The 72,089-nt window shown below is 35.9% G+C and overlaps 4 protein-coding genes, 2 long non-coding RNA genes and 2 pseudogenes across 7 annotated transcripts; 3 read left to right on the top strand and 5 right to left on the bottom strand.

Annotated features, from left to right (window-relative positions):
• The first annotated feature begins 2,259 nt into the window (after positions 1 to 2,259).
• On the top strand, positions 2,260 to 5,518 carry LOC137735320 (probable serine/threonine-protein kinase PBL19). 2 transcript variants are annotated; one of them, XM_068474737.1, is made up of 4 exons: positions 2,260 to 3,017; positions 3,256 to 3,516; positions 4,501 to 4,623; positions 4,731 to 5,518. In XM_068474737.1, the coding sequence occupies exons 1-4, from the start codon at positions 2,661 to 2,663 to the stop codon at positions 5,277 to 5,279; spliced, it is 1,290 nt and encodes a 429-aa protein (XP_068330838.1). In that variant the 5' UTR covers positions 2,260 to 2,660; the 3' UTR covers positions 5,280 to 5,518. The 2 variants fall into 2 exon arrangements, with proteins under 2 accessions (XP_068330838.1, XP_068330836.1); XM_068474735.1 differs by having other exon boundaries at positions 4,501 to 4,627; positions 4,735 to 5,518.
• Positions 5,519 to 6,428: 910 nt separating this feature from the next.
• Positions 6,429 to 9,645, bottom strand: LOC137734199 (pentatricopeptide repeat-containing protein At1g09900-like; annotated as a pseudogene).
• Positions 9,646 to 15,727: 6,082 nt separating this feature from the next.
• Positions 15,728 to 16,697, bottom strand: LOC137735594 (FCS-Like Zinc finger 3-like). The gene is made up of 2 exons (XM_068475023.1): positions 16,451 to 16,697; positions 15,728 to 16,292 (listed from the first exon to the last, which is right to left on the bottom strand). Exons 1-2 carry the CDS (start codon positions 16,570 to 16,572, stop codon positions 16,127 to 16,129), a joined length of 288 nt encoding a protein of 95 aa, XP_068331124.1. The 5' UTR covers positions 16,573 to 16,697; the 3' UTR covers positions 15,728 to 16,126.
• Positions 16,698 to 21,216: 4,519 nt separating this feature from the next.
• Positions 21,217 to 24,445, bottom strand: LOC137735593 (ATP synthase subunit delta', mitochondrial-like). The gene is made up of 2 exons (XM_068475022.1): positions 24,072 to 24,445; positions 21,217 to 21,795 (listed from the first exon to the last, which is right to left on the bottom strand). Exons 1-2 carry the CDS (start codon positions 24,327 to 24,329, stop codon positions 21,451 to 21,453), a joined length of 603 nt encoding a protein of 200 aa, XP_068331123.1. The 5' UTR covers positions 24,330 to 24,445; the 3' UTR covers positions 21,217 to 21,450.
• A 7,545-nt stretch (positions 24,446 to 31,990) lies between these two features.
• LOC137735587 (putative disease resistance protein At1g50180) lies at positions 31,991 to 38,697 on the top strand. The gene is made up of 2 exons (XM_068475019.1): positions 31,991 to 33,349; positions 36,938 to 38,697. Exons 1-2 carry the CDS (start codon positions 32,308 to 32,310, stop codon positions 38,695 to 38,697), a joined length of 2,802 nt encoding a protein of 933 aa, XP_068331120.1. The 5' UTR covers positions 31,991 to 32,307.
• Positions 38,698 to 39,415: 718 nt separating this feature from the next.
• Positions 39,416 to 43,803, bottom strand: LOC137735592 (uncharacterized). The gene is made up of 2 exons (XR_011068667.1): positions 43,608 to 43,803; positions 39,416 to 39,964 (listed from the first exon to the last, which is right to left on the bottom strand). It is a non-coding gene; the product is annotated as an uncharacterized lncRNA (long non-coding RNA).
• A 7,473-nt stretch (positions 43,804 to 51,276) lies between these two features.
• Positions 51,277 to 59,815, top strand: LOC137734198 (putative disease resistance protein At1g50180; annotated as a pseudogene).
• A 1,911-nt stretch (positions 59,816 to 61,726) lies between these two features.
• Positions 61,727 to 64,057, bottom strand: LOC137735591 (uncharacterized). Its single transcript, XR_011068666.1, has 2 exons — positions 63,735 to 64,057; positions 61,727 to 62,029 (listed from the first exon to the last, which is right to left on the bottom strand). It is a non-coding gene; the product is annotated as an uncharacterized lncRNA (long non-coding RNA).
• Positions 64,058 to 72,089: the final 8,032 nt, after the last annotated feature.

The raw sequence follows: 72,089 nt of genomic DNA, 5'->3' as shown, positions 1-72,089 counted from the left end.
ATTATTGCTCACTACTATAAATTTTAGTGTATGCTCAGTACATTTAATCATCTGTGACAAGTTCTTGCACTTAACATTGGTTAGTTTTTTTTTTTTTTTTAAATTGAAAAAGTAACATTTAGTATGAAAGTTAACAAAAATTAAGTGATATAACACATAACAAATAATTAGGTGTGTAAAGAGCATGCATAATAGTTATGGTTGTTAGCAAAAATGCTCCTAGGTTCAATTTCATGTCAACCCGTCTGAGAGATATGTGAGTTTCAGGAACTACATATATATATATATATATATATATATATATGTGTGTGTGTGTGTGTGTGTGTAGACATATACACATACCCTTTATGCAAAGACATTCCCATTTTTTACACATACACATACCCTTTATGCAAAGACATTCCCATTTTTTTCAAAAAAATGGGGATTAGGTGTGAGGCCCACTCCACATCAAACTTCAACAATCCGAACTATGTATTTTTTGAGTCTTGATTCATAGATCATCTTTGCAAAAATTTAATTCAATCCAAAACTATTTACCTATTTAATGATCAAGATAAAATTTCATTGTTTTTTATATAACAAAGTATTCGTTAATTTCTTTGAACTTACTTAGATGTCATATGTTTCCAATTTGGCTAATATTCTACAAGAATGGTCTATGAGGTGCAACTTGAAAAATAAACTATTCAGATCGTTAAAATTTAATGTGGTATGGACCCCACTACTAATTCCCACTTTTATAAAAGAGGTATTCTTCAATTTCCCCCTGAACTTGTGAGCATTGGCCAATTTCCTCTCTCAACTTTAATTTTGGCCAATTTCCCTCCTCAACTCTCATAATTAGTCAATTTCCCCCCTCAACTTTAATTTGGACAATTTCCCCCCTCAACTCTCATAATTAGTCAATTTGCACCCTACTGTTATTATTATTTTTTTTTTAATTTTCCATATATTCTTTTTTTTTTAATTTTCAATCTTTCTAATAACTTCCAACAAAGTACTAAAATTAATATAAACTCACCTGCATAATATAGGGTAAAATGTACAAAAACATAATACAATTAGTATGTGATAAGGGTTGATTATAAGAAAAAGTTATGAATCGGGTTTAAAGCATGTAGAAGAAGAAATAATAACAAAAAGAAATAATAATCCTAAACTCATGGATCAAACCTATTTCAATAAAATGGGTTATTCTTAATAAGGAGTCAAAAATTATAAATAGACTAGCCATTTTTTCACTAAAGCTCGATTCTCCGCAATTTACTTGAACTTAGCTTTCACTTTTATAAAGAAAATTGTATTCACATACAAAAATTTACACATCAATCCTTTTCGTTATCAATTTTGTATAGTCAAAAATCAAATAAAATTACTCCATACTGATTTATTATGACTAATAATACTATTTATGATAAATTGTAATTCTAAATTTTAATCTATTTGTAATAGGATAAAGATATAGGAACATGATTAACATACATCTTATTTAGTTTCTTACACACACTTGTTTAATTATGATCAAATTAAAAAATTCACAGTAGGGTGTAAATTAACTAATTATGAGAGTTGAGGGGAAAAATTGGCTAAATTAAAGTTGAGGAGGGAAATTGACTAATTATGAGAGTTGAGGGGACAAATTGGCCAAAATCAAAGTTGATGAGAGAAATTGGCTAATGGTCACAAGTTTAGGAGGGAAATTGATGAATACCTCTTTATAAAAATATAAGGACCCTTTCTCTTGTTTCATATGGAACCAGATCTCCTCCGGACCCAAATGAACTGAACATAATGATCAAAAGATCCTGACCATTGAAATTTAATCCAACGGTTACAATTATTATAACTTTTAGAGGGTCCCTGTTTGTAGTCGTTTGATTAAATTTCAATGGCCCGGATCATTTGATGAGTGGGTTCAGTTCATTTGGATCTAGAGGGGATCCGATTCCGTTTCATATATTATATTATATTATGATTACCAAAAAAAAAAAATTTATATTATATTATATTATATTACTATTAGTGTCAACTTGAATGGTTGATGAATTCTCCTTTTTTTTAATCCAACCTTTGAACTCTCTTCTCCTTATATTGTCTAACCATTACGGCTAAAGCTAACCACCTACTTTATTATTCACATAGAAAAAGAAAAAAAAAGCCAAGCAGGGAAAGAAATCCGTGCAGGTCTCTCCAACCTGAACCTCCCAACCCTGTTCAAATTATATGCAGAAATAATTGATAGAGGTATCTATTTTTTTTAAGATTTAGGGTTTAATATCTGGTTCGTTCATTCATTCGTGGTTCTTTCTTTTGTTTTTGCTCATCTGAGTTAGGATTTCTGATACAATTTTTGTCAGTTGCCTTCTCTCCAAGTTAATTTGTACTTCCGCTCTGATTTCCCATCTGGGTTTTCACTCTTTTGATCTTCTCTTTAATCTTTCAACCATTTGTGATTTCATCTCTTTTTTCCTTGGGGTTTTTCTTATCTTGCATATTACTCTGTTTTCATTGAATTACTGCTTTCGTTTCTCTAGTATGTTTCTTGTTAAATTTTTTTTTTAAGTAAACATTTTTCTCCATGATTTTCTTGGTTTTGTGTTCTACTGTTTTAGCATTTCCATGAAAAATCGTTGTATTCAGGTGTAGGATTCTATACAATGAAGTGCTTCTACTACTTCAAGGACAAAGCTAGGAGCAGGGAACAACGATCAGCACCAGAACTGAAAGAACAGAGAAACTCGGAGTACTCAGGTCCCGGCGATAGGGTCATTAAGTCTTCCTGCTCCGCGAATTCACCCCGCGGTATACCAGAAATGTTTGAAGAGAAGGCTCATAACTTGCGGGTGTTCACTTTCGTGGAGCTCAGGCGGGCAACAAATGACTTCAGTAGGCTGCTTAAGATCGGAGAAGGCGGATTTGGGAATGTATACAAAGGTTCAATTAAGCCTGCTGATGCCAAGGACCACGATCCAATCTTTGTCGCCATTAAAAAGCTTAACAACGATGGCTTACAGGTATGGGAGTTTAAGCATCTTACTATTACTTAATGCGCTATTGTGATTAAGATACTTTTGGTAGACTGATTTTCCTTAATATTTAATCAAAAATTATTTAAACCGCTGTCGCGATTATTGTTAATCGAGTTCTGAGTCTTCTGGCATCCTCTCATTACATTTCTGTTCAGTCTCGCTCTTTACATTCTTTTTCTAGTTACGAATACCATTTCTTATAATTCTCTGTTCTTTCGTACAGGGTCACAAGCAATGGGTGGCAGAAGTTCAATTTCTGAGTGTTGTGGAGCACCCGAATCTTGTCAAACTAATCGGATACTGTGCTGTTGATGGAGAAAGAGGGATTCAACGACTGCTCGTCTATGAATTCATGGCGAACAGAAGTTTAGATGATCATCTATTCAACAAGGCGTACCCAACTGTACCTTGGGAGACAAGGTTACAGATAATACTTGGAGCTGCTCAAGGATTGGCGTATCTGCACGAAGGATTGGAAGTTCAGGTTAGCTCTAAACTTCGATATTGAAAATCGGTTTCTACATACAAATCAACTTATATACTTGATTCGTAAAGTTGGTTGTTTTAACTCCCTGACCTAGAGCTTGTTGCATCTGGCATATTTCAAATATGTATTTATCTGCTTATTTCATATTACATACTTTATCCTTCATAAGATCTACGTTCGCTTCTGGTTCTGGGGTGGGGCGGTTATCCAAATTTGAGAATGTAGTTTCTTTCTTTGCATAAGGTCAACCCTGAAATTTTACATTCACCAGTCTTCCACATCGTTTCTTCATGCCTTAATCTCCGCCTAGTGGCGGAACCAAAAGTCTGGCTCTAAAATGCTCTTAAGATATAAGAAAAATATGGATCTGACGTACCCTAGCTAACTACAAACCACTATCATTTAAGTTTGGTATGATGTCGGTGTTGTTATCCTCTTCCTCAACTCAACCCCCATGCCTATCATGACTCAGATTCAAAATATATGCCCCTTTATTAGGAAGGAGGGAGGAAGGAAGGAGGAGGGGAATAGAAAAATAAGAAAAAAGATAAAACAAAAGTAATAGTATTAAAAGACTTTAAGAAATACAATAAAAAATGAAGCAAAAATAAAAATAAGATCTCTAGCCTACTTCTTCTCTCTCCCTCAAAACTCACAGTGACGTCCAATAATTGCATAAGAACCGCCAGCCTCAAATTGAACCCAGCGAAGAAAATAAAGAAAAGATTCTGATTAGGGCTCTAATACCGTCAAAAAGATTTGGAAATCAAAAGGATAACTCTAATTTTTTCTATGTGAAAAAAATATCAGGTAGGCCCGGGACCATTATGGTCCCTTCATGGCTCCGCCCGCCCTTCCCTGCGGGAACTGTTCCATTAGTTTTGTTTTCTGCAAGACATGTTCTATTTCATGTTGTTTTCATTATTCAAACTTAGTCTTAATCTTGGTTATTCTGATTTTTTTCTTCTGCTGTTGACGAAGGTAATCTATCGAGATTTCAAATGCGCGAATGTGTTGCTGGATGAGAATTTTAAACCGAAGCTTTCAGACTTCGGGCTTGCTAGGGAGGGGCCAATGGTTGGCCATACTCATGTTTCAACTGCAGTAAGTATTGCATTCACTTATTTCTCACTAGCATTTGTAGCTTGGATAGGAACCTACCTATGCAAACTCTGCTTCGAAAAATGCTGAAGAATTTTTCTCATGATCAGGTAGTGGGGACTAACGGGTACGCTGCTCCAGATTACGTCGAGACAGGCCATCTCACAACTAAAAGCGATGTATGGAGTTTCGGTGTGGTGCTGTACGAGATTCTTACAGGCAGGCGATCATTGGAAAGAAGCCGACCAAGAATAGAACAGAACCTTTTGGAATGGGTGAAACAGTTCCCTCCCGACGGTAAAAAGTTTGGCTTGATAATGGATAGCCGGCTGGAAAACAAGTATTCGATCACTGCAGCAAGAAAGATTGCTAAGTTGGCCGAGAGTTGTCTGTCAAAGAGGGCAAAAGATCGACCAACAATGAGTCAGGTAGTAGACAAATTAAAGGGGATTATTCAAGACTCCGAAGAGGGAATCCCATCGGAGAGAAGTCCTGAATCCGTTGAGAATGACCAAGACGACTCAGTAACAAAGCCGGGAGAATTCGAGGCCTCGGAGTCATGGAAGAGACGAATGGCTCACCTGGCCAAACTAGGCGAGCATGTGGAGAGCGCTAGTAGAAGAAGATTCATGATTATGCAGAGGGCAAAGGTGATTTGATGGATAATTCATCCTGTATAGTTGTAACTTGTTTTCGGGTCGTTTAGGAGATCGAAAGAACTTTTTATCGAGTAGGATTTGGATGGTTATTTTTGTAAAGTTGTTAAAGCCATCAGAGAATTCTAAGATTGGTTATGTGAGAATCAGCCTTTTCCATGTATAGGTGATTTAATGAGAATAAGATGAAGGCTGTTTCTTTTCTTCCTTTTTAGCCCTGTTTCCAGATAAACAAAACTATAACCAAAATTCCCCAAAAGCACTCATTCATGGTAGCATTGTCACCATACAGTCTTGTAAAATCATTCATAACGTCACGGAAGTTAAATCTTTGACAAGAATCGCCCATAACTCATTCCCATAGAGATTACAAGAATTCCGAAAAGGAAGCCCAATGGATCATACGAAAAACTGCAGCGACCAGAACCAAATCCTTCTGATGCTCCATCTCGGCAACACTCACTCAATGATGCAAGCCCTTGACTAAAGAGTGGGCTCATGTACATCATGCGGTGTGCCTTGCATAGTGCCAAGCCAATTCGGAGACTATGCAGCCCTTCAAGCTGCAAATGGAAACCTACTAGACATCGACCTTGTTCTTCAGCGCTTACTCTCGAATCTGCATAGCAAATTCACTTGGAGTGTTGTTCGCTGGGCATCCTACATAGGTCCTAGAGGGTGCACCTGCCCACACAAATAAAATAAGTCATGCAACTAACCTTTATCGGTAGAAACAAATTAACCCTTGAATTGCCTTATTAACATATAAAATGCCCCCACTTCCAAACCTTGCCTTTCACCCTATTAACCCATGTATACTTTGCCTACTAGTCTAAAACCTTGCCCTTCATTATTCAGCATACACATTGATAATTACCCAAATGGCAAACCGTTATAAATTTTCGATTACAATAGGTTACCAATCCAGGTTTATGACCTCGGATTTTAGATTATAATCTGAATATTCGAAGTCAAATTTGAAGAGAATACTTACAAAAAGGGCCCTTGTCAACCAAGAAACCGTGATTTCCCTCAAAATAAAATTTTTTATGCGTCCGTGCATGAATACAATCCTGGGTCCACCGGTTGGAGCTTTCATTTTGTTTTGCCATCTATTTTGGGTTTTCAACCTATACACTTGTTCCGCTGCACCATAAAATTAAAACACAGTTAACATCAGTTGCCATATTATATCTAAAAGTCGGCATTGCTCTTTTATTAACTTCAATACCTCACCTAATGTGCCCAGCACATTATGACCCCTTTTCATAAATTCATGCACGGCATTTATCCAACATTTGCAGTTGACGGCATAACTGGAAGGCATGACTATTTTCTCATAACCTCAGCCCACTTTCCCTTCCATCTCCTTTGTCTTGCCTGTTTTCATTTGCTCGCCTATCTCTTCCCCTTGAGTGATCAGTCTCCCTTGAAACCATCAAGCCAGCAGCTTTTTGCTTCTTTCTGATTGTTGCTACTTCAATCTTGTTGCCACAAGAGGCATCAAACATGAGACCAGAAGGGTATAATCATGATAACATCAGAATGTCATAGATCATAATCATTGTAGTGAAAACTGATGAACTAAATCAACTTGCAGGAGCCTTTAAAATCAATTAACTTAAGAGGATTTTGACTTGCATCTCTGCAAGGTTTATTTGTACATAAATAATCATACGTAATGTACATGACGAAATCCAGGAAGAGGCTGTTTTCAGCTGTTCCACTGGAAATTTCAGAATCTTCTTGCAGATTATGATGAGCTCTGTCCAATAATATATATGTAATTTTGTCAAAGCAAGTGGAAAACTCACTCTCAACTTCTGACCCCACATGAAGGCCTTCTCAGGCATCCCCTGCTTGCAGAACTGGGACAATAACACATTAATTGTAACAGTATTTGGAAGAAAGCCAACTTGAGCAATTTAGCCATTAAAATCATAGCACAATCCAACATGTCAACATAAGCACCATTCATCATCGTGTTGTATGTAACTGAGTCTGGAACAACACCTCTTGAAACAAGCTCATCCAGCATCATCACAGCTCGATTTATTTTTCGACTACTACAAAAACCTTGAACGCAAATATTATAGGTTGTGATATCAGGTTCACATCCACTGGCATACATTTTGTACAAAAACTCATCTGCTCCAACCATGTCAAACGCTTTACAATAACCACCAATTAAGGTATTGTAAGTGACAATATCTGGGGTTAACCCAGTTCTGTACATATCCACAAATGTATCAATTGCAGACTTCATTCTCCCCTGTTTACAGAACCCATTAATGATCATATTGGTGGTAAAGATATCCGGAAGAAGACCCTTTTGCCTCATATCTCTCTCTAACTTCAGTGCATAACTCAACTTCCTACGGTTGCAAAACCCACCAATCAAAGAATTATAGACAAAATTGTTGGGCACAAAACCTCTCCTTGACGTATCCAGAAATATATCATATGCTTCCTCCACTAGACCCGCTTTACATAGTCCACTGATAAATGCTGAGAAGGCAACAACATCAGGACATATCCCTCTTCTTTCCATCGCATTCCATAAATTTTGAGCCCCATTTAAATCGGCAATTCTAAAGTACCCATCCAAAAGCACAGTGAAAGCAGCTTTTTTTATAGGGAACGCCTTCTCTATCACCTTACACAAAAACTCTCTGGCTTCTTGCAGGTTACCCTTCTTGGATAAACCCATAAGCAAAGAACTACATGTAGAAGATAAAGGAGTTACACCAAATGTAATCATAAACTTATAGGCCTTATGGGCCTTTTGTTCTAACCCTACTCTGCTACAAGCTGCAATAACAAGTTGAAAGCAACCACACTCAGGGGTAATCCTTTTCCTAGCGTACCCTCTAAAAATTCAATGGCATTGTCCAACCGACCTGCCCAACATAACCCAGAAACCATGATGTCATACAATGAAGAATCTGGAAGCAACCCTGATACAGATATATCCTTTAACAAATGGTCTCCAACCTCTTCCCTTCCGTACTTGTAATGCCCTGCAATCAAGATATTAAAAGTTATGCCATCAGGAGATACCCTTTGTTTCTCATTTCTTCATAGATCATGCTGGCCTGGCCAATGTCCCTTGCATTAACGTACCCGTCCATCATGGTATTGTATATATAGTAGTACTTGGAGAATTACCCATATCTGGGATCCCATCAAAAAGTTTCCTAGCTTCCACCATATTCCCCTCCTTACACAAGGCATTTATGACGGTACTAAATGTAACGGTGCTTGGCTTACAGGCCCTTGCAATCATCAAATGCACCCAATGAAGTGCATCGTCTGCCTGCCCCCTCTCACAGTTTGCATTGATCAGAATGTTATACGTAACAACATCCGGATCACACTGAAATTTCCACATCACATGCAACAAGCTCTCTCCCACCGTAATCAACCCTTTTCTACAAAACCCAAGAATCATCATATTAAAAGTATAATTACATGGGTGAGGCCCCTTCCAAAGCATATCCCTAAACACCTTCCACAGGCTACCATAATCACCAATTCTAATCAACAACCTCAAAAGAATCGCAATTGCTGACAAGCTCGGCTTCAAACCCACCTCCCTCATCCTACTCACAACCTCCAATGCCTCCGCACCCATTTCGGCATTCAAGAAACCTCTCATAAGAGTATCAAGAAATAAAAAATCTGACTCATATTCACAATGACCTCGCCACATAAATCCCACCAAATCTATACTCCTACTTGGCCCAATTCGCGCAATCACACACGAAACTACATCCTGAGCTAGAAACTGCAGATTATACCCTGCCAAAAAATGTGCAGCACCTCACAATTCCCTCACTAACATCCCTGAAGGCTAATTTGAAAAACCCAAATGCAGTTTCTCTACAACCTAATAGTTTCATAACTTTTACAAGAAATAATCGGCAAAACCGGCTGGAAAAACCCTTCAAAGCGTAACCCTGTTGGTTCTTTATTATCCGTGACAACCCAACGGTGACTTTAGGCCTTTCGTTCGAGTTTACAGAGCACAAGGATTTGGAAGTGGAGTTATTAGCAAATGGCAAAAACTGAGTAAAATAATCGAAGCTTTGAGAACTTGTAATTAAGATTCGGGAGGAGTTGAAAGTGTGATAGTGTACTTGAGAGAAGGGTGCACGTGACGGAGGTCAGCGGACATTGGAGCTCGCCTGAGAGCCGCACTGGTTAAGCTGCGAGACCCGAAATCTGGGTCGGGTGTTTGGTGGGTTTGCAGGGCACGAACATTGTACTGTGTGGAACAAGTAGATACTGTTGGAGGAGAGTGAAAGTTTGAGACTTGGAGTTGGGCAATGAAGAAGAAATGGGCCTCTACCCACAAAATGTTTGGCATCACAAATAATTCCTAAGCCCATTTATTTCTCATCACCAAATTATGAAATTTAATTTTCGAAGTTTTTTGTTTGATTAACTTAAGGTCTCGTTTGACATGCCGTACAAGACCATCGGATAGTATTATAAGACAAAACAGATGTTTGGTATTTTTTATTAAATAAGTATTGGATTATTTAATCTGGCCCCACTTTATTTTATTCTCCTGCCACTCGCCTATTTATCCTTACCAAAACCTCTATATTATTAGTCGAGTAGGATCTCGCTCATTCCATCCCTCTCTCGCAGCACTCTCTGTCCACTCTCTCGCATTGCCTCCTCTCTCTCATCTGGATCCCAAGTCCATCTTCGTCGTCTTCCTCTTTTTTTTTTTTTTTTTTTTTTTTTCTATCTATGTTCCTCCCTGCTCCTCACATGCACACCCCTCCCACCTCTTTTCGCCCGCCGTTCACCTTCGATCTTTGACAAGTGATAACAAAACTTTTCATGGGTTGAAGGAGGAAGACAATGATTCAAATTCTTTCGATCTGGGCTCCAATGAAGAGGAGGACGACGAGAAAGGGGATAGCAATTTGGATTTGGGCTCCGACGAGGTGCTAGGCTCCGATGATAAAATGTTGGTTTATTACCATTGAAAATACGGGGTGTAATCAAATTAGAATTTTATAGGATTTTAATGGACTTTAAAATTCAAGTGGAGTCAATTAAAATTTTAAAATATATTTTAAGGGATTTTGAAATAGAAAATGGCTTGAAGAATCCAACCTTCACCCCTAGGATTTCATTTCAAGGCCAAAAAGTTCTGTCTGCAGCAGTCTTCCTCTATTTTTTGGCCCTGCTTGAGATCCGGTGACTATCTCACCACCTATACATACAAGGTTTCCCAAATCCCCATTTCCCTAACTTCCTTTCGCCGCCCCTCATCCCTCCCGAGACCCACCCACGGTAACCGCAGTTTGCTCATCCATTTTCTAAATTTTTATGGGTTGAGAGGAAGCGGCTGCGTGCCAAGCAAGAACAAGCCACCAACGGCATTTCAGATCATGATCTTCCAAACCCGAAACCAATGGCCCTGTTTTAGACCAGAATTAATTCCAAACCACACCAGAACAAAACCCAATTGATATTGGGCTCCCACAGCAAGAACAACAAGCACAAAGGAAGTTGAGGGTTTTCATAGTGTTTTACTCCATATACACCATTGACCAGAGTGCTTTCTATTATTTATTAGTTTTTCATTGCTATGTGTAAATTGCTAGAACGGAATTGGTATTCATAAGCCTTGTAATATAAATAGTGGTCGGTGGCTTTGAATGTAGTACCAACTCCTTTCAGAAATTCACTTATGTTTGCTAGAGTCTAAATCCTAAGAAATCCACAAGAAGGTCTATAAAAATTCAAAGAAATCTATAATAAAAATCTATATAAATCTGTCAAAATTCATATAGATTTTAAAGTCTCTTAAAATCTTTTGAAATCTATCACTAAAAAAAGTTCATTAAAATTCTCTGAAATCCAAATCAACTACATCCCCAAATTTTTGCGATTTTTTATTTTGGTTGGTGAATCGATGGGTGGGTTCGTATGGAGGTGGGATTTGATATTTGGGGGGGGGGGGGGGTGTTGGTGGTGGAAGACGGTGAAGAGACTTGGGTTTTTAACCTACCTTTTTAATTTTTTAAAAAGTTCAACATATCATTCGATACACAAGTTAATAAAAAACAATACCAAACACCCAACTAATTTACTCAGTACTATTCGACGACTATTTATCCTATCCAACAAAAGTAATAAGTACAGTTCGAGTTACCAAATAAGGCCTAAAAGTATAATTGAATTTAATGTACAAATAAATAAATGAGAGGTGATAATTGACAAGTGATGGTGGTGGCGGCTATGATGATGGTGGATAGTGGAGACGGTGCATATGATGGGTGGTTGCGGCGGTGGTGGTGTTGGTCGTGGTTAAAGTTGTGGTTGTGGGATGGTAACAACAACAATGGTGTTGACAATGGGGGGTGGAGGCAAGATGATGATAGGAGTGGAAGTTGATGGTCATGGAAATGTACACGTGGCGGTGAAGTGCTCGTGGTAGCGGCTAGGTGATGATAAAATGGTACTAAAGGTGGTGGTGGTTACATTTGCTTTTAGTTATAGCCCTTAATTCTCATTTGATTTATTTAATCTAATGCATAAAAAAAAGGGTCGTGTAGTGTTGTGAAACTAGCTCTCAATTTGAAGTGCAGAACACGAATTTGGAAGCGAAGATCAATCGAGCAATCACACGGGAGAGGGAGAAAGAAGTGGCAAAGAAGGCAATTGCATGGCGACCAGTCAATTTGATCACCTGATCAATCGGATCATGCCGACTGGTGGACCCCCATATCGTGTTTTGAACTGAAGTCCCATTTAGGCTACGTTTTGTCTAACTAGACTGGATTTTGGTTTCATATTTGGACTTGTATTGTAACCGGGTTGATTGCCATGTAAATAGGACTTTGGTGAGCGTTTTTGTGTGTTTTCTATTTGCTTGGTGTATCAGGGTTTTTTTGGTTTGGTTATTATGTGTGCCATCATGATAGTACAATGAAAACAAGATTTATAAACCAAAAGCTTACCAACCGGCAAAGCCTGAAATTCTTCAACTCCATACTAACCACTCATTGTTGACGTATAATTTCTCTTCATAAAGAAAAAAAAAGGAAAAGAAACCAACGAACACTTGTGCTAATATTAATTAGAGAAATTGCAAACTTATCTATAGGGTTTTTATTATAAATCGTCTTTGAAATTGACTTAACTAATCACTTTAATTTCTTGATTTGCAAATCAATCAATCTAATTAGACCCTGAATTTTATCATTGCATATCAATATGGTCTTTACCGTCAAAATCCTTTAAATTTTCTGTGAATTTTTTTTTGGTAAATTTTTTTTTTTTCCTGTGAATTTGATGACACGAAACACAGAGCTTATATAACCAATAAGTTAACATAACGTGCACGATACAAGAAAAAGTATTTTTTTTTAATTCCAAAACCAATTAGAAGACAAATAAATAAACAAAGACAATAAAAAAGCCAATCCGCATCTTCCACGCCATATCCACCCAAACCCCAGCTGCATCTCCAAAAAAATTTCGATTCTCTGCAATTCATTTTATCTGCGGTTCACTTTTGGTTCGTACAATGACAGGGAGAAGTGAAGGACCGGCGATCGGGATTGATTCTCTGCAACTAGGTTGCTATGGACCCGGCAATTGAAATCCTTTCTCTTTTTTTTTTTTTTCAAGTTTTTTGATGTTATGATATTGTTTTGGTGGGTGGTTGTGGCAGATGGTGGTCTAGGGGAGAGGGAGAGAGAGACGTGGATGGCGATGGGGGAGGCTGCAATCTGGGCTTTTTTTTTATATAATTTATTTAGTTTTTGAAATATTTCATTTGTTTTTTTTTTCTAAATTTAAAAAAAAAAAGTGATTTTTTTTTTTTTCACTTCACACCAAGTTATTCGCTCTGTAGCTATAGGCTCCATGTGTGCTATGTCATCAAACTAATAGCAAATTTAACGAATTTTGATGGTAAGAATTACATTAACGTGCAGAGATAAAATTCAGAGACGAGATAGATTGATTTGCAAATTAAGATACTAAAATGATGAGTTAGATCAATTTCATATATTACTTGTGATAAAAACCTCTTATCTACAGTGTATAAGAATACCACCCATTTTATTTTATTTTAATTCTACAAATTAAACACTCAAATTCTATTTTTAGTGTGTACCATCTTTATTAATTTTCGTAAGTAATACGATCAATACGCTGCTTTAGCATGAATATACCTCCTCCCTAAAATTCAGAAAGAAATTTTTGTACAAACATCACATACCTCGCAACATAACCTTTTTCAATGACACTTTTCGTCATTTCAAGACCTATTGACACCCTCAGACGTGAAATTTGCATGTCGAAACAACTTCAATGCAAATATGTGTGCCGATGAGAAGTAGCCAATATAATCTTACCCCCTCTGTGTTGTGGCGCTTGCTAGGAGGAAGTTGTGTCTGGGATCTTTGATTCGACGTCCACCAATTTCCCTAAATCTTCATTCTCTCTTGGTAATTTTGGGACTGCTCCTTTTTTGATCAGTCTCCGAGTTTTGTTCATTTTGGTCGACTTTTATGTATGAGTAATGTTAGGTATGCTAAATTTATTGATTAAATTTACAAATTAAATGATGTGTTACCAATAAAAAATAAACATGTTAATCAACATTTAAGTAACAATCCAATCATTAACTTTCATATCACATAATTTATAAAATTTAGTCCTTAGCATTAGTCATTTTGTACTTGTACGGTTAGCCTTTTGGCTGTTTTGAATGGAATTGCTACTTTCCAGTAAAAAGTAAAAATCTTACCCCGAGTCGTGTTAATAAGGGAAAAAAAAATCTCCTATCATGCAACATGCGAGGATTTTTCATTGAATTTCTCATGAAAACAAATAGATTTTTAAATGTGTCAAACACACGGCTAAGAACTTGAAAGTAAATTTTCAACCAATTGTAATATACCACTTTATCCACCGAACCGTGTTTCAGAAACATTTAAAATTTCCTTCATTAAAACTCTAAATTCGCATTAAAAGTAGAATCATGGTTAGTGTCAAAAGAAGATATTTTAGGGGATATTTGCATAAACCCTAAGGGGGCGTTTGTTGCGCCGGATTATCTCGGACTGGATTAGCTTCAAGGATTAATCTGGACTGGCTTAGACTAGACTAAACTGAACTAACTTAGTGAAGCGTTTGGTGCAGTATTGGACTAAGAAGCTGGATAATAACAAATTCTAATATTATATTATTTAATATATAAATTATTAATATTTTATTATGATATTATCTTTTTCTCTATCTTTTCCTACCATTTCCGTCTCACTCTCTTCCTCTTCTCTCAGTTCTTCGTCCCACCCTCTCCCTCTTTTTTTCCTATTAGACCTCTCAATTCATGTCTCTTTCTCATTCCTGGTCAAACTCCTTATCGATTTCAGTCTCTATTTCTCTGTCCTCCCTCCCTCTCTAGCTATGCGTTGTTCGAACGGAACCTCACGGCTCCAATTTTCCCGACAAGTTGCAGGTTTCCCGATGTGTTTTCCGACCAACCCTCGTTAAATTGGATAAAGTTAGCACCGCCAAAAATTTCATCACCATCCTTGGACAGAGATCTTAGCTTTGCATGCTCGAATCTGTCATGGATTTGAAGAAGCCCAAACAGGCCGAGACTTCCAGGCCATTTTCTGGCCACATTCGACCACATTTTGGCCTCGATTCAAGTAGAATCGTAATCTTGTCACTCCTAGCTTCAATTTTGTATATTTTATATGAAAGTTGGTTGTGAAATGGATCTGAAAGAGAGTCGGAAAGTTAATGATTGATCTAGGTGACCGGACATGACAAGGAGTCTGTAGGGAGTGATCGTTGAGCATGACGAGGACGAGAAAGAGAGGATAGTCTTAGCTAGTCCCATGGTTATTGGGGGGTCTCGCTAAGACCTCTTAGTGAAGGGTTTTGTCCATGCTAGTCCCCTTTAGTCTCATTAATGTTAGTCCCAGCATGGAACAAACACGGTATTGGACTAATAGCTAGTCCAGTCCAGTCCAAGGCAAACAAACGCCCCCTAATTGTCCAAGTGGTGTATGTGCAAAATTCCCAATCGATTGTTAATAAAACAAAGAAGAAGAAAAAGTTGAGATATTTTTGTAATGATCGATCATGACATCCATCATGCTTTTGGCAAAGATGAAAGCTGTAAAGGCCTATTCTTTTGTTCTTTCTACATTTCCTTTTCTCTTTTGGCATGGAAAGTCGCATTATTTGAGAAATTTTACATCAAAATTAAAAGACAAAAACAAGAGGTGAACCTGATAGTTAAAAAGAGTTTTTTTTTTTTTTTTTTTTTTTTTTTTTTCTCATTCCGCTGCGTTTTGTGGTTGAACTCTTCTTTTTTCTTTGTTGTTTAAGCTAGCGCAGAATTTCGTTTGTTCAAAAAAAAATTAAAAAAAAACACAAAACAAAATTATACAACAATCTGTTTGAATGGACTTTTCATCAATTTCTCAACCAACATCCTTTGAGAAATAAACAAAGATGATCGATCACTAACAAAATTTTACAAATTAACCATCCCTTACATTTCAAAGGATGCTCTTTGCCTTGTAACATCTCAACCAAAAAAAAAAAAAACAAAAACAAAAACAAAATTCTCTTGGTGGGTTTTTCTTGATTTCTCCTCCATGATTTTATATTTTCCAATTGGCCACAATTTCCTATTTACTTCGTTTTCCTTCAAGCCCCTCTCACCCACAACCTCACCTTTACAAATCACAACACCCAGTCAACCTTGATCACCTCCACCATGATCTTGCCACGTGGAAAGATCTGAAATCTTAAAAACAAACTCCACCAATAATCTCTCGGTCTCAGATCAATCAGGCTACAGTAACAGACCCTGTCCGTACAGTTTTGTTAGGGGTGGAGTTCTTGTTGGGATCTGACTTTCTTCTGCTGGAAGAAAGCTTCCAGCTCTTCTCTTTGTTCTCGTCAAACTTTATCTGTTCTTGCCTACAATCTTTACTGCAAAACGGTGTGTTACCCCTGGAAGAAATAATTCCAAATCCCCATCAGGACATGGAAAACCAAATTTCACATAAACAAAAATCGATAAAAACAATATTCTAAACTACCCTAATCTAATCTAACAAATACCGCAGTGCGGCGGCACGCTGCTCTGATAAACTGGAACATAAAATTACCTGTACATGAAGATGTCCGAGTTGTTTCCGAGTGGTTTTCTACAAAGATGACAAGCATCAAGGAAGTGAGGCTCGTTTGTTTGATCTTCGTAAGTGGTGTAGGAGAACATGCCGGTCCTCATACTTCAAAAAATAAAACAAGAGGAGCCGAAGAGGAAGAAGAAAAGATCGATGGACCGGTTGCTAATTTGCTACAAATTCGGAGGTTGCTGCAAACTTGGTGCCAGGAACAAGTGAGTGAATGAGTGGGGGGAGGAATTAGATGGGAAAGTCCTGCCACATATAAAGACTTGTTCAGTGGACTTGGGGGGATAAGCTGCTTTGCGAGTCTACGTGGAAGAAATGTGGTAAACCAATCAAGTTCTTCGGTTGAGTCAACTTCCAGATTGTTATGCAAAATCAAGGGTTGTGATTATCTGGGAGGATGAGAGTATTGTGACCTCAGAAGCACGGGAATTTTGCTTTCCGCATGAAGCAGGTTATGGAGAAAACAGTGGGTGGTGGTTTTCGAGATTGGACCCATCGAGATTCCATGGTGCTCTCAATCTATTGGCTGCAGTGCTGTGCATGCATCAGCATCTGTTTCTAGAACCACTTCTTCTTTTATTTATTATTTGCTACATTAGTTTTTTCCTTTTTTGCATTTGGTCCCTTTTGTGTTGGGTATTTTTAGTACATCCATACAAAATAGTATTCCTTTTAATTGGAGGTCCTCTTCCCCTAGACCATTGTGACGAGGGAGGTTAATTAGTGTATTAGTACCACTTTCATTTGTGTTTGCTAAGATTAATACCAATTACTATTTTACTAATGGTTATTGTACTTATGTGTTCCTTTTTAGAGTATTAAGGGACACAATTTGGGGAAGTATGTGGGAATCTTTTCTTTCTTTGTTTCTAGGTATCCTTTAGAATTAACTATTAATAGTGCATGTGAGCTTAGAGTATGATATGATATCTAGCTCCCAAGCAAAATCTATTAGTGATACTATTTGGAAGTCTTTTTTTTTTTAATTTTTTTTATAAATGAGTGTTGGTGGTTTAAAATATTAGTTGTTGGAAGAGAGGAGGATCGGTGGACTTTGAACATGTACCAAGATTCATAGTCATTGTTTTCCGCCACTACGATAAAACATCATCTACAAGTTTAATTTAAGGTTCCCTATCTTCATATTCTACATTCGTTGAGTAGCTCAAATAAGAGTTAGAGATAGTGGCTTTAGTTTTGGTGTCAAATTAATGAGTAAACTCTCCGATTCTCATACAAGATAGATGGGTTGTAACCATTCAATTGTCTTAAAAGTTTTTTTTTTTTTTTTTCAAATGTTTTGGTAGTGTTGTTTGGTATATAGTGCTCATAAAGCTTAGTACACACCAACTAATACTACCATTCTATGGTATTCTTTTACTTATATTTGAGACGTATTAAGTTTTATGTTTCAAATTACTGAACATCGATCTAATTCTTTGATCAGGTGTGTAATGTGCAGGTCTAATCAAACATAATTTCATTGCTATAAAGAATGCAAATGCAAACCACGTGATTTATTATTTACGTAGATTTGATGGAATAGTTTAAAAAATAGCATTACACGGGAAATTAACAGTTTTTAAGAGCTTTAAGGACTTATTTTGTCTAAAAAAAAAATTAATGGCATTAATTTTCACTTGATTAATAATTCAAGAAATGAAAGTGGTGGATTGCTCTAGTAGTTAGTCATTTCTTTTTAACCTACTACATCATGAGTTCAAACGCTCTCATCTCTTAGTGTAGTATCCTAATGGACACACTGTTGGGTTTCCACCCAAGCATAGCAGGTTTAAAACTCCTCCCTCCCCTTAATTATTATATTAGTTTCGAACTTTTCCCTTCTCCTTAATAAATTTAACCATCTCTCCATACTTAGTGTAATTTACAATAAGAGTAGGGCTTATATTCAAAAAGTAATAATTCGTCACGTAGTACTACGATTTAGTGATGTTTCTCTTCACTTATAAGTAAGAAATCTTAGGTTCGAATCTCGCTAAAAAATTTTTGAATTACATTATTATTAGTTCATTGTGAAACTAAACCCTACATCTCTACCTAAATGTAAATAATAACGGTTGTTAAAAAAATAACAATTCTTTAGAAAATAATTGGCAAGTTACTTTTTTTTTTATACGTACAACAACCTTATATTATCTTTTGCGTTTCATGAAAATTTTTGGTAACTCATTAGTTATATAACTTCTTAGGTAAGTTCTAATTGCAAGTTACTCCAAGAACAGAAAAATGAAGAGAGATTTGTGGGTTATAGAAGGATTTGCAGAAGCTTTGGGACAATGTCAAAAGAATCCAAAAGTATAACCCTCTTTCCAATTGTCCTAGTTTTCTCTTCTTAATTACAACAGCACCACCGACATAATGCATGCTAGAGAAACGTCTTTCTAGCCTAGAGTGTAACTTCGTAGATCTCATCAACACAGAAGGGCATATAAGTAAACAAACATAAAATCTCTCTAGAATCCGGACTTTGAGCAAACACTGGGCCCCAAAAGCCCATAAGAAAACAATAGCGGAATTAAAGACCCAACCGTGGAGGTGACTCGGAGGGGACCCACACCCACCAAAACCATCTAAGGGGAACCCACCTGACTCAGGACCATGCTGGCTCTACTTCCAAGGTCCTTGTCTCCCCGGGCCCACGACTTCGGGCCGTGCCCCACGGGCAGCTCCTTCCTTTTGCGTCCGTTACACGTGTGCCCTAAAAGAACTACCAGCGCAGCACCATAGATTATCACACTTGCTACGTGGCAAGTGGCTGCGAGAAAAGACATAAAGTTTGCAATGCACTAAGTTCTTGGAACGGCCACGATTTTCGAGGTGGAGAATGGACGGTGAAGAACGTCCCACGCTCGAAGGGGTTCCAATTATTTGGTGGGTCTGTAAATTTCCATTTGGTTTCTCTCCACGTGGACCATACCATGTGGCTTGCTGAATGAGCTGTCGGACTGAATATTGTCATTGGCTGCTAATTTAATCGATGAAAAAATTGCTATTTGCGTCAAGTGATTAAGTAAATGTGAATTGCAAAATGTGCACTCTATGCTGCGTGCAGTGCATGCCTTTACAAAGTGTTCGACATATAAAAAATTCATAAGTGTTACGGAGTATCAAATACTAAAGCACCCAAGAAAGTTCCTTGATGTGTTCAAAAGTTTTGTTGTGTTTCTGCTTTCTTGGGAAGAATCTGTGAGTTATGATTTTAGTGTTAATTTTATTTATTTATTGGTTCAACGTTTGTTAATAATATTAAAACTACACACGTTTCATTGTGAGATTTTAGACAAGGAATAATCAACCATATCGAGGAGCACTGACAACATAATTAGAAAAATAATACGATACAAATAATGCGTTATATAAACTTTTGATTTTTTTAGTCCAATGCTTATGTGTGCATTCAACAATGTGTATTCTCTTCTATTAAATAAATGTGTAACGTGTAGCACTAACACAAAAAAATTATTAAAAATGTAATACAAATAATGCATCGATAGTGACTAACTTTGATGAATCTCTCTTAAATTTGTCTTCACTTGGTTAGAACTAAAAAGATTTTTTTTTCAACAAACGATATTATTTATACTAAGAGGGTAGGGGAATGTGTTAAGCCTCACAATAAACTTGCGATAATGTGGTTTAAATTTATTTTTTGACTGAGAACAAATATAAGGTTTCTCACTTATAAGTAAAGAGGAATACAATTAGACCGTAATACTAAGTGTCAGAACTAAAAACAAAATTTAAAACAAGAGAAATACAATGAACTTGAAACTTGGAGATGTGGTCATAAAATGCAGAAAAATAAAAGCACATAACATAGTTCATCTTTTGGATTTGCAATCGGTAAAAATAAAAGTTTTTCTTAAGTCAAAATAGTAAAGTGCCTTGTGGTGCTCGTTAATGTGTGTGAAGCTCTAAAGCACGAATACGAGAGTGAAGATTGGCGATTCTTAAAATTAAAAATTTTCTGATTCGAGAGAGGCAGGAATTAACAACTAAAAATGTATTAAATATTCCACTTTCATTTTTTCAAAACAAGAAATTATGAGCTCTAAATACCGAAATTGCCCTTGACGGCATGAGTAGCCCCAAGTGTTCCGACGATCAATTCAGGATGTGAGGAAGAGGGCAAAACGAAGTACTCTGAGTGAGGTAAAAAAATGTTGGGGTGTGATATCCACACATCCCTTTTTATTTCTCACACACCCTTTTAATTTTTGGTCATTGGATTGGATGAAGTGAAGAAGATTAATGAATAGAAATTAAAAATATGTGTGAGAAGTAAAAAAGGATGTGTGGATAGCACACCCCAAAATGTTTAACCTTTTGTGAGGAGTCGAAAGACCTATTTATAGGCGTTTAAGGGTTAGTCTTTCAGTTCTTTGCCAATTGTCTGAGTCATCAGAGTAGTTATTCGATCCGACTGTTGAAAATTAAAAATGTGTAAAAAGTAAAAATAAGTATAAAGATGGCACCACCCTTCTGCATAATTCCGACTGCCCTATACAAATTTGTCCATGGCCAGAAAAGTCCTTTCATTTTCTTGCTTTCTTCATTCTTAAAAAACAGAATAAGTAACCCTTTACACGCTACCCATAATTGCTTACAAATCCATTGGAATTATGGGATATTGGGATTGAATGCCACTTTGCAATTGAGTCCAGGAGACTGGAATTATTTCTACAATTACTTGTAGAATTATATAACTACATTCTACATGCTGAACAAAAAATATTAGCTTCCTTTTGTTTTCTTGTATGAAACAAGAATATCAAATTCCAATATTATTTTATCACCAATTCCACATTCAACACAGAACTACAAGAGAAACAAAGACGACAGTTTGGAGAAAATATTGGCTCCAAGAGACCGATCAGTGTCGAATTGCAGCACCTTAAAGATGTGACAGAGGGTACAAACAGACTATATCAACATCACAAAGACTAGTAAAACTAGCCGGTGAGAGCAGAGTTTAGGGCACTATGCACATCAACTCCAATCTGGGCTTCAGCTTTCTCCAAGTCAGTCGATGCTGAGTTGAGCTTCTGGGTGAACTCTGCAAGACCCTTCTGGACAAGACTTGCATCGACACGATCAAGAGGGACAGCCTCTACAGCAATTATGTCTGCAATAGAGTTCGCGTGGATGAATGCAAAACCACTGCTGACGAAATATTTTGTGACATCAGCTCCTTCATGCACTGACATGACCCCGGGTTTCAACTCGGCAATTGTTGCTACATGTCCAGGAAGAACACCCATATGGCCAGTGCTTGCTGGTATTATTACCATGTCCACCTGTTAAGACATGAATCGTAAAAAGTAAAACTTATGGTACAAATATCATCTTCGTATTTCTGTTTCGGAATCTGCAGATATATAATTAAATATAAACACAACTTAAGACCCTTGCAATCACATCTTTGAATTATTGATCACACACTCAACAGATAATGTTAATTCTAAAAAGTTTCAGTCTCAATAGTCATAATGTTTGGCAAATGACATGGTGGGGCTCATCCACTAAAAAAAGTTGCCTGTTACATTATCGAGTTCTGTCATAGCAAGGGCCATCTGTTGCTCATCATTCTTCAACAAACACTAGTTTTTTTGTCTGGTAAATCAGTAGTTTTGGCACTAAAAAAAGGCAACAAGCACATCTTTAAAAATACGGTTTTGAAAAATATCAGAAGATGGACCATGGACGTGAACTTAACCACTCTCTACCACTCGCCAGTTTGGGAAGAGACTTTGGGTCATAACATTGAACGAAGGAAAAAAAAAACTAATTTTGTCTGAGATTAAAATTGGTCAGGCAACTAATCATTTTGTTTAGTTCCATATTCTTTTAATCTGTCAGAAGCAAGTTATGCTAAAAGATTCGGTTCCCTTTATCACTGTCAGAAATGCAGTGAAAAAAGGATACTAAAGAAGGCTTTCAATGATTGTCTGAGGCCAACACTAAATATGCAAGTCTACTATCAAACTGAGGATGACAAAAATATTAAAAAAAGGAAGAGCACGTTGATCTCCAAATGCACCACCAACAACTTTTCTTATTTATGATAAAAAAAGGGTCATTTTGTTCTACCGGGATAAATCCAAAGTTAGCTCCAAATCGGACAAATACAACTAAGACACATAATATTCCATGATATACTTACCTTACTTATGCATATGAGGAATGCAGTACACAAATCACATGGGTTGAAAATGCCAACGGGACAATGTTTTTTATTTTTGGCATGCAACCATGCACCATCTCACCCAGCTATGTTACTCAAGTCTGATTTCCATACCCATTTACCAATCAAAATAACTAAAAGGAATCACAGAGCTTGATGAAGGAGAGGAAATGGAATTTCACACTAGACGTTTTCCATCACTAGATGGAAATTTAGTTTTCAATACAAGGAGTATTGGTTTCTCTTCAGATTGACAACTCCACAAACTTTTTAAAAGAAACTTAGTTTCCACATCTGTTCACATTTGAATTGACTTAAAAACTTTAAACAGTATAGGATATGACTTATAATAGAGAAAAATGTAACACACATAAAGCATCCTTACATACACTAAACTAAGATGAAGTTCAGCCTACAGCAATAACGGATGAAAACTAGGTGTATATTGCACCACCATAATCAGTTGCAAAAGTCAGTGTGAAACACAATTAGGAAGTGGGATATGAGTACTGGAAATGTTTGAAAAATATGAAAAACAAGCACTAAGTGCAGGACTAAATCCTTCATGGGCCAAGCAAATCAAACAATATGGATTCAAAGTTCCATTTTTTTTTTTTCTTCCATCACTTCTAATAGAAAGTAACAAAAAGAGATCAAAGTGAAAACATGGATAATGATGATTGGAAAATGTTATAATGCATCCATTCAAAATTCGAAACAGAGAAATGCTTAAGATCAATCCAGCCAAGGCAATTTGTGTAACAAGAATAATCACCATGATTTAGATGGAAGTTTGCCATCGAAACAAAATACCGAACCAAGAACCAAAAGGTTAACTCTTATTCTGAAAAAAAGGGGCTTCCACAAAGAAACGCAAAACACAGAGTCCCATACAAGAAACGGCAGAAAAATATTAATGCGGCGGCATCTTTTGTAAGTAGCATTGCATCACTGTGAAGTTATGAAGACCTATTAGATGAAATGGTTAAATCCTTCAATACACCTTAGAACTTATATATCATAATCCACCTTCCTACATTGATCAGTCAATCAAAGATGTACAATGACACTGAACTTGCAAGTCGTATAGCGAAAATGCTCGAACCAATCAATAATCCGAAAACAGCTCCAGCCCCAATAAGTTCACAACAAAATCAAAGCGTGAATTGACATAAATATTGGATTAGCTCCAAACCGATTCAAACCTACTAAAAACAACAGAATACCCAATTCAAACTAGAGACAACAAATGCGGCCTGAAAATCACAATTAGCACCAAACCCAGATAAACCCACACTAAATCATACAAAACCCATATCACCTGAATCTCAAATCAAACCTCAGATCAAAAAATTGCAAATGCCGCACAACAAATCTCCGAAAACTGACCTCTTTCGCCGAAAGTTCGGACGCATAAGGGAGCACAAAATTGACAGTCAGCTTAGTGGGGATCGATGACGGGGTTACAGGCCTAGGTTTCATGAAGGTCAATGGGGTCCTTGGGGGATCTATGTGAGGCACCACTTTCTTCCAGGCGTCACTGAAAGTCGAATCGGCTGGGGCAGTCTCAGCGACGTCGGTGGAGAAGGGTCGGGCCCTGAGGGGGATCGTGGATCGGGTCAAGAGGGTGGTGGCTCGGCGCAGCATGGTGGCGGATTGAAGGGTCGCTCGGGTCTCGCAGGGTCGGAGAGAGAGAGAGAGAGAGAGAGAGAGAGAGAGAGGGTGGAGTTCGAGTGGAGGTTTTGGTTTGGGTTTCGGAAATCGCTTCTGCCGTTTCGGCAAGTGGAAATAGAGGAGGAAATGGGTATAGGATTTTTTGAGGCCGTTGTGGGCTTATAGTCAGTTTTGGCCCATTAAACATATTTTGGTAATAACAATGTTTGGCAGTTTGGCTCCTCATTTTTCTTCAATTTACTTAGTGGTTGATTCATATAAGATAAATTTTATTTGAATCCATATAACTTTTTTTTACACCCAATTTAAATTTTAAATGTGAATTGTCTTTTTTACCCTATAACATAATTACCATTAAGTACAAGGTAAAGTTAACAATAAAATTTATTAATAAACCCACACTCAATAATCAAACACTAAATAATGTTTAGAGAAAATTAGAATTAGATGCCTCATTTTAGACTTTTGTAGACTAAAAATTTATGCTTTTTGAGTTTTTGATTAAGCTTTTGAAACATTTAATTAAGATACTCAGACTTGAACTACTTCAGATTAATTGAAATTCATTTACATTTAAATATCTGCTATATATTTTAAATAATTTCAACTATATTTAGATCTAAGAATTTTAACTTTTCAAATCTAAATGTACATCCACACCAAATAGAAACGTACCAACATTAAATGAAAACGTACCAACGTCAAACGAAAATGTATCAACCCCGAATTAAAACGTACCCAATTATAAACTATATTAAAATGAATATTCATCTTTTTGGAATGTTTAAAAATATGTTTGATTCATACACAATGCTCTAGACAGTCTTGTTTTTTGGCAGATAAGTCTCTGAAACAACTTTTAGTTGATCGGAGATAAATCCTTATTATTGTAGATAATGCTAAATAATAATGATAAATCATATAATTTTGAATTAACAAAAAAGCTATTGTCCGTTGATTAATGACTCTTTTTATAAAAAAAATAATTAATTAAAGTAATTTAAACTTTTACATTGTTAACGACTCTTTCTATATATAAAAAATTTAATTAAAGTAATTCCTCATGATTAGGACAAAAAGTAATAAAATTATGTTTTGAAAACAAACGTACCAAAAATTCAAATGTACCAAAAACTAAATGTACCAAAAATTCAAATGTACCAAGAAGTCAAATGGACCAAAAATTCAAATGTACCAAGTAACTAAATGTACCATCACAATCAAATGTACCAATATAACCAAACGTAACTAACAACGAGTTTTGTGCATTCTATTTAATTTACTAAAATAAATATTTTAATAAAAAAATAAAAAAATCTTAAATCATCATAATAAGAGATGCATAAAAATAGGAGAAAAAAGGGAATGCTAACATGAATAGATTTCTAATGAAATAAAATTAAAGTACCAAAATTGTAGGGAAAATGTTTAATCAAATTTGCAAAAGGAATAAATTTAGTCTATGACATTTAAAAACGAGGCGTCTACATCAAAACATCCCTAATTTTTATTCTACATTCACCCTCCATCAAACTGGTTGCGCGGAAAATGCAACCCCTAAATGCTTGGAAGATGTTGGCATATATTGTCTGGTAAACTACCACTTAAGTTGTTTAGGGTTAGAGCCAAAACTATCAAAAGAGGACATGTTGAAGACAGCAGGAAGATGACCTATTAAAAGAGCATTAGCCTGCACAGACAACCACTCCACCTGATCTTTACTGCCAATCAAGTTTTGAATTCCTGATAAATCAACACATATGTGTATGTATTGGAATGGTTCCTTTAAAGATTCAAGTCATTGGACTAAAGCTAATCAACTTCAACCTGTGTAGATGAGACAATTCTAATGGCAAGGTACCAAACTTGTTGTTTTGAATTCCAGCTTAACAAGAAATGACAGGTTGCCTAGGTGGGGATTTGAGAGCAAGAAGATCAGCTTGGTTTGTGCTAAAGTTGGCTTATGCTGTTTCTGAACCTTTTTTTTCTTTTTTTTGTTGAGTGCATCTATATTTTTCACACTAAGGGGAGGGGGAGTTCGACTAAGTCACACAATAGGCAGCTTATTTTGGTATCAAATTCGTCATCCACAAGATTCGAATCCATTTTTAAGATAGTATATATATACAAAAGTATTGGACTAGTAGCAACAAAATTGTCAACGAGGGGAAACGAGTTGTCGCCAATGTTCTGCGCTGTGAACCAAGAAATCAGAAGAAATAGGAATTCAAACGTAGTCTTTTAATCTATTGGGTAAATGAATCTTTGGCTGCAATTACATATTGTGAACCCGGTACGTTTAAAAGTGTATCGAATTTTACGTGGTTTTTAATGTTTTGAACGGGTGTAAAGATAAATTTACATATTGAATTGGGTTGTGAGAGTGATTTAGGTAGTAAATTTGGGTCTAAAGAGATATCAATAATTTAATTAAAAATAATATGGGTGTAGAGACTAACTTGGGTGTAGAAAGAGGTTTATGAGTTCAAATAAAATTTCCTTTTATATAATTTCGTATTTACAATCAAAATTGTTCCCATTATAAATACTCTTTATTGATGTCTCTACAAAAAAAAAATTAAAATTAAAATTAAAATTAAAACTAAAGTTTATTAGCAAATAGATGATTATTAATGCTTTTGATAATTAGTAATATAAGTGAAAGTATGTGAAACTATAATAATTATTTTAATCAGATTGACTGATTTGTTGCCGGACTTTATTGATTATATAATTAAGAGTATGATTTTGTGTCGGAATAAAAAGTTGATCATGTTATATTATGGTTATGCCATAGATAAGAGGTCATAGAATTGTACGAAAACTCTTAATTATAAACAAGATAAAGTCAAAACCTGAACAATCATGAATGAAAGATCCATTTTAATTGGCAAATGAAGGAGTACGTGATCCCTGATCCACAATATGTTGAGATCAGCATGAGGGGTATAAAAAAAAGCTTATCACCAAATATGATGGGATGCAGAAATTAGCAAACAAGGTCGGCCCTGAAGGTAGCCAAAGTAGGCACCCGCTTAGAATTCCACTTCGGAGGGCCCCCAAATTCGGTAAAAAATTCTAAAAATAGAATCATAGGCAATTGAAAAATAATTGATTGAAAATATAGAAACTTAATTAGTACATTTGCATTTAAAATGCGAGAATTGTAATATTTAAATAATGTTTGTATTTCTTTTTTCTTTTGATATTAATTTTTAACGATATTTGTTATAGAAATAGACTATTTTTCATCTATTTAGCGGAATTTTTTTTTATACATATCAATGTATAAATGATCGAAAGTTAGACAACTCTAGAGCCTTACTTCAAAGGCTCCCCTAGAGCCTCCAAATTCTAAGGGCCGAGGCCCTGTTAGCAAACCCTTTTTTCAGGGCAGCTGCAACAGAACGTCTCTTTGATCGAAAATCATCATCTTTTTTTCTTTCCAGAAAAACAAACACCGTTCGCGAATTGTGCAGAGAAACCTAACCATGAACAAGTGGGAACAATGTGTAGCAGGAAACTGTATAGAAAACATGGGAAAAAAAACATTAGTGTACGAGTAGCAAACGAAGGATCAATACAACATGAAAAAAGCTTTATCCCACTAAATGAGGTCGGCTGTATGAATCCCTATGAGAATTAACCCTCAACAAAGAATTAATAGCACAAGAGAAAACTAACAACTTAAGATTTCTTTTTTCCTCATGGTAGAAGCTGAGACTTTTTGTCTCATCCAAATTACTAATGGGCACAATATCCGTGGTGGATTGCTATCTACCACGGGCATCAATCGTGGTAGATGGGCTTTTTTTCTACTAGTGACACACTGTTGTTGCACATTAGCTGTATTTTGGGAAAATTTTGATGCTAAAGAAAGCTACAGAAAGCTGAAATCATAGCGAGATAAACCATTTTCAAAAGAATTCTAAATAGAAATACACCTGAATGATTTTTTATTTATTTTTTGGCATAACGGACTCCCAATCATATAATTGTAGAATACCAGATCAAATCAGATATTTTAATGGTTTTCTTAGGGCTCTGGTGTTATATGCAAAGGTTTGTTCTTCTCTTCGATCAATTACAAATGTTTTTAAAAACACCTAATCCGAACACTTAAATATCAATGATCCACTCAGTTTCAGTGATCTTTGGTCAAAAGACTCCCTAACATTGAAGTTTTGAAAATGTATTGAAACGTTTTTATAAAAGTTTGGTAGATACCCACCTGGGGAACCTTAATAAAACTTGATGAGAAAATCATGGATTGAAAACAATGAATAAAATAAACAACAATGTGGACCTAGCAGTCAACTTGTCATCTATAACAGAAAAGTTACAGAGCTGATGGCCAAACAAAAATGCAAACAAAAAGTTCGTTAAAAACGCCCGAGCGAGTAGCGATTTTAATATTTAGGACTACTATTTCAATATGCACACAGTGAGCTAGCTTAAACTTCTAACAACTTAAGCTAAAGGTTCGTTGGTAATGCGAACTTCACATAACTTAGCATCTGAAAATGGCTAGCTATCCTGAAGTAGCTAGATATGTGGACAAGAATGGTTTCCTCTACCAGCCACTGTCACTGAATGATGATCAAAGCGTGGAACTGTTTGAGAAGATAGCAATGTATGGAAACGAAAATACAGGTACGTTCTCTCACAGACTTTCCATCTCTGTTTTTATTTATTTATCAATTGATCATACATATCCGTCCATTGATCATACATATCCTACATCCACGAAGGTGTTCCACGCCGGTCTCATCTCTAGAGTGTTCGAAAGTTTAGTTTTGGAATATTTTGGAGCTTTAAATCATCTAATATTCAAGATAATGATTACATAGTTTTTAGAAGTTTACTTTGTAATCATAGAGAGTTTGATGTATTTTACTCTTAGTCTAGGTGTTATAATTGAAGACTTGTTTGGGTGTAGGAAAAAAATATGTTGAAAATGCATGAATTTTCTTTCCAATATGCTTGCTCAAGTAATGAGAGATATTTTGTTAGTAAAAAAAAAAATCAATTCTTAGCAAATATATTATATTACCTTCATTGACAATAGCTAAAACTAGAAGTTTAGTCTACGTGTTGCTGTGGGGTGTAAAAATAAATTATAAGTATTATCGGTAGATATGTAAAAGTTATTTACATAAAACATATACAAAGTATTTACACAAAAATATATAGTGGTTGTTGAAAGTTTTATCATTTACACTGATATTATTTACATGCAAAGAGATGCCAAATATAACTGCTTCTGCCTTACAAATGTATTCTCAAAATTGTAGTGCTTTGACAACTGAGCAGTAGTTCGTAACTGGACTATATGTTACATAAGTGCTGATCTTGACAGCTATTCCACTTTTGAGATTCAATCTTTTTTCATCAACATAAGATATCATTATTTGCAACATCCTGATAGATAATGTGATTGATAACCCCGCAAGCTAAATGCTCCAATAGGAAATTTAAGAAGCAGTGGAAGATTAGAAGAATATAGATCCAAGGATTTACCTTTTCGACCCATAGTTGAAGTAGTTTTGTGTAATTTATCTTATATAGCAAAATGATCCACATTTGCCTTAGGGAAAAATAAGCACGCGACTGTCAAAGCAAAGTAAAGAGGAACATGTCAAAGAGGACCGTACCAGAGCAAAATGACGATGTAAAAAAAAAAAAAGAGAGAAAATGACCAAGGGAAAGAGGGGAACTTTATTCATATTATGAATTTGTCTGCAGCCATGGTAACTAAAGAAGTGTGAATTGGTAAATTTCGAAGACTTGCCATCTATTTGGACGGAGACGAAAATGTCGATAAATATACTCCTGCAAGTGATGGACATCTGAGGTCTTTGTTATATGAGTCATACTGGGAGAAAAACCTAGTACGGTCACTGTTCACGCAATTCACATTGCTTAGAGTTTTGAAGTTTGAAGGTATGATGCAAAGTCTTGACCGAGTGAAATTGGGAATCTAGTTCACTTAAGGTTTTTGAGTCTGAAGAACACACAAATTATATAGTTTCCATCATCTGCAGCTAATTTGGTATGCCTGCGGACTCTAATTTACAGAATCTATGGACGTCGATGAGAATCTTAGGTGTGTTCGGAAAGATGGAATAACTGAGACATTTATATTTACCCTGACGTTATAGAGCAAGTAAGAAATTTGTCGTTCGCTACTCTAGGCAGTTTGCAGACGTTAGTCAATGTTTCAAGTAGCTACTGTGATCTAAATGATATGGTTAAACTAACCAATCTTAGAAAATCGGTGTTGAAGGTGAATCTAACAAAAAACTGGGATAGAATAAGCTTCACATTTAACCATCTCCAGTCGCGGACTCTGGAGAATAAGTTATACGTACCGTGGAACATAGTATATATTAAGTTGTCTTGAGATATACAAGCTACGAATAAAGGGAAAATTGAGAGCTACCAGAAGGGATCCTGTGCTTTCCAAACCTTACCAAGCTAACACTGTCCGGAATACTAGAGAAGCTGCCAAGCTTAAGAATACTTTTCCTTAATAATCACGTTACTGCCACGGCTTTTCCAGGACCACACTTTTTCTCCAGTGGAGGCTTTCCTCATCTTGAGCATCTTTCCCTCGGTTGTTTCCTTGCGTTAATTGTAACATCCCACATCGCCCAGGGGAGTGATCCTTAAATGTATATTCTCATCCCTACCTAGCACGAGGCCTTTTGGGAGCTCACTGGCTTCGGGTTCCATGGGAACTCCGAAGTTAAGCGAGTAGCGCGCGAGAGCATTCCTAGGATGGGTGACCCACTGGGAAGTTGCTCGTGAGTTCCCAAAAACAAAACCGTGAGGGAATGGTAAGCCCAAAGCGGACAATATCGTGCTACGGTGGTGGAGTCGGGCACCGGGAAGTGATCCGCCCCGGGCCCTGTGACAAATTGGTATCAGAGCCTAACCCTGGTCGCGTGTGTGCCGACGAGGACGTCGGGCCCTTAAGGGGGGTGGATTGTAACATCCCACATCGCCCAGGGGAGTGATCCTTAAATGTATATTCCCATATCTACCTAGCACGAGGCCTTTTGGGAGCTCACTGGCTTCGAGTTCCATGGGAACTCCGAAGTTAAGCGAGTAGCGCGCGAGAGCATTCCTAGGATGGGTGACCCACTGGGAAGTTGCTCGTGAGTTCCCAAAAACAAAACCGTGAGGGAATGGTAAGCCCAAAGCGGACAATATCGTGCTAAGGTGGTGGAGCGGGCCCGGGAAGTGATCCGCCCCGGGCCGAGATGTGACAATTTGGTATCAGAGCCTAACCCTGGCCGCGTATGTGCCGACGAGGACGTCGGACCCCTAAAGGGGGTGGATTGTGACATCCCACATCGTCCAGGGGAGTGATCCTTAAATGTATATTCCCATATCTACCTAGCACGAGGCCTTTTGGGAGCTCACTTGCTTCGAGTTCCATAGGAACTCCGAAGTTAAGCGAGTAGGGGGCTAGAGCAATCCCATGATGGGTGACCCACTGGGAAGTTGCTCGTGAGTTCCCAAAAACAAAACCGTGAGGGAATGGTAAGCCCAAAGCGGATAATATCGTGCTACGGTGGTGGAGCGGGCCCGGGAAGTGACCCTCCCCGGGCCGGGATATGACATTAATGGAGTGGAGGGTGGAAAAAGGAGCCTTGCCCTAATCAAAATGTAAATTATACCCTTATGCATATGCACTCTTTCAAATGTAAAATATTCCTTTTATGCATATGGACTCTTCCAAATGTAAATCATTCCTTTATGCATATGCACTCTTCCAAATGTTTAAGCCAACTGATTCGCTAAACAATTGAATAAATTGCATGTGAAGGAGGAGAAAAAACAGAAAAGACTTCTCCAGTTAACCACTTTAATCAATCAGAAAAACAGAAGTCGAAAAAGAAAGCTTGTTTAATTTTTTTCTTTCTTTTTGGTGGAAATCAGAAATATGGCTGAGGCGGTAGTTTCAATGGTAACTGAAGGGCTCAAAGGCGGTCTCGTTGAGGAGGTGAAGTTCTTGAGCGGAGTTGGCGATCAAATTAAGCATGCACAAATTGAGCTACTTTTGATGCAGGGCTTCCTGAAAGATGCAGATGCAAAACAAGAAGACAATGAAGTAGTACGCATTTGGGTTCAAATTATAAGAGATGTTGCTTATGATTTGGAGGATGTCATCGAATCTTTTGCTTTGAAAGTGGCTCTCAGAAGGGGAGGAAGCGTGAAGCTTGTTCTGAAAAGGCTTGCTTGCATTTGTAACGAAGTCTATAATCGTCACAAGTTCGGTTCAGAAATTAAGAGCATTACGACCAAACTTTCCAAATTGAGGTCGAGTTTGCAAGGTTATAACATCAAGCAAATAACGGGCACACAATATGGAGGTGCCACTTCTTTTGAGAGGCAAAAGGTTCAAAGGGAAACTTATCCTCATGTTATTGAACCTGATATTGTCGGGTTAGAGAAGGACATTAAGATACTAGTCACGGAATTGGTGAAAAAAGAAAAATGCCCCCAAGTTGTATCTATTTGGGGGATGGGCGGTTCAGGAAAAACCACTCTTGCAAAACAAGTTTATGGTCAGAATGAAGATGTTAAGCGTCACTTCAATTGTTTTGCTTGGGTGTGTGTGTCACAACAATTTCAAGAAAAAGAGGTTTTGGAAGATATTTTGACCCAGCTTACTCCCGACATCAAAGATAAAACTAAAGAAATGAACAAGAATCAAATAGTAGAGAAGCTTTGTAGCATCCAAAAAGAAAAGAAATGTTTGGTGGTTCTTGATGACGTTTGGACTCGTAATGCGTGGAACTCTTTAAAACTTGGATTTCCAAGAGGTGTGGAAACAAAGAGTCGTGTATTGCTCACCACTCGGAAGAAGGACGTTGCTGAAATTGCTGGAAAAAATGGTTTCGTTCTTGCATCTCATCTGCTAGATGTTAAGGAAAGCTTGGAATTGTTTAAGAAGATAGCAATCTCTGGGAGAGATCAAACAAGTATGTTTCTCACTTCTCAGTCAACTCTGTTATTATTAATTGTTTTTTTTTTTGTGGTTTATTTGTTAAGCCTAAAAAAATAGAGATTAGTGCTTTTCACTTATAATGAGTTTGATATAGTACACACATCATTGTCCCTATGTGTCATGCACGGGACCCGAGTTGCTGGAAAATTCTGAATCCCTAATGCAACCCAAAAGTAAAAAATAAATAGAATAAAAAAAACTGAAACGGACTGAAAAATAAATTCTTCTTATAAAAAGAAACTCAAGAACTCTTTACATGGTTACAAAGAAAATTAATTTAAACTTCTAACCTCACTTCTAATTCAATCTCATCCTGTCTACCCTCTTGACTGCCTAATTCGAAAACTTGCATAATAGAGGGGTGAACTTCAACAACTCAATAGGGACATAACTTTACCACAATAAATTAACTAAATTAAATTAAGTGTCATGGAATAATTTAATCAAATATATTTCCCTCATCAAAACCAATGCATGAATGCAATGCAAACTGTTCGTCTATTTCCATTAATTCATATAATAATGCATGTGGACCTGAACGCCTAATACTTGGTATTTTACCACTGCAGTGGTGGTTAGAATGTTCCTTCATACAAACTAACTCACATAACACAGTCATCCCAATTTCCCTTTTTGTTAGTCATCTTATTAACTCTTTGTCATCAGTCTCAATTTACCCGATAAAATCATGTGTACATCGGGTTGACCTGAGAGAGTTAAACTCACCTTTACAAAGACATGCCATTTCATCTTTCACATATATCAAAATGCTTTTTAACAATTCCACAACCAACAGCAATAACATTTCAATAAACCAAAGATGCACAATATTAACATTCAACCACATTGATTACCCAATAAGGTCAAATATCACTTCATGAAATTTAATAAAGCCAATCTCCATAAATGTCCATCGTATTTTCCCTACCTGAAGTCCAAATCAAAGCTTATGCCACCGTTATGTCACAGTGCACCGTTGCTTAGTTTTTTCTCCAATAAATTTGAAATTCCTAGTTCCATAAAACTAAAAGAAATAAATACGTAACTATATAATCCCTATACAGTAACAACGAACTTAGTCCTTTATTTCAAAACTCTGGGATTCTGTGTTACCATTTAACGTCCTTTAACACAATTAGGACCTGTAAAGTGTATAAATTCACTTAGGTCCCCAAATAAATCTCACATTTCTACACGCTGCCTTGCTGGACAAATAGCAAGTTTCTGTGCAATTGAATTTCAGAAATCAACCCCAAAATTTTGGGTAATTACAGCTGGAACAGAGTGAAAAATAAATTCTTCGTATAACTTGGAATAGATTCATCATATTTCCATTGAAAATTCATCCGAGCTCTATGAACTCGTAATCTTGTTCACTTTCATCTTATCACTATTAAATTAATTCTTGAAAAAAATTATTTAAGTTCTTACCTATTTAAAAACCAACGACGAATTGTCAAATCCAAAGAAACTCCAAAATTCTTCAAAAATTAAAAAAACACTTTCTAAGCACTACAAAGTTTCAAAGTCTCACGGTTTGATACACTGGATTAGCTTGGATATGACTAATTGTAGGGAGTGGCTTGGAAATATTGATAAGAGGTGAGGTCATTGTTCTAATCGATCGCTAATAAAATTGATAAATGTTTAGGATATCATCCAAAAAGCATGTCAGTGTTGGGTTGGGTGCAGCGTCTGTTTAAGTTTAGCAGGAAGGGATCCCATCCGGATCCTAACGGTGGAGATCCTAGGGATCTTCATATCCTAATTGTTCATTATATATCATGCGATCAGTTTTCGTCAGATATTATTTGTGTTTAATTTTAAATAATTAAATTCAAATGATTTCTGACCGAACGATGTACAATGAACGGCTAGGTTATGTTTATGTGCAATTGAAAACCAGAAATTAACCCCCAAATTTTGGGTAATTACAGGTATACCCCTAAAATTCTGAAAATTATAAAATAGCTCCAAAACTTCAACCGATCTTACAATAAGGTCCTAGTAAACCTTACAATAAGGTCCTAGCTGCAGGAACTGTACAACAGGGGTAAAGTTCCACATTCATTCTTCCATTTTCATACCAAGTTCTCACCAAAATCAGATTCAACAACAAAACAATTCGAGATATTCAAATCAAGCCCGTAACATGATCTCTAATTCTCAACTGAATTTCCAATAAGATCAACTCTACATAAACACTTTAAATCATATAGTGATAAATCCCCTATATGGCAACATTCGAAATCTGTAGTAAACTCAGAAATTCCTACCTTAGATTGTAAATTGTCATACTCTCCTCCAGAAATTCATAAGCGAAAACATAATTGAATTTGGTGAAGTAAATAAAAAATTATGATAGAAAATTTGATTTGGGTGTTTGATTGAAAGAAATAATATTATTTGTAAGGAACTGTTATTGTCATTCTAAAACTTTTCGTTACTCTTTACAAGTTTTTTTTTCTTCTTAAATATAAAATTTATTTTTTACACAAAACAATAAATTTAGAATGTCAATAACAATTTTCTAACGCTAATGTTTGTGCACCCTTTGCTTCAACAAAGAAGAAAAACAATCAGGTCATATGATTAGGATCAGGTGCACCGCACCGCTCCAACTCTCTTTGCTACTCGGTCCCATGGCAGCCCGCCATGTGTCCAAACGAATAAAAACTGCTTCCTCTCTTGCTTTGTTTTCCCTTTTCTTTCAATCCTTACATGGATTGTCGACACACCACCATAGCAGCTGTCACATGACAAGTCAGCCACTCTTAAGCTGTCTTATGGCCTTGCAAAATTGTATTAAAATTCGCTGGGTTCCAAAAAATACTTAAAAAATGCTATGAACTTGTAATCTTGTCGATACAATGGTTTAGTTTGGATAAATTTTAGGGATTGGCTTGAAAAATATTGATGAGAGATAATGATGAATATCTAGGATAAATTTCATCGCTCTAGCAATTATAACATAACATATTAGCTATCACGTGACGTTCTAAAATTCTATTAAAAATTCACCCAAACTCTATGAATTCGTAATCTTGTCCACTTTCATCTTATCACTTAAAAAAATAATCCTTGACAGAAAAATTATTTAATTCCTCACCTATTTAAAAACCAAAGACAAAGTGCCAATCCAAAGAAACTCCAAAATTCTTCAAAAATTAAAACAAGACTTTCTAAGCACTATAAAATTTCAAAGTCTCCCAGTTTAATACACTTGATTGGCTTGGAAATATTGAAGAGAGGGTGAGGTCATTGTCCCTAATCAATCGTTAATAAAATTGATGAATGTGTAGGATATTAGTAAAGACATTTTCTAGTTTAAAATGAAAAACATGCATGTTGTAGAAAAGCCCTTGCGCCGAGTCTGCCGACCCCTTCACCCAAAACTAAAATATAGATTGTTGTTTGAGAGCAGCAACAAAGCAGGTCTGATATTTACGTTCTACGGCAAAAAACATTCAACAACCCAAAAGGACAGTGACAAAATATATAAAATATATTAGGAATGACTAGAACATAACTGTTAACCTATTTTTCTTACATTTTTTTTCAGACTCTGAACTTTATGCTGAGAAGGAAAAACTAGGAAAGAAGATGCTTGAACATTGTGCAGGTCTACCATTAGCCATTACTGTGCTTGCGGGACTTGTAGCTAGAAAAGTCACAGTTGAGGAGTGGAAAACAGTATACGAGAACGTCGATGTGTATATACGGAGAGGAACTAATCTTGACCAAGAATACAAAGGAGATCAAGAATATGCAGGTGCATTAAGGGTGTTGGCATTGAGTTATGACGACTTACCATATCGTCTAAAACTATGTTTTCTATATTTAGGCCACTTTCCGGAGGATTACGAGATACCGGTCAAAAGATTGGCTCAGTTATGGATAGCAGAAGGTTTTATATCTTCGGGCTCCCAACGACATGGTTCAGTGGAAGTATTGGAAGATGTAGCATATGCTTGCTTAATTGAGTTGGTGGAAAGATGTATGGTTCAAGTTGGAACATTTGGTTCAACTAAGAAGATCAAAACATGTCATCTTCATGATCTTATGCGAGACTTGTGCTTGGTAAAGGCAGAAGAGGAGAACTTTCTTCACGTTGTAAATTTTACCAAGGCAGCGACAATTCCTCAAGTTCGAAGACTTGGTGTATATGTGGAGGAAAAATGTGTTGATAGATTTGCTCCCACAAGAAATGACCACCTTAGGTCTTTGTTATTCTTTGTCGACCCAGAATATGGATTCTCCAAGTGGAAGAAAAATTTCTTGCGGTCAGTAGTATGCAACTTCAAATTGCTCAGGGTTCTAAAGTTTGAAGGCATAAGGCAGAGAGGCATATGGCAGAGAGAAGTAGAGTTGCCGCGTAACATTGGGAATCTAGTCCACTTGAGGTTTTTAAGTCTAAGGGAAAGTAATGTAAGACGGTTGCCATCATCTTTAGGTAATTTGGTATGTTTGCAAACTCTAGACTTACGTGTGTATGGTATGTATGGTAAATGGGAGAAAATAAAAGTACCAAATGTGATTTGGAAGATGAAAGAATTGAGGCATTTATATTTACCCAGGTTGGGGTACAGAGGGAAGTTGAAGTTGGCTACTCTTGGGAATTTGCAGAGTTTAGTCAATGTTGCAGGTGCTGATTGTGATTTGACTCATCTTGCTGAATTGACCAATCTCAGAAAACTGTTCATAGCAGGTGGGGTGAAAAATATGGAGGAAATGTTGAAATCTACTGGCATCACATTTAACCATCTTCGATCTCTATATCTATCTCTGGATGTGCCTATTGATGCAAGTAAAGTTATACCAATGAATATGGTATTGAGTTGTCCTCATATATACAAACTTGAATTGATCGGAAGAATAAGAGAACAATCATTGGAAGGTCTCCAGGGTTATGAGAACCTCACTAAGATGTCGCTGTGGTATACTGGTCTACAGTTGGAGAGTCTCAAAATGCTTGAGAAGATCTCAAACTTAAGAATGCTTTGGCTTGGTCGAGACGCTTTGGAGAATGTTACAAAAGTAGTTGTCTCAGAAGAAGGTTATCCTAATCTTGAATTTCTTGAACTTTATGGATTGACGGCATTAGAGAGTTGGAGGATAGAGAAAGGAGGCATGCCTAGTCTCCGCAGATTGTCTATTGCAGATTGCAGGGAATTGAGGGCAGTTCCTGAGGGGCTTGAGAATGTTACTACCCTCAAGGAATTAACAATCAAACATATGACAGAGAGATTCTGTAGTAGGGTTGGGGAAGGAGGAGAGGATTTCTACAAAATTCAACATGTGCCTTCTCTTCTCTTTACTTAACTGGTAAGTATGCTGCTACTTTCCTCTGTTTCTCATGGGAAAAATCATAATGTGTCTTTTTTCCTTTTCCGGTTCCTTAAAGAAGAAAGTGGTGGGGAGTGGGAGTGTGGCAAAGGTGGCGAATGCAGCTGGGAGGGCAGTTAGCGTATCCATGTGTTATATCGTATGTACAGGGATATGATTTGCTTAATTTCACTTTTTATTTATTTAATTTTTTTTTTTATATACTTGGAACTCGGAAGCTGTAAACCTTGATCATCTGTAATATATGCATAAACAGTTGTCGATAGTCGATGCGTTGCTAATAACATCGAAGTTTCGAAGATGTATTGAAACCTTTTTATAAAAGTTTGGTAGCTATCCTGAAGCTGATAACCCCCACTCAAACAAATCTCCCCTCGTTTCTCTGCGAGGAAGTGAAAGCAAGAACAAGCATACCAATTGATAACAAGAAGTAATGCCTCGCATTATCCAAACTCTGCACTGCGACAATGGCAAGAGACAAAGTCAAGTGATACCATCTCATGGCAAGAGACAAAGTCAAGTGATACCATCTCATGAACGTTCCACCCAAACATAAACCCACTTGTATATTCAAAGGCAATCAGAACCGGGATAAAGGTTGTCGCAGGGGTCACCTACCATTTCATCGATTCACAAAAAATTAGGACCCAAAAACATTAAGAATATGAAGAAATAAAATCCTGTTTCTATCGAGTAAAATAACCTAGTTCTGAGTAGGATAAATAGAATATATCGTCTCATCAATCAAGGGCACTCAACATACCAACAGGGGGTGAAGGGCTTTCTTCCTTCAGCTCAGTCATATGCTCAAGCTAAACATTTAAATTAGGCATTGGAAAGTCTTTAGTTACTTAATTGCTTTGCTAATTCTAGAGCGTAAGGTTTACAGAAAGCTGACCACAACAACCAGAACAGCCCAAGACCTACCACCTATTCATAATTTCATGATGTTGCAACCGCCGGCAACAAGCAGCACCATCCAACCGACGAGTTTAGTTTCCCCATTTGATTGGATAAACTAAAAGTGTTAACCTATTATATTCCCTCTCCTTCCAATTGACCATTGAGAATTACCTGAGGCAGTACAGCAAAAGGGGATGAATTCCCAACTAGCCCACCAGTGAATGAAGTTGCTGGTGCCTGAATATTGAACCCATTCCTAGAACGAAAGCAAGCACTTTATCTAGTATGATATAGAACACCCAAAAATTTGGTGACTGCCCAATAGGCACGGCAAGGTCCCCTGCCAAAAGGAAACATGCAATGGATCACTAATTGCATCTGCAAGGTAATGTTGAACGATCAATGCACAACACATGAGAAAAATATGATGGCATAAGCTATTGAGGCACAAGAAAAATTAAATGACTTGTCCAAGATGCATGCAAATTGTTATTAGATGGTCAGGGAGCAACATTAATGGATAACCATCTTGGCATAGTTAATTCCCTCGCATAATAGTAGACTGGGTGTAATATCTATATTCCTACATTTTCATTTCATCAACGTTTTTAAGTTTTGAAGGTTTGTGGCAGGAGTTTCAATATTCATCCCTGTCCTCCCTCACTATGTTTAATCCTTATTGTAGAGAAAGTGCCATAGAACAGGAAATAGGAAACTTGAGGCCTTCCATCCTGTAGAAAGCATCCTAAATCCCTACCAAGAAACGTCAAGAAATGGATAGTATCAATATTGTGGAAACAGATACTTAAATAGTAAAATTCTATCATACGAAGTGAAAAAATTAAAAATTAAAAAAAATTAAAAAAAAAAAAAGACTAAAGAAAAATAGCTTTTCAATCATTAAAAATAGCTTCAAAAGAACTATACCAAAAATCTGAAGATCCTGTCACAAAAGGGACACCCAACAAACCTTATACCACACAAGTGATCCACCTCCTCGCACCTTTCTCCCTAAAAATTCCACCTACTACTCTCCGTCCATACCACCCAAAAAAAAGTGATAAAATGTAAAGTTCTTAATGCAAAATGATAGACACAAGCAAGGGTGGAAGCTAGGATTTTTCAGACGGGTGGGCTAATATAATTTGAGAAAAAAATGGAGAAAAATTATAACCAAAGACAACCAATTATTAGATTAAAAAACTACCAATTATGACTTGAAAAGGGGAGAACGTAGGAGAAAAATGGAATGTTAATCAGTTTAATAGGCTTACTTGCACCTATAATGAGTTTAATGAGTTTTGATTGGACTTAAGGATCTAACTAAACCATTCAAACCAACTTTGAGTGTGAGCTCAGATTCTGTAATGAGGTTTCAGTTTGTCTACCTAATCCAAACCTCATCAGTGGAACTAACTTATAGGCCACACAGAGATGGCTCATTACATCCTTCACCATTCTTGCAATGTTTATAATTATATGAGAACCACGGGTACAAATTTTCAATTTATAAGGTTCTACCTGCCAACCCTAATGCAGATGCTTCAGTTTCTTTGTGATTTTATCTGCTTTTCTGACAGCAGAAAGAATCCCAATTTGCTCAGTATTCTATCAATGAAATCTGTCTTCCCTTGTGTTCATGGCTCAGACAACAACTTATAGTTCAGAATTACTTTTTGTCAGGAAGCTCAGTGGCTTTATGACTCTAATGCAATATTATCGAGTAATCAACTAATAAAGATACGATTCCAGATGGTCTTGATCTCCAATAGTAAGATATACGAAACACAATACAAAAGGATGGCACAACTAGAAGTCTCTTACTAATTGTTTGCAAAGAGATGATGCTAATGCAATATCATCTTCGTATTTCTGTTTCAGAATCTGCGGATATATAATCGAATACAAACACAACTTAAGATCCTTGCCTTTGCATCTTTGGATTACTGACCACACAATCAACAGATAATGCTAATGCTAAAAAGTTTCAGTCTCAACAAAGTCATGATGTTTGGCAACTGAAATGGTGGCCTTCACCCACTAAAAAAAGTCGAGTGTTACATTATCAAGTTCTGTCAAAGCAAGGGGCATCTGTTGCTCATCAATCTTCAACATACACTACTTTTTTTGTCTGGCAAAACAGTAGTTTTGGCACTAAGAAAAGGCAGCAAGCACATTTTTAAAAATATGGTTTGGAAAGATAAAAGAAGATGGAAAACAGTAGCTTTGGGTCATAACATTGAATTGAAGGAAAAAACCTAATTTTGTCTGAGATTAAAATTAGTCAGGCAACTAATCATTGTGTTTAGTTCCATATTCTTCTAATCTGTCAGAAGCAAGTTATGCTAAAAGATTCAGTTCCCTTTATCAATGTCAGAAATGCAGTGAAAAAAAGGATAGTAAAGAAGGTTTTCAATGATTGTCTGAGGCCAACACTAAATATGCAAGTCTACTATGAAACTGAGGATAACACAATAAAAAAAGGAAGAGCACGTTGATCTCAAAATGCACCACCAACAACTTTTCTTATTTATGAAAAAGAAAAATTCATTTCACTTTACCGGGATATATCCAAAGTTCGCTCGGAACAAATAAAACCAAGACATGTATAATATTTCAAGATGTCCGTACCTTGCTTATGCACATGAGCAATGCATTACACAAATCATAAATGTAGAAAACTAACAATTCAACTGCCAACAGGACCATGACATTTGTTTTTTGGAATGCAACCATGCTCTAACTCACTCAGCTATGTTACTCATGTCTGATTTCCATACCCATTTACCAATCAAAAGGACTAAAAGGAGTCACAAAGCTTGATGAAGGAGAGGAAATGGACTTAACACTACACTTTTCCATCACTAGTTGAAATTTTAGTTTTCATTACAAGCAGTATTGGTTTCTCATCGGATTGACAACTCCACAAACTTTTTAAAAGGAACTTAATTCCACATCTGTTCGCATGTGAATTTGAATTATATACTTTAAACAGTATAGCATATGACTTATAAGAAAGAAAATTGTAACACACATAAAGCATCCTTACATACACTAAACTGAGATGAAGTTCAGCCTACAACAACAACGGATGTAAACTAGGTGTATATTGCACCACTATAATCAATTGCAAAAGTCAGCATGAAATAAAATAAGGAAATGGGATATGAGTACTGGAAATGTTTGAAAAATATGAAAACCAGGCAATAAGTGCAGGACTAAATCTTCCATGGGCCACGCAAATCAAACACTACGGATTCAAAGTTACAATTTTTTTTTCCAACACTGTCAATCGAAAAAGTAACAAATAGAGATCAAAGTGAAAACATGGTACCCATGATTGAACATGCTATAATGCATCCATTCAAAATCCGAAACAGTGAAATGCTTAAAATCTATGTAGCAAATACAATTTATGTAACAAGAATAATCACCACGACTTAGATGGAAGTTTGACATCGAAACAAGATACTAAAACAAGAACCAAAAAGTTAACTCTTATTCTGAAAAATGGACTTTTACAAAGAAACGCAAAACACAGAGTCCTATAGAAGAAACAACACAAAAGTATTAATGCGGCAGCATCTTTTGTAAGTAACATTGCATCTCTGTGAAGATATGAAGACCTATTAAATGAAATGATTACATCCTATAATACATGGATCAGTTAATCAAAAATGATTACATCCTATATTACAATGTCACTGAACTTGCAAGTCGTATAGCAAAAATGATCGAACCAATCAAGAATTCGAAAATAGCTCCAGCACCAGTAAATTAACAATTAAAAACCAAAAACCATATAAGTTCACAGAAAAATCAAAGCATGAATCGACATTAATATCGAATTAGCTCCAAACCCATACAAACCTACTCAAAACAACAGTATACCCAATTCAAACTAGAGACAACAAATTCGACCTGAAAACCACAATTTGCACCGAACCCAGATAAACCCACAACAAATCTCTCCAAAAACTGACCTCTTTCGCCTAAAGGTCGGACGCATAAGGGAGCACAAAGTTGACAGTGAGCTTAGTGGGGATCGACGACGGGGTTGCACGCCGAGGCTTCATGAAGGTCAATGGGGTCTTTTGGTGATCTATGTGAGGCACCACTTTCTTCCAGCCGTCACTGAAAGTCGAATCCGCTGGGGCAGTCGCATCGACGTCGGTAGAGAAGCGTGGTGGCTCGGCGCAGCATGGTGGCGGAATGAAGGGTCGCTCGAGTCTCGCAGGGTCGGGGAAAGAGAGAGAGAGAGAGAGAGAGAGAGAGAGAGAGGTTTTGGTTTGTGTTTCGGAAATGGCTTCTGCCGTTTCGGCACGTGGAAATGGAGGAAATGGTAACGTTTTTGTTGAGGCTGTTGTGGGCTTAAGTCAGTTTCGGCCCATTATACGAATTTTCGTGATAATAATGTTTGATTCCTTATTTCTCCTCAATTTACTTGGTGGCCGATTCATTGAATCTTACGTTTATCCTTGAAATTGATCACATTGTAAATACTCTTTAATGATATCATTATAATAAAAGAAAAGTAAAATTAAAACTAAAGTTTATTAGCAAATACACTATTATTAATGCTTTTGGTAATTAGTAATATACGTGAAAGTATGTCAAATTGTAATGATTATTTTAATCGAATTGATTGATTTGTCACCGGATTATACTAACTATATAAATAAGAGTATGGTTTGGTGTCGGATTAAAAGGTTAATTATGGTATATTATGGTTATGGCATGGAAAAGAGGTCGTCGAATTGCACGAAAACTCTTTAATTATAAATAAGATAACGTCGAAACCTAAACAATCATGAATGAAGGATCCATTTTAAATCCAAATGTAAGAGTACATAATCCCTAATCCACAATATGTTGAGATCATCATGAGGGGGGGTATAAAAGGAAGCTTATCACCAAATATAATGGGATGCAGAAACCTAACCACATAATCATGGAGTGCAGTAACAGTTAGAAACCTTTATTAGATACTCCTAGGCTTCATGAACTAGTGGGAACAGTGTGTAGCAGGAAACTGCATGGAAAACATGGGAAGAAATATTAGTGTATGAGTAGCAAACGAGGATCAATGCAACAACAAAAAAGTTGTATCACACTAAGTAAGGTTGACTATATGAATGCTTATGAGAATGGACATAAACTAATGATTAATAGCACAAGTGAAAACCAACATATTAAGATTTTGTTTTGAATTCTGTTACACATACTATTGCTGCACATCAGCCGTATTTTGAGGAAATTTTGATGCTAAAGAAAGCTACATAACACTGAAATCATGGCACAGATAAACCATTTTAAAAAGAATTCTAAATGAAAATACATCTGAATGATTTTTTATTTGTTTTTTGGCATAACGGATTCCCAATCATATAATTGTAGACTACCAGATCAAATTAGATCTTTTAATGATTTTCTTGGGGCTCGAGTGTTGTATGCAAAGGTTTGTTCTTTCCTTCGATCAATTACAAATGCTTTTAAAAACACCGAATCCAAACACTTGAATATCAATTATCCATTCAGTTATAGTGATCTTTAGTCAAAAGACTCCCTAACATTGAAGGTTTGAAAATGTTTTGATACGTTTTTATAAAACTTCGGTCGATACCCACCCGAGGAACCTTTTTATGTAACAAAACTTAATGAGAAAATCATAACAGAAAAGTTACAGAGCTAATGGCCAAACAAAAATGTAAACAAACCCAAGCGAGTAGCCATTTTAGGGCTACAATTTCAATACGCACACATTCCAGTTACCACAACTACAAATGCACACATCTAGTTTTACTTCAGCTAGCTTCAACTTTTGACAACTTAAGCATAGGTCTTCGCTGTGACGGATCTAGGATTTGAACCTTGAGAAGTCTCAGTGCTAATATAATTTTTTTTAGATAGTAACAAAGCGCAAAGCGAGCAAAAAAAAATCTGTTTATTCACCAAGACATTTCATCGAATACTTGGTCGGCTTATTGTCATCAGCCAGACCATGTTGTTCATATGTCAACAAATATCGGCATATGTAAAGCAATTTGATGAATGACAAGAGAAGATTTGTCGAGTAATGTCGAAGTAATCTGTCGAGATATACTTAACATGCATTACATCAAACATTTAGTATGCGCAAAAGAGTTCTCGAAAGATCTTCACATGTATATTTTCCGAACTCCAGGTGGTCCTAGGGTCTCTATTTTCATCCGCCCTTAAGCTTCCAGCATATTCAACTCTTTTTCTTTTCTATTTTCTTTCCTTATTTTTATTTTTTGTGGCAACATCAAAATCCTGAGACACATAGAACAAACAACAACTCATACCCATTAAGAGCAAATTAAGTCCCGAAGGATCAAACATGCTCTGATACTAAGTTGGGTATGCGGTATTAGCAAACAAACAACCTAATCCTAATAGACAAGAAAACAAAACATTAATTCTAACGAGCTAAGCCCAAATTCAAACAATAAAATAATTCTAAATTCCAACACATAAATTTTACTTTCAAATCATAAAAACATTTCAAGTATCACATAAACATTAATTAATCTAGAAGTGTGAAGAATATAAGAAAAAAAAAATCATAAAGTCTCGTAATGATAAGGATTACAACTTTCATGAAGGATTCAACTTCGAAATTCGCCACTATGATCACATAATTATATATCGAAATTTAACCATTAATTGTCGTTTACATTTATACTAAATCCTTCTTACCAAATTTTGTTTTTTTTCAGATTTTGTTTTTTTGAAAGGGATGTGATATCCATACACCCCATTTTACTTCTCACATACATTTTTAATTTTCGGCTGTCTGTTTGAATGAATTAAAGAAGATCAACGGACCGAAATTATCAAGAGGTGTGTGAGAAGTAAAATGGGATGTGTGGATAGCACACCCCTTTTTGAAAATATGATCTTTTAGAGGATGCAGGAAGATGACCTGATCGTTGATATCAAAGTCAGAATTTTACTGTTAGTGAAAGTATTGCTCATAGTTTATAGTCTCTAAAAACTATATAACATCGACTCATATTTCAGTTAATCATAAATATCGGAATGTGATATCAACGATCTGAATCGTTTATTTTTCTACACGCGCTAAAAGATCATGTTTTCAAAAAAAGAAAATCTAAAAAATGAAATTCGGTGAGAGAATAAAGCCTATGACGATCGACGGTTGAATATAAGCTAAGGTTTATAGATTATGGTGTCAGATTTCAGAGTTCACCCCTTCACGAAAGTTGTAAAGCTTGTCATTCTAAGTGATTGTATATATTATTTTTTTAACATTTTCACACTTCTACAATAACTATTATGGACTTTATTAATTTTGCACTCAAATTAAAAACATTATTCATGAGGGTTTGGAGGGTTTTAAAAATCAAAACGAACATCGTCTATGCGTGGATAATGCAATTATGAGCGTTTATATATTCTTTCACATTTTTCACTATTGTGCACAAGGTTCTAAAAGACGTTAGACGTTAGTCAGACAGCTGGCTGGAGCCTAACGCCTAGGTGGATTTAAGTAAAATTATATTGTGACATCCCACATCGCCCAGGGGAGTGATCCTTAAATGTATATTCCCATCCCTACCTAGCACGAGGCCTTTTGGGAGCTCACTGGCTTCGGGTTCCGTAGGAACTCCGAAGTTAAGCGAGAAGGGGGCTAGAGCAATCCCATGATGGGTGACCCATTGGGAAGTTGCTCGTGAGTTCCCAAAAACAAAACCGTGAGGGAATGGTAAGCCCAAAGCGGACAATATCGTGCTACGGTGGTGGAGCGGGCCCGGGAAGTGGTCCCGCCCTGCTCGGGAAGTGGTCCCGCCCGGCCCGGGATGTGACAATGGCCCGCTTCACAACCGTAGCACGATATTGTCCGCTTTGGGGTACCATTCCCTCATGGTTTTGTTTTTGGGAACTCACGAGCAACTTCCCAGTGGGTCACCCATCATGGGATTGCTCTAGCCCCCTTCTCGCTTAACTTCGGAGTTCCTACGGAACCCGAAGCCAGTGAGCTCCCAAAAGGCCTCGTGCTAGGTAGGGATGGGAATATACATTTAAGGATCACTCCCCTGGGCGATGTGGGATGTCACATATATTATATAAACAAGTGCTTATTTACACTTAAAAAATTATAATTAAATAGAAATTTGGGTTTATTATTTTAATTACTTTTATTATTTAACATACGTCATACAAAATTCAAGTAATTTGATGATATGAAAAGAAAATTTAAGTGATTAAAAATTCGTAGTACTTCACTAAATATATTTGACAGTTCTTATAACTTTATGGTAAATTTAAAAGAAATAATAGTTTTAAACACATGGATTTTTGGCTGAGTGGTGGAGAAATATGAGACATCAGCCATCATATCTCCCAATTTTTTTTATTGGGATATGTACCACCACTTAATTCCTAGAAGTCTTATTAATTAGGATGACATGTAGCAGATCCTCATTGGATGCACTTACAAAAGAAGACAAAGGTTTGGCTTGTCACATGAAATGGGAGAGAGAAAATGAGGCTTTGCCTCTGCATCGTCTTCTTCATTGGAAAACAGAGCTCCTTCTTTTGTAGATTGAAATAGAAAAAAAAATCGTCAAAATAATCTCACTTCTCTGACTTCCAACCACACCCGGAGCGCCTATGTCACATCTTGGTCCGAGCCCCCATCACATCCTAGGCTCGACTCCACCGTAGCACGATATTGTTCGCTTTGGGCCTTAACCACATCCTCACGGTTTTGTTTCTGGGAACTCACACAACTCGAAGCCAATGAGCTCTCAAAAGGCCTCGTGCTAGGTAGAGATGGGAATATATATATAAGGCTTACAAGATCCACTCCCCTGGGCGATGTGAGATGTTACAACCTAGGCTTCTTAGCACCCGCCTAAGTTATTCTCTTATTTGCCTTCCAAATTGGGCTTAATCCCGACGGTTGATCATCGCGTACTGCTTAGGCGCCTAGCTAGGTTGTTTTTAGAACATCACTTGTGCATTAACTATTATGAATTTTTATTTAATTTGAACTCCTCTAAAAATATTATTCCTGAGGGTTTGTAGGGTTTTAAAGTTCAAATGAGAATGTATCCATCTCAAAGTGTAAAGGATGGGATCATATTCTCTACATATATTTTTCTCATTTTTCATACTTGTAAATTAATTATAATCTTTTTAATGTGTTTGATATTTTAAAATTACTTTGATATTTCTATTTTTTAATATGTTTTATAATGTTTTAATCTCACTTTTAAGAGGATAAAACATTTATGAATATGATGTATGTGAGAGAGTAAAAAACATTATTAGGTCGCTAACTCTAAAAGTTGAAAGTCTGTCTTTTTGCTTATATTATACTAGTTGATTTGAATTTTGGGCAATAGGTAAAGTAAAATTTAGGGAGCTTTATATATAGAGGCAAAAAATTTCACTATATTTCAAGAAACTCCACTAGTTTTTAAACATGTTAAGGAGAGATAAAAACATAAAAATAATTAAATAAAAACAACTAAAACCTAACCCAAAAACATGGAAACAATGTTTTAAAATACTAGCCATACTCCTAAGGCTTTAAAGCTATTAATAGAACACAATCCTCATAACTCTAACAAAATTAATATGTGTCATAAGCTCAACCCATCCTCAACTATTTCTGTAGAATTAGTTTTGAAACTATATGTAGAATCAATTTGTATCCTTTATTACTAGAATCAACTCAATCCGTCCTCAACAATTTTTGAGAATTAGTTTAATCAGTCATCGACCATTTTTGCAGAATCAGTTCAATCAGTCATTGACTATTTTTGCCGAATCAATTTAACATGTCCTCGACCATTTTTGCAGAATCAGTTCAACACATTTTCGACCATTTTGCAGAATCAGTTTAATCAGTCCTCAACCATTTTTGCAAAATCAGTTCAACCTATCTTCGACTATTCTTGTAGAATCTGTTCAATCAGTCATCAACCATTTTTGTAGGATCGGTTCAATCAGTCTTAGACCATTTTTGTAGAATCAGTTCAATCAATCATCATCCATTTTTGTAGGATCACTTCAATCAATCTTAGACCATTTTTGCAAAATCAGTTCAACCAGTAACTATAACCTTATGTGAATGGTATCTTTTACCCGTTAGTAGAGCAAGTGGTTAAGGAGTTTTTTTTTTTCCTACTAAGGCGCTTTACCCACTTAGGGTGCTTTATAAAGAGGGAAATGACTTCAACTTGTGTATGCATGTATCATTCCTTTCACATAAAAGATAACGGTTTCTCTATAACATAATGAATATATGAAAAACTTATACATCAAGTATTAAAATCCAATCAATTCAACCTCCAAAAAAAAATCTGGAGGTCCTTAGTGTTGATGGAGTGATTGCTTACAAAATGTGGAGAGCATGAGCTCTTCTTGTTCTCTTCGAATGAGGTTGTCCATGACTTTTCTTTTCCTCTCTGCTTTCGTAACCAAAACAAAGCATCTACACCATTTATAATTCTCTGCATTTTTTTAATGTGAGCCTAAAGGCATAGATTGCCTTTCACCGTTTTTTGTCCGCCACTGAAAGCAAAAAATGGGCAAATTGAAATTCAACAAATTCAACAATTAGACAAAGCCAAATTCAACAATTAGACAAACAAACAGACAGATTCAGACATACATGCATACAAAAGATTATTGAGGAATATGGAAGCAGTAGAAAGAATTGAGGAGGAGGAGGAGGAGGAAGGTGGCTCCAGCCTCCAGGCTCTGATCATGTCTGCGAATTGAAAGTCAATCAGAAAGAGAAAATTTTAACGCAAACCAAGCTCTTTCTTCTTTTATTATTATTATATATATATATTTTTTTTTTCACGAATCAAATCCCTCGTGACTTGCTTTTTGACTTCGATTGCAGCTTCAAGTTGGGCAAGGTGGGATAGAAGTGAACTCGATCAATACCCTCCAGAGAATTGTAGGCCTTGTCAGCAAAGAATGGTAGGCATTTAGGTATTTTTGCAACTTACGCTTCAAAGAAAAAATGCCAATGATGTCATATATTAATTTTTGTTTCTCTTTGAAATGTTTAAAAAATGTTGTCTTAATAAAAAAAATTAAGTATTAAAAGTATTCTCAATGTGTAATTTCCATCAAAATTTATCTCAGCAAGGATAATAAGAAAGTCTCATAATAAAATAAATAAATAAAACTTAAATGTTTTTAACTTTATATAAAATAATAATACAATAATACATATTTTATATACAATATATACCCTACAACTGTTGTATTTTATAATAAGTTTTTTCAGTAGTTTAATTTAAAAATTATCTAAATAATTTTTTTTTCATAATGGGTCGAAATGGATTATTCATGGATTACCCATGTGTAAACCCATTAAAGATTGTTATTAACGAGTTCTTAACAAGTAACTCGACAACGACCTGATTAGTTATTGTGTCAACTTGAAATTCATTATTTTTTTATCGTGTTAACGAGTTATATAAGAGATTACCAGTCTATTAAAGTGTCTCTAATAATGCGATTTTCTATTCAAAAGCATGGATGTCATGATCGATCTTACAAAATATCTTAACTTTTTCTTCTTTTTGTTTTAATAAAAATTTGATTGGAAATTTTGCGCGTACACCACTCGGACGATTATGGTTTCTGTAAATATCTCCTAAAAGAATCTCTTTTGACAACTAACAAAGACTCAAAACAGTCGAAAGGGCAACAACACCAATACATAGAAGCCGACCCAAATGAACAAAACTCGGAGACTGATCAACCAAACAACAGTGTCAAAATCACCAAGACACCTAATTCAACTCCTCAGCCAATAGTTAAAACTGAGGGACAAGCGGTGGCCAAGGCAACCCATCCCTAGCGAGAACGAAGACCAGAAAATTGGTGGACCTCAAATCAAAGATTCCATACACAACTTCCTCCTAGCAAGCGTCACAACACGGACTTGGGGTAAGATTCCATTGGCTACTGCTCATCCGCATGCATACTTGCATTGAAGTTATTTGTACATGCAAATTTTACCTTTGCGGCTGTCAATTGAAATGACGAAAAATGTTATTGAAAAAGGCTCGTGTGCGAGGCATGTGTTGTTTGTACATAATTTCTTTCCAAAATTTATGGAGGAGGTAATTCATACTAAAGTAACGTATTGATCGTATTATTTATGAAAATTAATAAAGGTCGTAAATTCACACTAAAAATAGAGTTTGAGTGGTTAATTCGCAAAAATAAAATGGGTGGTATTCTTGTAGGTAAATTATTAACTTGCAGATTTATACACATATAGCATATAATTGTTAAGTCAGATTCTTAAGGTTAGTTTGTGCATACTTTCTTTCAGAAGTTCAAGTAGCACGGAATGTTTCATACACAACAATATTTTATATATGCTTTATTTTATAAGTGGGTTTAATATTTTATTTCTGGGTAAACATGGGTTTTACAGTAACTAAGTTCTAATGATAAGGGAGGAAAATTAATGTCTTATTTCTTTTGATGCGGTTAGAATTTTATGAAGCAATGGAGGGAAGTAGCAAATTTTAAAAGATTTAGGTAACTTCCTGTCGAATATTATAGTAGTTTTCTGTAGCTTTTTGCTGAAATTTTCTTAATTTTTCATTATCAAAGAGTAGGAAAGCTTCTGGGAAAGTATGAAGCAACCCAAAAATAGTATTCATGAAGTTAATGCAGAACCAATTGTGCAATGCATTTTTTGATCTCTCTTTGCTACAAAGTGATGGATTCTCAATTATTTTTTTTCCGTTAATGGGGAATTATCAAGTCTATATCTTCATTATTTGAAAGGGAGAAGAAACAACAAACAAACCATCTCATTATTCGAAGAAACAAATAAGATCTTTGGTTGACTTCATGCATTTGCTTTTATGATGTAAAGAGTGTAGGGTGTATGTAAAAAATTTAAGGTGTATGTTGAGAGTGTGAAGTGTGAAGGTATTATGAAAAAATATGTGCAGGTGTATGAAAATAAATTCGAATTAAAAAAATTAAATATGAAACGTATTCAACAATATGTGGGGTTCTAATCTAACGAGTCTTTCTTTTATTATTTAAATTGAGAAAATAAGCACTAATATTCAAGATTTATTGCAATCCTTGATCAAATTAATGAGGCTTTTTAGACAAAATAGTCTCTGAGATTTGCATAATTCCTCACTTTGGTTCCTAAGATTTGAATTTGATAGAATTGGTCCTTGAGTTTGTCCACAACCAATCATTTTGGTCATTCCATGAAAAATCTCCATAAAATAATAATAATAAAATGAAAAATTTGTCAAATCATTTTGACTTATTGTTTATTGAATTAGGGTAGTTTTGTCATTTTGATCCTTATTTAACATAATTTTTCACTGAATGACCAAAATGATTGATGGTGGACAATCTCAAGGACCACTTTCATTGATTCAAATATCAGGGACCAAAGTAAGAAGTTATGCAAATCTCAGAGACTATTTTAACTAAAAAGATAATTAATGATATCATTCAATTTCAAAAAATAAAATAAAAGTTCTTGTATTTGAACTTAATATGCAATGAATTTATAACATTATGTCTTTTTTCTCCTATTCTTTTTCTTTTTTTTAGCGCAAAATCATTAATCCACCTTATAATCCGCATAAAATTAATTGTGTACATAAAATATACAATAAGGGTATTTTCGGCATTTTAAAAACATAAAATGTAAAAAGTCAAGCATAGTTGAAATTGCTTGTGTGGATCCTAATCACTAGATTTTCTTCGAGTAAACAAATTATGTCAAGTTTTACGGAGAGAAAATTAAATTTGAGGAGCTAAAATCATAATTTCATAATAAATTATAGAAAATGATGAATAGTTGACCGTTAATTGTACAAATCCAATTGAATAAAGAGCATGTGAATGAGGAGAAAAACAGAAGAGACTTCTCCAGTTAACCACTTTAAACTATAAGAGCAACAAAAGTCGAAAAAGAAAGCTAGTTTAATTATTTTTTCTTTTTGGCAGAAGCTAGAAATATGGCTGAGGCGGTAGTTTCAATGGTAATCGAAGGGCTCAAAGGTGGTCTCGTTGAGGAGGTGAAGTTATTGTGCGGAGTCGGCGATCAAATTGCGCATGCACAAACCGAGCTACTTTTGATCCAGAGCTTCCTGAAAGATGCAGATGCAAAAAAAGAAGACAGTGAAGTAGTACGCATTGGGGTTCAAACTATAAGAGAGGCTGCTTATGATTTGGAGGATGTCGTTGAATCTTTTGCCTTGAAAGTGGTTCTCAAAAGGGGAGGAAGTGTGAAGCTTGTTCTGAAAAGGTTTGGTTGCATCCTTAACGAAGTCGTTAATCGTCACAAGGTAGGTTCAGAAATTAGGAGCATTACGGCCAAACTTTTCGATATAAGGTCGAAATTGCCAGGTTATAACATCCAGCAAATAACGGGCACACCATATGAAGGTGCCAGTACTTTTGAGAAGCAAAAGGAACATAGGCAAACTTATCCTCATGTTATTGAACATGATGTTGTCGGGTTAGAGGAGGATGTGGAGATACTAGCCACGCATTTGGTGAAAGAAGAAAACTGCCCCAAAATTGTATCTATTTGGGGGATGGGCGGTTCAGGGAAGACCACTCTTGCAAAACAAGTTTATCATCACAATGAAGTTAAGCGTCACTTCGATTGTTTTGCTTGGGTGTGTGTGTCACAACAATGTCAAGGAAAAGAGGTTTTGGAAGATATTTTTATCCAGCTTACTCAAGACACCAAAGATGAAACTAAAGGAATGAATAAGAATCAAATAGTAGGGAAGCTTTGTAGCATCCAAAAAGAAAAGAAATGTTTGGTGGTTCTTGATGACGTTTGGACTTGTGATGCATGGAAATCTTTAGAACCTGGATTTCCAGGAGGTGCGGAAACAAAGAGTCGTATATTACTCACCACTCGAAAGAAGGACGTTGCTGAAATTGCTAGAGAAAATGGTTTTGCTCATCCATCTCGTGAGCTAGATGACAAGGAAACCCAGAGATCGAACAAGTATGTTTCTCACTTCTCAGCCAACTCTATTATCATAATTTTTTTTTATAATCTGTTAAGCCTAATAAAATAGAGAGAACTGAATTTCACTTATGTTTTCAATATAGTACGCACATCATTGTCCCTAATTGTTAAACTTAGGTTGCGTTTGTGTCACAACAGGACCTGAGTTGCTGGAAAATCATGAATTCCAACGTGACCCAAAAGTACAAAAAAAAAAAAATTGAATAGAATCAAAGAAACTGAAACAGAGTGAAAAATAAATTCTTCTTGTAAAAAGAAACTCAATAACTCTTTACATGGGTACAAAGAAAATAAGTACATTAAACTTCTAACCTCACATCTAATTCAATCTCATCTTGCCTACCCTCAAGAACTCTTCATCTATTCCCATTAATTCATATAATAAAGCACATGGACCTGCACGTCCCATATCTGGTATTTTACCACTGCACAGGTGGTTGGCATGTTCTTCCATACAAACTAACTCCCATAACATAGTCATCCTAATTTCCCCTTTTGTTAGTCATCTTGCTTAACTCTTTGTCGCAAGTCTCAAACTACCCAATAAAATCATGAACACTTTGGGCTTACCTAAGAGTATAGATGGGCAAAATACCTATTGGTATGGGTAATCGCGGGTACCCGCCCATTTAAAACTTACGGTTACAGTTATGGGTAACCGTTCAAACATATAAATGGTTATGGGTATAACCTGTTTACCTGTGAATTTTAAATAGGTAGTTATGGATATTACAACGATTACCCATTTAACTGTTTATTTTAATATATGTTAAAAAAAAATAAAAATAAAATAAAAATAAAAAATAAATAAAAAAAAACCTAAAAAACTACATTGCCACTGTCTGTTTGCTTTGTCGCTGAGATTGAGTGCTTTTCGTTCTTCAAATTGAAAGACAAAGGAGTTTCATTGGAATTGTGGCTGTGGATTTTACTTTTGTCCTTAATTTCCAAAGGGATGAAAAGTATCAGTTGAAAGCAGTAAAAGATTATAATTTATAATTACTTATTCCTAATAGTGTAAAACAATTAACTATTGGATTAATGATCCTATCATGTGTTTTTGCATAACTATATTGATAGTAGTTCATAAACTTATTTTTTTTATATGAGGTTTGCATATGTTCCATGTCTTTCAATTTTTAGCAAATATATTATATTACTATCATTGACGACACTTAAAATATCATCAGTAAACTACTATTTCAATTATTGGAATGATATAACTACTTCAAAGATTGAAGTATGGAAATGCATGTTAAATGTACTTATAACGGTGTTTAATTGTTAGAAGAAAAAAAAAAAGAAATTATGACAAATTTCTTTTTCAAATTTCAAGTTGTTAAAAAAATGTGTGGACAAGTTAAAAAAAGGGGTAAACGGCTAGGTGGTTACTGTTAAATGGTATAATCTTTTATGCAATCACCCAACGCGTAAACGTTTATGTAGGTAAGAGTATAAACAATTATGAAAAATAACCATAGTTACATGCCTGTCATAACCGCTGTCCATGACACGCTGCCTTGCTGGACAAATCTTAAGTTTTTTGTGCAATTGAGTTACATAATTTAACCACAATGTTTGGGTAATTACATTCTACCCCTTACTTTCTCAAAATTACAAAATTGCCCCAAAACTTCAAAACAATAAGGTCCTAGCTCAGGAACTGTACAACATTCATTCTTCCATTTTCATAGCAAAACGGGGCCAAATCATTTATGATGACTTCCAATACCAAATCACCATTTTAGTCCAAAGTTCAACTTCCGTTTGTCAATCATACTACATAATTCAATCCAGCTCATCAACTTCTCACCAAAATGAGATTCAACAACAAAACAATTCCGGATATTTAAATCAAGCCTGCAACACGCTCTCTAAATTGAAATAACTATGTTTGGATGAAAAAATTCAAGATTACTAAGGAATTTTAAAATGACGAAATTTGAAATGACGGGATTTTATTTTCTAAAATTTATGAATTTTCTTGTTTGGTTAACATAAAATAACAATGGAATTGACTACAGAATTTGTTATGTTTAAATTTCAATCATAGAAATTGAGCAAAGACACCTATTTACATGAAATTTAAACTTGGGAATTGGAGGTCCCAAATTCTAAGTTTTTTTCTATGCAAAAATTCTAAATTTCTATGTTTATGAATCCAAACAAGAGAATTGATGCATGTCAATTTATAAATTCTGACTTTTATCCAAATTTCAAGTTTATTTTCCTCATTCAAACATAGTGTAATTCTCAACTGAATTTCCAAAAGGATCTAACCAACATAAACACTTTAAATCAAAGATTAAAGCTTAAGTAGTCATAAATCCCCAAAATGGCAATTTCGAAATCTGTAGCAAAACTCAGAAACTCCTACCTCAGATTGTAAATTGTAATGCTTTTTCTCCAGAATTCCGGAATTGAATTTGGTGAAGTACATGAAAAATTATGATAGAATATTTGATCTGGGTTTTTTTTTAATAATTTGATTTGAGGGTTTTTTTTTTATTTGAATAATTTGCTTTGGGTGTTTGAGTGAAAGAGATGGCATAATCTTTAATGTTTCTCCAGACTTTGCTTTGAGAACGAAGAAAAACAATCAGGTCTTATGATTTAGATCAGGTGCACCGTGCTGCTTCAACTCTCTTTACTATTCCATCCAATGGCAGCCTGCCATGTGTCCAAATGTCATTAGACGCTACCATGTGTCCAAACGAATAAAAACTGATTTCTGTCATCCTTTTTGTTTGCTCTTTTCTTTCAGTCCTTAACAACACCACCATCAGCACCCCTCCTTGCTGGTCACTCCAGCAGCTATCACGTGGCAAGTCAGCCACACCTTGACTGTCACGTCGCATTCCAAAATTCCATTAAAAATTTGTCCTAACTCTGAAAAATAATTCAAAATATGCTATGAATTTATAATCGTGTTCATTGTCATCTTTGTCATCTTGTCACTTAAAAAATTATTCCTCCTTGTTATCAACTAAAACTCTAATAATCTTAGTTAACTATTAAACCTAATTGATACTGATTAAACCTAACTGCATTTCAAGTAAATATGATTTCTTCCTTCCAAAATTCATTTTCTTGAGAAATCAGACACTAATATTTATGTTATGCTGCCAAATATATTCGAAAATCCAAAAGGACATTGACAACATATATAGAATATCCAAGGAATTACTAGTCTAGGACATAATAGTTAACCATTTTTTTTTCCAGACTCTAAAATTGATGCTGAGTAGGAAACACTAGGAAAGAAGATGCTTCAACATTGTGCAGGTCTGCCATTAGCCATTATTGTGCTTGCGGGACTTCTAGCTAGAAAAGTCACAGTTGAGGAGTGGAAAACAGTAAACAAGAACGTCGATGTGTATATACGGAGAGGAGCTAATCTTGACCAAGAATACAAAGGAGATCAAGAATATGCAGGTGCATCATGGGTGTTGGCATTAAGTTATGACGACTTACCATATCGTCTAAAACTATGTTTTCTATATTTAGGCCACTTTCCGGAGGATTATGAGATACCGGTCAAAAGATTGGCTCAGTTATGGATAGCAGAAGGTTTTATATCTTCGGGCTCCCAACGACATGGTTCAGTGGAAGTATTGGAAGATGTAGCATATGCTTGCTTAATTGAGTTGGTGGAAAGATGTATGGTTCAAGTTGGAACATTTGGTTCAACTAAGAAAATCAAAACATGTCATCTTCATGATCTTATGCGAGACTTGTGCTTGGTAAAGGCAGAAGAGGAGAACTTTCTTCACGTTGTAAATTTTACTAGCACGATAACCAAGGCAGCGACAATTCCTCAAGTTCGAAGACTTGGTGTATATCTGGAGGAAAAATGTGTTGATAGATTTGCTCCCACAAGAAATGACCACCTTAGGTCTTTGTTATTCTTTGTCGACCCAGAATATAGATTCTCCAACTGGAAGGAAAATTTCTTGCGGTCAGTAGTATGCCACTTCAAATTGCTCAGGGTTCTGAAGTTTGAAGACACACGGTGGAGAGAAGTAGAGTTGCCGCGTAACATTGGGAATCTAGTCCACTTGAGGTTTTTAAGTCTAAGGGGAAGTAGAGTGGAATGGTTGCCATCATCTTTAGGTAATTTGGTATGTTTGCAAACTCTAGACTTACGTGTGTTTGCTACACTAGGGAAAATAAAAGTACCAAATGTGATTTGGAAGATGAAAGAATTGAGGCATTTATATTTACCCGAACGGTACAGAGGGAAGTTGAAGTTGGCTACTCTTGGGAATTTGCAGAGTTTAGTCAATGTTGCAGGTGCTGATTGTGATTTGACTCATCTTGCTGAATTGACCAATCTCAGAAAACTGTTCATAGAAGGTGGGGTGAAAAATATGGAGGAAATGTTGAAATCTACTGACATCACATTTAACCATCTTCGATCTCTATCTCTATCTCTATGGGTGGATGATGATGAAGTTAAACCAATGAATATGGTATTGAGTTGTCCTCATATATACAAACTTCAATTGAGCGGAAGAATAAGAGAACAATCATTGGAAGGTCTCCAGGGTTATGAGAACCTCACTAAGATGTCGCTGTGGTATACTGGTCTACAGTTGGAGAGTCTCAAAATACTTGAGAAGATCCCAAACTTAAGAATGCTTTGGCTTCATGGTTGTAGTTTGGAGAATGTTTCAGAAGTAGTTGTCTCAGAAGAAGGTTATCCTAATCTTGAATTTCTTGAACTTGTTTGCTTGAATGGATTATTGAATGGATTAAAGAGTTGGAGGATAGAGAAAGGAGGCATGCCTAGTCTCCGCAGATTGTCTATTTCCTTCTGCAGCCAATTGAGGGCAGTTCCTGAGGGGCTTGAGAATGTTACTACCCTCAAGGAATTAACAATTGCAGTGATGCCACGGGAATTCTGTAGTAGGGTTGGGGAAGGAGGAGAGGATTTCTACAAAATTCAACATGTGCCTTCTCTTCTCATTGCACATATTCAGGAGGATTGAGAAGTGGATTACTTAACTGGTAAGCATGAGGATTACTTATATTTTGTTTGCTATTTATCTGTTTCTCAGGGGTAAAATCATAATGTGTTTCTGTTATCTTTTCCGGTTGTTCCTTAAAGGAGAAAGTGAAGGGGAGTGAAGTGTGGCAAAGGTGGCGAATGCGGCTGGGAAGGCAAGACCAATCTCGCAAAATTAGGTGAAGATTATGTTGTTAATAATTGAAGGCAGTTAGCGTATCGATGTGTTATATCATATGATTTGCTTAATTTCTCTTTGTTTAATACTTGGAAAACTGTAAGCCATGGTCATCTGTAATCTATGCAAAAACAGTTGTCGATAGTATGACGCCACAATAGTTGCTAATAACATGTGCAATCGACTGCAAGAATAGGTTTTCGACAATCGTTTTGTAATCTATGAACAAAATCATCAAGGTTGTCGCAGGATGACCTACCATTTCATCAATTCACAGAAAATTTGGACCCAAAAACATTAAGAATATGAAGAAATAAAATCCTGTTTCTATCAAGAATATTAAGAATATGAGTAGGATAAATAGAATATATCATAACCATCAATCAAGAGCACTCAACATACTAATAGGGGGTGAAGAGCTTTCTTCCTTCCGCTCAGTCATATGCTCAAGCTAAACAATTCAATTAGGCATTGGCAAGTCTTTAGTTACTTAATTGCTTTGCTAGTTCTAGAGCGTAAGGTTGACAGAAAGCTGGCTACAAGAACCAGAACAGCCCAAGACCTACCACCTATTCATAATTTCATGATGTTGCACCATCCAACCGAGGAGTTTTGTTTCCCCATTTGATTGGATAAACTAAAATGTTAACCTATTATATTGCCCCTCCTTCCAAGATGCATGCAAATTGTTATTAGATGGTCAGGGAGCAACATTAATGGATAACCATCTTGGCATGGTTAATTCCCTCGCATAATAGTAGACTGGGTGTAATATCTATATTCCTACATTTTCATTTCATCAACGTTTTTAAGGTTTGAAGGTTTGTGGAAGAAGTTTCAATATCCATCCTCTCCTCCCTCACTATGTTTAATCCTTATTGTAGAGAAAGTTCCATACAACCGAAAATAGGAAACTTGAGGCCTTCCATCCTATAGAAACATCGTAAATCACTACCAAGAAACGTCAACAAATGGATATACATATACAACTCATCACCAAGAAACGTCAACAAATGGATATACATATAAAAATGTTGTGATCTATATTAGCTCCGAATGGGGTAGTATCAATATTGTGGAAACAGATACTTAAATAGTAAAATTCTATCATACCAAATGAAAAAAAATAAAAAAATAAAAAAATAAAAATATAAAAGACTAAAGCAAAATAGTTTTTCAATCATTAAAAATAGCTTCAAAAGAACTATACCAAAAAAAGGGGGAAAAACTATAACCGAAGACGACCAATTATTTGATTAAAAAAACCACCAATTATGGCTTCAAAAGGGGAGACCGTAGGAGAAAAATGAAATGTTAATCAGTTTAATAGGCTTACTTGCACCTATAATGAGTTTAATGAATTTTGATTGGACTTAAGGATCTAACTAAACCATTCAAACCAACTTTGAGTGTGAGCTCAGATTCTGTAATGAGGTTTTAGTTTGTCTACCTAATCCACACAGAGATGGCTCATTACATCCTTCACCATTCCTGCATGGTTTATAATTATATGAGAACCACGGGTACGAACTTTCAACTTATAAGGTTCTACCTGCCAACCCTAATGCAGATGCTTCAGTTTCTTTGTGATTTTATCTACTTTTCTGACAGCAGAAAGAATCCCAATTTGCTCAGTATTCTGTCAATGAAATCTGTCTTCCCTTCTGTTCATGGCTCAGACAACGAATGATAGTTCAGCATTACTTTTTGTTAGGAAGCTCAGTGGCTTTATGACTCTAATGAAATACTATCAAGTCATCAACTAAAGATACGATTCCAGATGTTCTTGATCTCCAATAGTAAGATACACGAAACACAATAAAAAATGATGGCACAACTAGAAATCTCTTACTAATTCTTTGCAAAAAGATGACGCTAATGCAATATCATCTTCGTATTTCTGTTTCGGAATCTGTGGATATATAATCAAATACAAACACAACTTAAGATCCTTGCCTTTACATCTTTGGATTACTGACCACATAATCAACAGACAATGTTAATGCTAAAAAGTTTCAGTCTTAACAAAGTCATGATGTTTGGCAACTGAATGGTGGCCTTCACCCACTAAAAAAAGTCGACTGTTACATTATCGAGTTCTGTCAAAGCAAGGGGCATCTGTTGCTCATCAATCTTCAACATACACCAGTTTTTTTGTCTGGCAAAACAGTAGTTTTGGCACTAAGAAAAGGCAGCAAGCACATTTTTAAAAATATGGTTTTGAAAGATAACAGAAGATGGGAAACAGTAGCTTTGGGTCATGACATTGAATGAAGGTAAAAAACTAATTTTGTCTGAGATTAAAATTAGTCAGGCAACTAATCATTGTGTTTAGTTCCATATTCTTTTAATCTGTCAGAAGCAAGTTATGCTAAAAGCTTCAGTTCCCCTTATCAATGTCAGAAACGCAGTGAAAAAAAGGATAGTAAAGAAGGTTTTCAATGATTGTCTGAGGCCAACACTAAATATGCAAGTCTCCTATGAAACTGAGGATAAGTTAACACATTAGAAAAAGGAAGAGCACGTTGATATCAAAATGCACCACCAATAACTTTTCTTACTTATGAAAAAGAAAGATTCATTTGGCTTTACCGGGATAAATCCAAAGTTCGCTCCAAATGGGACAAATAAAACTAAGACATGTATAATATTTCAAGTTGTACTTACCTTGCTTATGCACATGAGCAATGCATTACACAAATCATATATGTAGAAAACTAACAATTCAACTGCCAACAGGACCATGACATTTTTTTTTGGCATGCAACCATGCTCTAACTCACTCAGCTATGTTACCCATGTCTGATTTCCATACCCATTTACCAATCAAAAGGCTAAAAGGAGTCACAAAGCTTGATAAAGGAGAGGAAATGGACTTAACACTATTCTTTTCCATCACTAGTTGGAATTTTAGTTTTCATTACAAGCAGTATTTGTTTCTCATTGGATTGAGAACTCCACAAACTTTTTAAAAGGAACTTAATTCCACATCTGTTGTGAATTTGAATTATATACTTTAAACAGTATAGCATATGACTTATAAGAAAGAAAAATGTAACACCCATAAAGCATCCTTACATACACTAAACTGAGATGAAGTTCAGCCTACAGCAACAGATGAAAACTAGGTGTATATTGCACCACTATAATCAGTTGCAAAAGTTAGCGTGAAATAAAATAAGGACATGGGATATGAGTACTGCAAATGTTTGAAAAATATGAAATCCAAGCAATAAATGCAAGACTAAATCCAAGCAATAAATGAAATCCAAGAAAAATATGAAAAATAAGAAACGCAAAACACAGAGTCCTACACAAGAAACAGCACAAAAATATTAATGCAGCAGCATCTTTTGTAAGTAACATTGCGTCTCTGTGAAGATATGAAGACCTATAAAGTGAAATGATTACATCCTATAATATATTATATATCCTAGAACTTATATATCACAATCGCTTTCCTACATTGATCAGTTAATCAAAGATGCACAATGTCACTGAACTTGTAAGTCGTATAGCGAAAACGATCGAACCAATCAAGAATTCAAAAATAGCTCCAGGCCCAGTAAATTAACAATTAAAAACCAAGAACCATATAAGTTCACAGAAAAATCAAAGCGTGAATCGACATTAATATCGAATTAGCTCCAAACCCATACAAACCTACTCAAAACAACTGTATACCCAATTCAAACTAGGGACAACAAATTCGACCTGAAAACCACAATTTGCACCAAATCCAGATAAACCAACACTAAAGCATACAAGTCCCGTATCACATAAATCTCAAATCAAACCAAAGATCAAAAAATTGCAAAAAAAAAAAAAAAAAAAAACCACAACAAATCTCTCCGAAAACTGACTTCTTTCGCCAAAAGTTCGGCCGAATAAGGGAGCACAAAGTTGACAGTGAGCAGTGGGGATCGACGACGGGGTTGCAGGCTGAGGCTTCATTAAGGTCAATGGGGTCTTTGGGTGATCTATGTGAGGCACCACTTTCTTCCAGGCGTCACCGAAAGTCGAATCGGCTGGGGCAGTCGCAGCGACGTCGTTAGAGAAGCGTCGGGCCCTGAGGGAGATGGTGGATCAGGTTAAGAGGGTGGTGGCTCGGCGCAGTACGGTGGCGGAATGAAGGGTCTCTCGGTTCTTGCAGGGTCGGGGAGAGAGAGAGAGAGAGAGAGAGAGAGAGAGAAGTTTGGATGGAGGTTTCGGTTTGTGATTCGGAAATGGCTTCGGCCGTTTCGGCACGTGGGAATGGAGGAGGAAATGGGAATGGATTTTGTTGAGGCCGTTGTGGACCTAGACCATCTTATGTGGTGGATTAATATTTTTTAAAATTTTGTTCTTTAATCTATATATCAAATTAAATTATTATTTTATTATTTTATAAAATAAATTATTAAACTAATTAAAATTTAATTAGTAATCTGTTCATATTCCTTGATTGAAAAAAAGAAAAAAAAGTAGGATACTTACATCAGTCAACTCAACATTAACTATAATAAATGATTAAATTAATTAAAAATTAATAAAATAAATTTAATAATTAATATAAAAAAAAATTTGAAGCTACTGTCAAATTTGATAGCAACCTCATCGCCACATGGGATTTTAGCACTTTGGTTGGAGAATATTAGTGTTGTCTTTTTTTATTGTTATAGCTAATGTGTACATTTTGACATCTCTTTTGGAGATGCTCTTAGTCACTTTGAGGTAGACCTGGCATTTGTGTCGTGTTTTATGTATTCGTGTCGTTTTTGTGACATATATGATATCTTAACGGATCGTGTCGTGTAATACCCATTAAAGTAAACGGGTAATATGACCCGACTCGAAATCGATCCATTAATATTATCAAATAATATGATCCGACCTGATACCCATTAAAATAAATATATTTTAAATCAATAAATAATGAATGAAAAATATAATTTGACGCAAAAGAAAATGGAAAACATAATACTAAATTTGTATATGCGTATCACATTATCACATAATATTACTTCAAAACATTATAAAAATAAAAAAAAATAAAAAAAACATTTGTCTTTCAAGTATTACATACCCCAAAACAAAAGCCTAATGAAAAAGCATTAGTACATTACTACAAAATAACAAATGTTTCAAGGATATGCAAAATTGAAGGGAGTTGCTTTCAAGGTTGAGGATGCAATCACGAACGTTTATATATACTTTCACATTTTCAACTTGTACATTAATGATTATGAATTTTATTTATTTTGAACTCCCTTAAATATACTATTCAGGAGGGTTTGTATGGTTCTAAAAATTCAAAAGGCAATAGACCCATCCTCAAAGCATAGATGATGCGATCACAAGTGTTTACCTATTTTTTCACATTTTACGCACTTGTAAATTAACTATTATAATTTTTAATGTGTTGGTATTTTTAAATTACTTGATATTTTTATTTTTAAAGTGTTTTTTTTTTTTTGTAAACTTCTAGTTTAAGTATGATTGTGTAAATCCTAGATTAAATTGATTCTAGTTATTCTTTCCTATATGGTCTTATATTCCTTGGGGATGAAGGATTTCTTCTCTCCCTTTTTACTATAAATAAATGTACTACATAGGGGAAATAACATACATTCCTATACATATCCCTACAAGCACATCTCTCTCTCTACTGTTTCTCTCCTTGCCGGCGGCCCTCTTCCCATGTCAATTAAATATAGGTTACAACACGTTATCAGCACGCTCCTACCACTGCGCCTAGAAATCTGATGAGTTTTCTGCGTCAAACCAGTTCATCTATATCATCATGCAATCAGGTTCTTTCAAAACAACGCTTTTTATCTCGATATTTTGCAGCCCTAATAGCATGAACATTTACCATAATGCATGACCTAACTTTACGTTTTTTTCAAATTTTAGAATCTACATAAATTGTGTATGTATTATATTCATAATTGTGGAATTATGAGAATTTGATATTGCCATGAATTGCATCAAATATAAGTCCATGCATTAAAATATTTGATTGAATATGAATGCAAATTGAATTAAATTCCATAATATGGAATTAAAAAAAAATTATTAGGGTTTGTTAAAAACCCTTCTAGTAGCATCAAAAGTCGTCAGCTTGGCGAGCCCAACCAGCCATGAAACTCAAGGCTGCAAGCCCAAAACCAAAATGATGCAGTTTAGGCACCATCGTCCTCATCCCATCTTTCGACCTGAAGCCCAGGTCCTCCGTCGATTTTTCCGATGAAAACACGACCAGAAGTCATGTAATTTGGACGAAACTCATCATTTTCACCGATGATCTTTGAAATTTCAGAAGCATTTCGTGATTTTTTTTTAATCGGCTTCACTCGAATCCATTCGATTCACACCCCCCCCCCCGCGCCCCCGACATTGAGATTCAACCTTAGTCGTCTAATCTTCGTTCTTCGATGAACAAAAGGTTTGCACCGACCATGGAACACTGCCTGAAGCGACGTCGTCGACCATTTCCAGCAGATCCCTACACCCAACGCCGCTAGGGTGGTTTGCAGATGCAAAGCGAGCCCTAACAAACCTTGGATTCTTTTTGGTCCATACACATATCACCTTTGTTATTGGGCCTACTTGTGCCAAAGCCTTAACCCACATCACCAGCCCTTTGGGCTTTGGTGATAACCTGGCCTAAGAACCAATTGAGCCCTTCAGGGCTCCTACCATTTCTCCCATGCACCCGTGTATGCATCACAGTTGATATGTGCCCTTACGGACCCCTATTTTGGGCTTGCGCATGTAGCCCACTTATTTTGTGATGTTGGGCCTACATGCATGCGAGGCCCAAGCCTAACCTTGCCCAATTTTTAGGCCTAGGCCACACGGCTTCTATTTGCTCAGCGTACTTATGGGCTTGGCATATAATTATGAAGTTTGTCAAATTCGATCACTTCTCAAGTTTTGTAACGAGACTTTAACCGAAGAGGATCTCCTGGAGAAGACCTAGTCGACATTCTTTGCTACTAATATTGTCATGCAGCAACAATATAGAGCTCAGAAGTTTACTAAGTTTTCGGATTTGACCTCTATTTTACTTCTTACTGAAAAACAGAATTAGCTGTTGATAAAAATTATCAAGCTCGACCTACTGGGGCAACTGTTGTGCCTGAAACACACTATAGCATGAATCAACGTCCAAAACACCACCATAGGTGTGGTAGGGGCGGCCAGAAGCCACCCTGTCAAATAGAGCCAAGACCCATCTAAGGGAGAAAACAAAGCCTAGAAGCACCTTAACCACGTTACCAAGGCCCCAAACTTCAAGAATAAGGGCAAAGCACCTAAAACCATAGATGCAGATATGTGTTATCGCTGTGGTTCAAATAACCATTGGTCCCATGTTTGCCGAAGTTTGAATCAAACTTTATATAAGTGGACGAACCGGGGAGTACAAAGATGGAGGTTTCTGACTTTCAAGAGGCCGTTACCCCTATAGAAGATTAGAATCTTAGACATAAACTATTTTTTTTAGTGTAATTTAGACATTAGAGCCGAATTCCACCTAGTGGTCGAACCCCTCTTTGTGTTTTTGGTTAAATTTTGAACAATTTTCCTTTATGTTTAGATTATTTGTTGCTGATTTGTTTTTGGATATTAAGTTTTTAATTAATTACCATCCTTAATTTTGAATGGATATTTATTTTTAAGAACTTTTATGCATGTGACCGATTCAAATTAATTTTCATTTTAGGTATACTAGTGAGGAAGTTAGTTGTCTGACAGATAGTACAACCACGCACACCATTTTGCATGATATTTCACTAACTTCATACCTAAGAATGCACCTCTGACAACCTTCTCAAGCTCATCCAACCTAATCGAAGGAAACGGTAGAGCAAGTATAATGTTGTCTAATAGTACAATTTTGACCATTGATGAGGTACTCTATTCTTCACGTTCCGAAAAGAACGTTGTTGAATTTCAAGGATATTAGAAATAATAATTACCATGTTGAAACCCATGTACAAAATGGAGTTGAATTTCTCTGCATAATTTCCTACGAATATGGCCAGAAGCGTATTCTAGAGAAGATGGAACATATCCCGAGTGGTCGGTATATTACGACGATACGTCCTATAAAGAACCACTATGTGGCCGGCCCTACCACTAGGACCGCAAACAAAATTACACTTTGGCTTGATTGCATGGGACACCCTGGACGAACAGCGTATCGTCGTGTCCTCAAATCATCACACAACATCCACTAACCCAAAGTTTAAGTTCGATTCAAGAAATCGTATGTCAAACCTGCTCCATGGGAAAACTTATCATTAAGCATTCTTATGACAAAATTCATTTGAATCCTCCTATTTTTCTACAAAGGATTTAGGGGGACATTTGTGGACCGATTCACATTCCATACAGACCATTTAGATATTTTATGGTTTTGGTCACACATGTGCTTGTTGTCCACAAGGAATGCTGCATTCTCTAAACCATTGGCTCATGTTATCAAGCTCAGGGCTCACAATCCTGATTATCCGATCAAATGTATTCGATTGGATAATGCTAGAGAATTCATATCTAAAAATTTTGATGACTATTACATATCGATTGGGGTTGAAGTTGAATATCTAGTACCCCATATTCACACCCAGAATAGCCTGGCAGAGGTAGTTATTAAGCGCTTACAAATGATTACTCGATCATTGGTCATACGTACCAAGCTCTTGATCGCTGCTTGGAGCCATGCAATATTACACACAATTATGTTGGTCCGCATGAGGCATGTTGCGACCCAACCATATAGTGCCCTTCAATTGGTTACCAGATAAGAACCCGACATATCGCATTTGCACGTTTTTGGTTATGCAGTCTATGTGCTAATTTTGCAGCCCTTACGTACAAAAATGGGGCATCAACGAAAGATGGAAATCTATGTCAGATATGATTCTTCTTCGATTATTCGTTACTTAAAACCTTTGATAGGCGATCTTTTTACAGCTCGTTTCGTGGATTGTCACTTCTATGAGATAATATTCACGTCAGTAGGGGGAGATAAGAGCGTTAACGTTCCTGAAGAGCGACCCGAATTATTATGGACGACTCTTACTTTGTCTCATTTAGATCCCTGCAATGCCCAATCCGAAACTGAAAGCGCATAGTAGATCTCGAGAGCATATCTCAGATCATGCCAGATGCTTTCACCAATCTAACGCGAGTGACAAGATCACATATTCTAGCTGCGAATGTGTCTGCAAAGATGGATGTACCAAATGTACGACGGACTTCGCTCCTAGAGGCCTGGGACGCGACTTTGGCTGATCCATGTACATTAGCGGCTAACCAATCATTTGCCCCTACACAAAAGCCTGGCAGACCTCTTAGTTCAAAGGATTTACACCCTTGGAAGACGAAACTCACAGCACAGGCCCCTGAAGATCCTACCGTGAATCCGTTTATCGCTTACTCATTCTATCCAACTTATGAGGAAATTCTAAATTACGGAAACGTCCTTGAAGAGATGAATCCACCTCCCGAGAATCGTGAGATTTCGGTCTATTATGCTAGCTTAGAGGATGTGTGGTGTAGAAATGAGATGATTGTCGACGATGTAGTAGTTACTAAGATCATGTTAAGTGATGACATTGAACCCCGTTCTTTTGATGAATGACAACGTAGAATTGATTGGTCAAACTGGAAACAAGCAATCCAAGTCGAACTCGATTCGCTTGTGAAACTTAAGGTGTTTGGACTTGTACCTCTTACTCATCCACATGTAAAGCCCGTTGGCTACAAGTGCGTTTTCGTTCGACAACGTAATGAAAAGAACGAAATTGTGCATTAAAAAAACTCGTCTTGTTGCACAAGGCTTCTCACAACGCCTCGAGATTGACTATGACGAAACTTATTCACCCATTATGGATGTGATTACTTTTTGCTACCTCATCAGTTTGGTAGTTTCAGAAAAATTGAGTATGCAGTTAATGGACGTAGTAACTCAGTACTCCTCAATTTACTTACTGATTGATTCGTAGAAATTTGTATTTATAATCAAATTGTTTATATTATAAATACTCTTTAATGATATTTATGCAAAAAATAAATTCAAATTAAGATTTTTTTTAATTAATCAATTGTAGCAAATAAATAGACAATTCTTAATGCTTTTTCAAATCCGTTTATATATTTTTATACAGTTCGATAACTAAATAATCTCATATTTTATAATATAAATCTGATCATAAGCATGAAATTTCGTGAATTGGCTATTGACGATGTAGTGAATCGAGGAGGAACTCTTCATCAATTGAAGAGCCAAGTTAATTCCTCTTAGTAATTAGTAATATATGTGAAAGTATGCCAAATTATACTGATTATTTCAATTGACTGATTTATCGCCAAACTGTACTGATTATATAATTTAGAGTATGGTGTTATGTCGGATTAAACGGTTGATTATGTACTGTGATCATGCAATGGATAAGAGGTCATCGAATTGCACGATAGAGTTTTCATGAGAGCTTAAGAGAGATTGTAATTGTTGGGCATGTGACGTTTCTTTTTTTTCTCCGCTAGAAATTTTCCCATGTGATTTTTTTAGTCCCCTTCCTCTCATTCACGCACGATTTGTGGACGTACCCTTGGTTAACTGTTTAATAAATTACCACTTACCCTTAAAATTTTTGGGTAATTTGTTATAGGGCATGAATATTTTCAATATTACAACCAACTTAATCAACATTTTAGTAGATTGTGTTTCTAAAGAAAGGTCAATGACTCTAAGCTGGAAGGGGAAGTTCGTATTGATCATAATTGAATAATAAAATTGTTTATATTAACCTATTTTAAAAATTTAAATGGAAAGCAACCTATGCCGAAATATTAAGAGCTTGTTTGGTATACTATTAAAAAAATTTCATCATCTTTCGAAACATTTTTTAAGGATATCTCTTTAAAACATTCTCCTCTAAATTCAAAAACTTGTTTAGTATGAAATTCATAATTGTTTTTAAAGAAAAAAAATCTCATTTTATACTGGAACTTCTAAATTCAATGAAAAAAAATAAGAAGAGAGAGCATCGGAGGAGAGAGATGAGAAAAAAAAATAAGAGAGAGAGGATTGGAGGAGATTGAGAAGATTGGAGGAGAGAGAAAGAGAGAAACAGGGGAGGATAAAGAGAAAGATCGGAGGGGAGGGAGAAACAATAAAGGAAAACTAATGAAAAATCCTAAAAAACTTTAATTTTTAACGAAAATGACAAAAAAAAAATGTGTAAGTAAATGGTACCATGAGTGCCTTTTCAAGGTAAAAATGTCCTTAACGTTAAAAATGAACAATACCATGAGTGTTTAATTAAAATTCCCAAATAATAAAGATAGAAGATAAGGGATTAGGTGTAAGAGGAAAGGGAAGAGAGAATGAGTGAGCTTTAAATTCAAAAACTCTAAAAACACCATTTGATGTTTTTAAGAAATAGGGTAATTCTTAGGTTAGTTTTGAATACAAATTTTTAAAAAGAGTCATGCTATACAAGTTTTCAACACTTAAAACTTGAAAAGTGTCTTTTAGTTAAAAAAATTGAATTCAAGTAGAATACCAAACATACTTTAAATTATTCATTAACGTAAATCGAATTTCCCATTTATACACACGTTAATGAATATTTTCAGCTAGTGTATTATTAAAAATAAATTAATCAAAACTCCACCCAGAATTTCATTTCATAAACTCAAGTGATTAGAAAAAAAAAAAAAAAGAAAAGAAAAGGTGATAAGATAGCTTTTGAGAGCACGTAGGTGAGGAACGACACCACTATTGAATCCTTACTTCCTCCTTGTAGAATTTTATAAAGCTCTGCCTCGTACAAAAGTTGCGGGTATTTTGTCTTGGCATTTTCCTGCCAAATAAATTACAACCGGTTGCTCCAACGTCATACTATTCGTCTACCTGAATTGAGAACAGGGAAACCCATATCCATTCTAATCACATTGTTCATTGCCACCATAGAACTTCTGGACCCGAATTCGTCAACGAGGAGAGAGAAAGCTAGTGGTTTTAGGGCGAGGTTCTGTTAGGACCAATTTCTCAATTCCACTCAACCTGCAAGTAGCACTGGAAGCAATGGAATACTGATGAGGTGAGGAAGAAGAAGATAGAGAGCTGAGCTCAGGAATATTTTTGTATTATTATTTTTTTTTTAACCAAATGACCGTTACAAAGCTTCTCACGCAATTCTTCACTTATGCTACCTCCCCAA

Source organism: Pyrus communis, chromosome 5, assembly GCF_963583255.1.
Source record: "Pyrus communis chromosome 5, drPyrComm1.1, whole genome shotgun sequence".
Lineage (NCBI taxonomy): Eukaryota > Viridiplantae > Streptophyta > Magnoliopsida > Rosales > Rosaceae > Pyrus > Pyrus communis.
This window is presented reverse-complemented; position numbering and strand designations above follow the sequence as displayed.

Excerpts from the sequence above, each read along its gene's own strand:
- LOC137735594 (XM_068475023.1), bottom strand. The coding sequence starts at position 16,572 with ATGAGGACCGGCATGTTCTCCTACACCACTTACGAAGATCAAACAAAC. Across the intron at positions 16,293-16,450 it reads TCGGACATCTTCATGTACAG|GGGTAACACACCGTTTTGCA; the intron begins GTAATTTTATGT and ends TATTTCTTCCAG.
- LOC137735587 (XM_068475019.1), top strand. The coding sequence starts at position 32,308 with ATGGCTGAGGCGGTAGTTTCAATGGTAACTGAAGGGCTCAAAGGCGGT. Across the intron at positions 33,350-36,937 it reads CTCTGGGAGAGATCAAACAA|ACTCTGAACTTTATGCTGAG; the intron begins GTATGTTTCTCA and ends ATTTTTTTTCAG.
- LOC137735320 (XM_068474737.1), top strand. The coding sequence starts at position 2,661 with ATGAAGTGCTTCTACTACTTCAAGGACAAAGCTAGGAGCAGGGAACAA. Across the intron at positions 3,517-4,500 it reads ACGAAGGATTGGAAGTTCAG|GTAATCTATCGAGATTTCAA; the intron begins GTTAGCTCTAAA and ends CTGTTGACGAAG. Across the intron at positions 4,624-4,730 it reads ATACTCATGTTTCAACTGCA|GTAGTGGGGACTAACGGGTA; the intron begins GTAAGTATTGCA and ends TCTCATGATCAG.
- LOC137735593 (XM_068475022.1), bottom strand. The coding sequence starts at position 24,329 with ATGCTGCGCCGAGCCACCACCCTCTTGACCCGATCCACGATCCCCCTC. Across the intron at positions 21,796-24,071 it reads CCGAACTTTCGGCGAAAGAG|GTGGACATGGTAATAATACC; the intron begins GTCAGTTTTCGG and ends ATGTCTTAACAG.